The 72,089-nt window shown below is 39.5% G+C and overlaps 3 protein-coding genes across 3 annotated transcripts; all 3 read right to left on the minus strand.

Moving 5' to 3' along the window:
• Positions 1-7,359: 7,359 nt before the first annotated feature.
• Positions 7,360-23,128, minus strand: barx2 (BARX homeobox 2). The gene is made up of 4 exons (XM_061681639.1): positions 22,753-23,128; positions 16,413-16,731; positions 10,564-10,648; positions 7,360-9,632 (listed from the first exon to the last, which is right to left on the minus strand). The coding sequence occupies exons 1-4, from the start codon at positions 22,937-22,939 to the stop codon at positions 9,324-9,326; spliced, it is 900 nt and encodes a 299-aa protein (XP_061537623.1). The 5' UTR covers positions 22,940-23,128; the 3' UTR covers positions 7,360-9,323.
• Positions 23,129-25,875: 2,747 nt separating this feature from the next.
• On the minus strand, positions 25,876-32,638 carry LOC133405569 (RNA-binding protein 7-like). Its single transcript, XM_061682652.1, has 5 exons — positions 32,454-32,638; positions 32,027-32,189; positions 27,807-27,876; positions 27,601-27,694; positions 25,876-27,494 (listed from the first exon to the last, which is right to left on the minus strand). Exons 1-5 carry the CDS (start codon positions 32,544-32,546, stop codon positions 27,303-27,305), a joined length of 612 nt encoding a protein of 203 aa, XP_061538636.1. The 5' UTR covers positions 32,547-32,638; the 3' UTR covers positions 25,876-27,302.
• A 7,261-nt stretch (positions 32,639-39,899) lies between these two features.
• LOC133405072 (RNA-binding protein 7-like) lies at positions 39,900-45,649 on the minus strand. Its single transcript, XM_061681717.1, has 5 exons — positions 45,466-45,649; positions 45,040-45,202; positions 40,860-40,929; positions 40,654-40,747; positions 39,900-40,547 (listed from the first exon to the last, which is right to left on the minus strand). Exons 1-5 carry the CDS (start codon positions 45,556-45,558, stop codon positions 40,356-40,358), a joined length of 612 nt encoding a protein of 203 aa, XP_061537701.1. The 5' UTR covers positions 45,559-45,649; the 3' UTR covers positions 39,900-40,355.
• Positions 45,650-72,089: the final 26,440 nt, after the last annotated feature.

Here is a 72,089-nt window from a genome sequence, read left to right on the forward strand (position 1 = left end):
CACACACACGCAAACAAAAATGTTTCCTTGGTTCACTTCATTTAGTTCATTTGGGCAGGACCTATGAAACAAGCTTTCAACAAATACGCAATTGCTCAGTCATTCGGCCACTTGCTTGATCCCACATTTCACAGCTGGCAGTGCGCACCCCCACCCTGCCCTCAGCCCCTTTCCCACCAAAGCCACTTGTCACATTGACATGTCTCCGGCTTGCTTTGTAAAATCCATTCCCGGTGTTTGTACATTAAACAGTACAGTAAAGCCTGTTACATAAATACCTTTCAATAAAAAGGTATCAGTCAGTGCTGAATGGAGCCCTTGTAAAGAATCAAGGAAGACAGTGAGAACATGGATAACAACTCATCCTAAAAGTGTCAAATGGTCCATTGGTCCATACAAGGTGTAGATTTCTAACTTCTGAGAGTCAAAGAGAGGTCAGAAATGATTTTGTACAATGAGTTATCAGCAAAGAGCTTACTGCGCATTTCAGCATTTGACCATAAAGTTTTACATTTAAATTGATGAATGAGGTCCGACATGAAAATGTCAGACACAGCAGGAAAAGACAAACAGCTGGCCAGCTTTGCTGTATTTTCTGTTGACGACTACAGCTACTGTATTGCATTACTGTATGTATATGGTCGTGGGCTCCAATTTGACAGTTTGACATGACAGTTTCACATCACGTCCATTAGGGGCCAATCAGAGCAATAGGAGTAATCAATTTAGCACTAGCTTTAGTTGAAGTACAGCAAAATACATGAAAAAAATGTTTCTCTCCAATAATACAAACTTTAGTTTTTTGGATGTTTTGATAATTCTGCTGCTATGATCACATTCAGGCTACTCTCTTCAGGGTCTGTTAATTTTCAATGATAAGAAACCAGGTAATAAAAAAGTAGAAGTAAAACCATAACCCACCACAACAGTTAAATGTAAAAAAAAAAATGTTTAAAAAAAAGGACTTTCATGTGATACTTGAGCAGGAGGATCAAATAAATAGCAGCATATGCTATGATTCACAGACAAACAAAGCAGATGTTACTTCCAGAAATACAAAAAAAGTATAGTAAAATAACAAAATAAATGTAAATTGATGGATGGATGTATAGAAGCAATACAGTATGTCTCATTTCATTACAGATGTAGTAATTGTGATATCTTTTTTTTTTCTCTCCGTATTTGTCATTTACTCCAATACTGGAGTGGAACACCTGAACATTTGTTTTTCTTTATTATCAGAAAGTTTTGCTAATTAAATTCTATACATTTCATTGTAACTAGAAATATGCATTATTTGCTGTGTTAGTTTATTCTTTTATTTATGTTTATGTTTTATTTTATTTTATTGTATTTTTTTCCTGAACATGCATCACATGAGTTTATTGTATTTGTCTTATACCTGAGCTGCTACACTCTCAGAGAAGAGTTGAGCAGCTTTATTGTTTGACCTTGGTGGAAGTCTGAACTGCACTCTACCTGTTGATGAGAATGAACAATTACTAATTATTACTAATTACTTATCTCCTCAGAAGATGTATACTGTTAACCCTTGAACCAGCAATCAATGACTTCCTTCGCAAAAACCCTGCAGCAAAAACAAGCATACAGAAACACTAATTTATATATATTGTACATATAGAAACATCCACTGTTCGATTTACAAGGAGGTGGGAGGCAGTGTCATCTTCATCAGACAAGGAGGCAGGCAGCTCTGCCATGAGCTTCTAAGTACATTAGGCAAAACGGCCCCTCAGTACATCAACGGGGAAACACTGAGGAATAATTTAGGCATAAAACATATTAGTTTATTAATCCATGATAAGTTGTTCCAATGACATGGCTTGCCTAAACAGAAATATCCAAAGTCTTTTATATATATATATATATATATATATATATATATATATATATATATAGTGCTGCTCCTCATTAAGATTGCAGGGCAGCACCCCAGCGGTGTATACCTTGGACTAGTCTCCAGTCAATTGCAGGGTACATGTAGAAAAAAAAAGGACTCTCCCTCACGTTCACACCTTTGAACAATTCATTGAACCTAATTTATAGTAGGGTCATTTGTTTTTTTGGAATGCTGGAGGGAGCCAGAGAACCTGGACAAAACCTTTGCAAGCACAGGGAGAACATAAAGCCCACACAAGAAGGCTGGAACTGAGATTCAAACCCAGAAGCTCAGAACTGTGACGCTAACGTGCTATCCACTAGCTCACCATGCTGCTGCATACAACATATACTTGCACCTCTTTAAGCCGAGGACGAGACATTATGTTTCGATTGCTGTTTGTTTGATTATTAACCTTGTATGAAACCATGAGATTTCAGTAGGGATGTGGCTGGATCAATCTTTTGCATCTTGAGTGAGATTTCCCCCCCCCCCCTTGCATTAGGGCCAAGTGGGGCAGTGACCACCAAGTTCCAGCAGCAGGACCTGCTGTGTGCGGCAGCTAGAAGCCATTTTATAATATGTGTTACCACCACGTACAATACTGGAGTGGAACATCCACCTCATTGCGACTCCCGAGTCCATCAAGACTATTCAAAGGTTTTGCTGAGTGTGTTATTTCTTCATTGACAGGGACTGCATCATTACACTCCAGCTTTTTTATCTGCCTGCTTGATTCATATACAGCACTGCAGAGTCTGTTCTCATGTCAGCTTGTCAAAAAGCGATATTTCATGTCGTGGCCCTCGGCGTCCAATAGTGATCTATGTACGAGGCGCGCTTTTGTTTCAATGTGAGGCACAGCTTGTTTGTAATTAAAGCAATAATCTCAGTGACACATGCTAACAATGACACTTTCTGCCTCACCGTACGTGGTACGTGCGTGACATATTTGAATTTAAAGGAAGTGCTATACGCCTATATATTTAGTTATATATAAGTTATAAGTTATTGTTCCGACCGAAATACAGTATAAGGTGGACAAGAAAGCCCGAATGTACAGATTAACGAAAAGACATTTCATTACAGTGTATGGAAGTAGTCTCCTTTAAACATTAACAACAGAAGAACATAATGACACAGGTTTGACAACATAGTATAAATAAAAATTGATTCATGCTGAAAACGGCGAGATCCATGACAGCAATGACTTTAGTGAAACTTTGTCAATACTTCCCCTGAAATGCAATATGCTGGTGTAGCCAGCTGATGAAGCTCTATTGAATGTATCAAATGGTTTAAACCAGTGAACCTTTTTAAGGCAATCGTTTAAATGTATTACATTGCTTTAGAAAATATCTCCATTTAAAGTAACAAAGCTGAGCTTAGTTAAAATTTGATTAACATAGGGTTTACTTCCCACAGGCGTCGGTCGTCCTTCTAGGTTTTCACGAAACTATGCATCAGCACGCCTTGTCCGGGATGAGTGGGACAGCCTACAGACACACAGTCAACAATTTTCTCAAAAATTGCCAAATATCGACTTAAAAAAGGCCAACAACTGACCAAGACTAACCCAAGTCAATGCCAGGAATGCAGACCCTGGTCAGCAACACGGCATCCATAAACCATCTCATGTGGATTTAACCAGTGACAGAGCAGTGCTGTGTCTTTAAAGAGTGTCCAGACTGTTTTTTTCCGACTATGCCCTGGACCGGACACTAGCCACATATAAATATGGTACATATAAACAAGCAATCATTCACACTCACGTTCACAATACTTTGAGTTTTCATTTACCGGTAACCGAACATGCACATTTTTGGAATGTGGGAGGAAGCCATGCAGAGTACCCGGAAAAAACCCAGGCAAGCATTGGGAGAACAAACAAGTCATGATGAGTGAAACTGAAAAGCAATATGACACAAAAAGTAATTTTGGGGTCAAATTTATTTCCTTTGGCTATTGACAGCTGGGATGTCAAAAGTCTAAAAGAGTGTAATTGCTGTTCAACCATGACAATACAATATCTGTATTTCAACCCAAGAATGGGTGCAATATAATGTTGGTTTAATAACCCAATTCCCTCCAACATCCTCTACAGTCAATTTGGCTTAAAATCTCATAGCCACCACACATTGTAGTTTTATTACCAACTGAAGCCAAACTGGCGATGACAGAGTTACACATCTTGCTCAATATGTAACCGCCAACGTCACTCAGATGTCCTGTACATGCATTACATGAGGTGACGCAATACCCATGCCTGATGACTGGTACACTGTTAAAAATAAAGACAAAAGGCTACTTTGTGCGCTCCGGAGAACGTATCCACCTGTATTTATTTAGTTAAGTCCTGCTGTTGCTTCCAGTGTCAACATTTAGACACAACTTCCTCTGTCAAGATCGAGCGAGCTACGCCCACTTAGTGTGTCACATTGAGACTAATTGCCTGCACTAAGCTGACAGGTGAAGGTGCGCGATGCATGTCTTAGTGGGTGGGTGGATTTTGGGGAGGGTCGTGGCTCAGGCTTGGCACCACTCCACTCCGGTGACCTGCAGGTGAACTTGGACCAGTACAAAAATAACAGGTGCTCCAATTAGGCCGCCAGTGTGACACTCCAGGGCTCTTTCAGGAAGTCATTCTTACCTTGCTGTACAACAATTAGCCTCGAGGGACTCCTGTAGAGACCTGCAAAGTGCACAACCTTGAAAACTTGCCAGCCAAGACCTTTGCCTGCGTAGGAAATTTTATAGGGATATGTATGCAGTCGTCGCCAGCAGTTGTCACAGATATTTTAACAGTTTTAAAAATGTTGCTGCATTAGTCACACAATAAAGTCCATTAACACTGGTGAAGTTGTAGAGTGGAACTGAATTGTACCCAAATTTTCATGGTTTCCAAATGACTAAAACCTTCCATCAGCGGTATGAGCTTTTAATTTTTGGGGGGAAGGGCGGAGTCATCAGTGGATAGGCCCATCCCATTGTTGATGGTGTCAGTGAGCCTGACCACTTTTCCTCTTGTCGAAAAATGTTTTACTTTGGGGGAAGTTTTCAGGTACTTGGGCACTCTTGGATACTCTGGGGTACCCACATACTTGTTTTTATGATTTATTTATTTTTATATTATAAATATTTGTTATTATTATGGTCACATTAAGACCACTGGCATATCTGATGACATCCGAGGACTGTATTAAAACACTATCAACGCCGAAGAAAAATACTACACTTTGTTTGGCCCATGTTGCAATCTCTAGGACTTACTAGCATACAAATTTTGAATGGGATCCAAATAAAACTTTGACCTATGTATGAGTGTGAATTGTCATGACATAAAACAGGTAAGAATATACTGTATGTGTAAATGAACTATACATTTGAGAGGAACAGAGAAAATACGTGTTGATGTACTACATATCTGACATTCAGCACATAGGATGCAAGATATACAAATGTGTGAATTTCATTAAGTGCTCAATGGATGCTCAGTAGAATGTTAAAAAATACCTATGATGTGTGTAAGTGCCTCCGTTGTTGAAATGCACAGGTATAGGACGCACATTAAGAGTGTTTACTCAAGGCGTTAAAGTGCAGCACACATCACTCTGTGCTAATCCTCACTGTTTGCTTTAGAAATCATCCAAGTCCCCTGTTTGGTACTAAAAATACACTTTAGAGCGTTCTTCGCTTTGCATGGGGTCAGAGTGGAGCCCTTAGGCGCACTACAGTCCATCTATCTGTTGTACCACATGAAGATGATAAATGTCATCACACAGAGTCCTTAAATGCTGTGTTCACTTAAATATATGGCCCACTAGGACAACGTGTCTTCAAAAGTTTTATGTGACATGTATTGATGCACCCTGACGTATTTGGTTAGTCAAATAGAGCTGTGATTTCCAATCACAACCAGTGTGCTGCGGCACATTAGCGTGAAGTGAGCGACCATCAGTTGTGCTACGGGAAATTATCAGAGGTGGTTAGAGGAGCCAAAAATTGTACTCAAGAGTACTGTTATTTTACAATGCAATGACTCAAGTAAAAAAAAAAAAAAAAAAAGTAATCCTTCAGAATAACACTTGAGTAAGAATAAGTGTTCAGTGAAAAAAAAAAAGTTAAAAAAAAGTTAGTTTTAAGTAATTTACGTTCTGATTTATTTAATTTCAAATACCAAATGTACATTAAATGGATAAAAATATGAAATGGGACCATTCAGTCAAATATTGCCCAAGAATCTAACTTAAACCCATATTTTTGTTTCATATAAAATAACATAAACTAAAGGATATTCAGCTGCAAGAAATGATCTTAAATTAACCTTTTGTTTTGTTTACACGTGAAACAGCACAATAGGCTGACAAGACAGCTATTATTAATTATATAATTACGTAAAATTTGATTATCTTGAAGTTCGACAGGGGGATTTACCCACATTTTTCTGTTTCATTATTCTAAAACAATTTTAATTGTGCCAGCTTACATTTTTATCTTCAGTGCTGTGCATACATCGTGCATTCCCTTTCAATAATAAATCCAACAAATGGAAATATGGTACATGGTTGGTAAGCGAAATCGCCTCACAATTCTGAGACTGGATCCTCGAATCCATGCTCCAGCCTTCCTGTGCAAAGTGTCTATGTTCTCACTCATGCAATCAATGAAAACTGACTGCCACTCAGTAGTTTACAGACATCCTCCAAACATATCCTGATCCACTACTGTCTTGTAAGTGGTGGTAATGCATGTTATAAAATTCCACACACAGCAGATATAATAATAATAAATAATATATATATATACATTAATTCATTCGTTCATCTTCCGTTCTGCTTATCCTCACTAGGGTCGCGGGCGTGCTGGAGCCTATCCCAGCTATCTTTGGGCGAGAACCCTGAACTGGTTGCCAGCCAATCGCAGGGCACATATAAACAAACAACCATTCACACCTATGGACAATTTAGAGTCTTCAATTAACCTAACCTGCATGTTCTTGGATTGCGGGAGGAAACCGGAATACCCGGAGAAAACCCACGCAGGCACGGGGAGAACATGCAAACTCCACATAGGCGGGGCCGGGATTTGAACCCTGGTCCTCAGAACTGTGAGGCAGATGTGCTAACCAGTCGTCCACCGTGCCGCCATATATATATATTTAAATACACAGTTATTTATTTATGGCAAGACATAGCGTATTTGGTTCATATTCATGCCGCAGCTGACATGTTGGCCTCTGACTACTGTTCTTTAGGACTTCACTGTAATGTACACTTTACTACTGTGTGGGATTGCGATTGGCTGGCAACTATTCCAGGGTACACCCCACGTCTTCCAGTGTCAGCTGAGACAGGCTCCAGCTCACCCGTGACCCAAATAAGGAAAGCACAAATAGAAAATGGATGAATACTGTAGTGGTAACATGAAGTAAAAGAAAATTTGGAACAAAAATCAAACAATGACTCCTTACTGTTACTTTAATAGGTTTCATGAGAAGGTTCAAATGTAAAAACAAAATTCAATCAATGAAAATGCAAAACAGCAATAATAATAACATGGGAACTTGAATTGGTAACCAATATGTGCATTTAAATATATAAACACACAAACCTGAAAGATGGCAAACAAGCTCTGCAAACAAGCATTATTTACATCAGAAAAATACTGCATTTTTCATATGAATCAATTACAAATACATGTGTTGGATTCATATTCAAGCTGCAAAAAACGCTTGCAAGGCGGAACAAAAGCTTTTGAGGCAAAGTCAGTCACAGACAGTTAAAGACAGCAAAAGCCTGCAGGCTGAAAACGTCTGACACTTTAAATGTTGCTGTGTATCTTTGGCAAAGAGGCTGTAATTTATTTCTTTGGAGAATCTCTGACAGCTTAAAAGTTCCTAATGGCTTTTGAGGCAGAAAGAGGAGCCATCCTGACACCGCAAGAGAAGCAAAAGATCCTGGACAGCTGCAACATTAGACATACAAACTATTTTACTAATCCAAATTTCAAACAGCAGTTAAAAATAATGTTGTATACATACAGATATCAAAAGGACCATATATCTTATAATTTACACATTTCTACAGTATTTGCAGGTACAATGTTAAACAAATATGAAGTATAAAGCTTCCTAGAAGAACTCAAATGACAAGTTTGAAAGTAACTTTAAAATGTACTGTATTTGCTTCCCTCTGCAACCAACAAGGCACTGTAATATTTGTTATGATTTTTTTGGCAGTGAAATAATGCTACATATAGCACAGTAAGGCAAATGCTAACATTTTGGCACATGCATCATGTGAGGCAGCTTGGCGGATCAATATCAGTGAGAAATCATTTAATTCTGTAATAAATATCACTGTGTTGTGACTAAGGCTTCATTGGCCGACTTGAGATAGGACATACACTGCATTTGTAGCAAAACTACCATTGCAATCATTTTCTTTGTGTAAATTAAATTTCTTATTGGTGAAGAAATTGATTTACCTTTTACATCACCTTCACTCATGACGTACAGTACCTTCTGATCTCCACCCAAACGTCAATGTAGACTGAGCAGACGCAGCCTCAAAGGAGCACAACAAACGAATGCATAACTCACAAATTGTACTGCAGTTGCTACGTTTTAGGTTCATTTCGGTCTCCGGCCTGCCCTCCTCAGCACTTTTCCTCAAAACTACATGAACTGCAAGTTGGTATTTACACTCGGCCATTATTTGTACACTTGTGTTTTTTACTCTCATTTTCCACGAGTTGAAGGAGTATACTGTCACTGTCCAATAAAAATCATGAGTCTCCAAATTTTGAGTTTCAAATTTTTTTGAATCCAAAACCAAAATTATTAGGTTGACAGTGGCAGATTCCCTCGACTTGAACTGTGCGCTTTCTAACCAGTGAATCTTTCTCCTTTTAGGACACTGTACTTCAAGCTTCTATATGCTTCTTACCTTGACTTTGCACCCGTTTTTTACTACACCAACTTGTTTGGAGAACAGAAAATACAGTGGAACCTCTGAAGTTGTGAGGCTGAAACTGGTAAACGAGTACTACAGTATATCTGCGCAAGAAAATCATGACGCACTTGAGTATATCTTCTGAGACATCAGTTCGGTGCGCCTCCAAAGGCTTTGTTCCACAGGATTTGCTTTTTCTTTGGCTTTTCTGAGATGTCACCGCTGAGGGACCGGGTGAAAAGAGAAAGAATTGGATCAAGTTTGTCCTTTGTTTTCATAAATGGAATTTGACATCTTTCTTGAAATGGGAGTGAAAACAAAAGTGTTTAGTTAATATATATATATTTTCACCCCTGAAAATATTTGTAGCTCCTCTGATAGCAAACCACCTATGTGTAAAGTGATCATGAGGCACTATTTGTTTGCAGGCTTTGGGGCAGGGGATCAGTCTTTGGTTGTGTTCTTGTTGCTTAGCTCTCTGCATGAGTCTCTGAGGGTATTAGGAGAGGAATCGCCTGCTCTGCGCCCTCCGTCCCCCTTGCTGCACTCTGACGTTGTGGGGTGGGCGTCGGCACGGAGCTTAGTACGTCGGGATCCAGCTGAGGCGCAGTTTCTTCTGCGTGAGCCGGCGTGGCGTTTCCCTCCATCTTTCTCAGCTGCTCCTCTTCTTCCTGCTTCAGCCGCCGCTCCTCAGCTTCTATTTCCTCAGTAGTGGGAATTGAGTTCTTCTTGGGTCGGCCCTTAGGCTTGGTAGGTGCCTCCTGACCTCCTTTGAGCACCTACAAATACACACATAATCTCTGTGGACCGTTCTTGAAATAAATGGCCTCAGTAGTCAAAGGCAGCGAATGCTATATAGTCATTAAGAGAAGACATACATGACTGCTGGATGCCCCTTTTGCACTCATTTATCTTCAGAGTTAACAATCTCACTTGTTGACCTGACCCTCTTTGACAAAGTGTTTGCTCACTTTTGTCATTACCATCACTCACTCCTTCGACCCTGCCCCCACAGGTGCTTCCTAATTACTTCAAGCTGTCCGCTTAACAGATGAAAAAATATGCAAAACATAGTGGAACCGCTAAAGTTGAATGCCAAAAAGGCCGTACAATTTGGAAACTGACCAAAATGTATTGAAGCAAAATACTGTATGCCTCTGAAGTTACAGTACTAGGCCGCATATCACCTGTAATTATTATTATTATTATATTTTATTTTTATGTTATTATTTACCTGATTGGTAATATTTTAACACAGTATAAGTACATTTTATGCTTGTTTTCTATTTTGTATCCCACCTGAAACAAATTAGAAAACTGAGTTATAAATTGAATTCGACTTGGTCAGTCGGTTGTTTGGTGGATGCAGATCTGGCCCATATTGTTTCATTACCAACAGCTGTTAACTTATTCTTAAAATTGATGGTTATTACGGTTTAATTGTCGCATTAAAAAGGAATATATCATTAATAAATGTTTTATAATGGAGACACTTATTTACATTATTTCCATCCATTCATTTTCCGTACCGCTTATCCTCACTAGGGTGTGCTGGCACCTATCCCATCTGCCTCTCGGCGAGAGGCAGGCTGCACCCTAAACTGGTTGCCAGCCAATCGCAGTACATTATTTCCAATGGGAAAATTTGATTCAAACTGTACTTCGACCAGGGTTCTACAGTAGTAGCATATATAATATTGTATCACTTACCATCTTCTTCCACTTCATGCGCCTGTTTTGGTACCATGTCTTCACCTGAAGCTGTGTGAGGCCAAGGGACTGTGCCAAGTCTAACCTGAAATAAAATCAAATGTATCACAAGTGCTGCTTAAAAAAAAAACACAAAACAAACAAACAGTAATGCTATGTTTTGAATCACACTGTTAAGAGAGGTATTCACTTAACAAGAAACATTGTTTCAGCTTTGTTTTGCAGTTCATTAGAGTACCTAATGAAGTGAATGCATTGACTTTATTGCTACACCCAATAGTGCAACTGCTTTCAAAGAGAGTGCCTTTGAATCCGGTATCAAAGACGGCAAGTTAGAAGCTTCTCACACCTGCACTGTTTGAAACATCTGCACCAATATCAGTCATCTCAGTGGCAGCTTGGAGAAAAAGTGGATGCAACCACCACATGTGCATGCTCCATGACTAACAAGGCTACTCGCTCTCGTGTAATCTGATAGCCTTTCATTTAAGAAGGGGAGAAATGCTTATCTGAAAATGAGATTTAGTCTTCTTCTACTCTTTTCAAAGTCTGTTGGAAGAAGGAAATCGTAACAATTGTGTGTGTGTTATTTTTATACTGTGTTCAAGTCGAGACAAAAAAACAAAAAACAAACTAAGTGTCTGTAAGATGAATCACCTCATTTACTGAAGGCTCTTTGTTTAGTGGAAACAATTGAGCCTATTTATTTGCTAACTACTTCCTTTCAGGCTATGACTAACTGTTTAGTCTTGGGTGTAACATCCATCCATTTTCTGAGCCGCTTATCCTCACAAGGGTCGCGGGAGTGCCGGAGCCTATCCCAGCTATCATCGGGCAGGAGGCGGGATACACCCTGAACTGGTTGCCAGCCAATCGCAGGGCACATACAAACAAACAACCCTTCTCACTCACATTCGCACTCACGGGCAATTTAGAGTCGTCAATTAACCTACCATGCATGTTTTTGGGATGTGGGAGGAAACCGGAGTGCCCGGAGAAAACGCACGCAGGCACGGGGAGAACATGCAAACTCCACACAGGCGGGGCCGGGGATTGAACCCCGGTCCTCAGAACTGTGAGGCAGACGCGCTAACCAGTCGTCCACCGTGCCGCTGGGTGTAACATAACATAATTATTTCCGTTGCCATGATGCGAATGATGATCACAGCAGAGATTGGAAAAAAAAATATTGTCTATTTTCAAACAAAAGTGACGATATTTCTTACCTATTCAACACAAAACAGTACCACTGATAATATTATTGTTACCAAAAAAAGAAACACATATTAATCCTCATTCTAAATTGTGACCTTTCATCACCATAGCAACATGGAGTTTCTCCTTGTGCAAATCTTGTGAGGGTTTATCTCTCTGAACATCTAAAGCACAGGTGTGAAACTCAAGGCCCGCATCATTTTATGTAGCCCGCAAAAGCAAATGATGTGCGCCAACTTCCATGATTCTTGCTCAAATCTGAACCAAAATTTCTAATTGTCCTATGTAATAACGTTGAGATATTGTAAACTTTTTTTGAATCATACCCTTTTTACAGTAACTTGAACCATAATTGAACAAGCTTCTGATTATAAAACTAATCATTCCTCAATTTGTTGTGTATATGTAATAATATGATGAGGCGATTAAACATTCATATGGTTTCACAGTCATAACAGCCAACTGAGGGAAACAGTAACTACCGTATTTTTCGGACTATAAGTCGCAGTTTTTTTTCATAGTTTGGCCGGGGTGCGACTTATATTCCGGAGCGACTTATTAACACATTATTATATAATTTCACGTGTTATTTTCACACTGACAACCGCAAGAGGGCGCTCGAGGCTTGTGTATCTGTACCAGCAACTGACAATGAGTCTGACGAAAGCGACGTAGGAGAGGGAGCGGCGCATCGTCTACCTGCGCGAGTTGGCGAAGTTGTTTAGAAGTGAGACCGAGGATGAAGATTTCATTGGATTTAGTGATTTGGAGTGACACTGATGGTTTGGTAAACTTGTTAGCATGTTCTTTATGCTATAGATATCTGAATAATAATATGTTAATATGTTACGTCAACATACCAGGCACGTTCTCAGTTTGTTGTTTATGCATCATGTAACGTTAGCTGAATGTGTTACTTTAGCATACCGTACACCTATTCAGCCTGTTGTTCTCTATTCTATTTATATTTTAAATTGCCTTTCAAGAATAAATGTCTGTTCTTGGTGTTGGATTTTATCAAATAAATTTCCCCCAAAAAATGTGACTTATATTCCAATGCGACTTATATATGTTTTTTCCTTCTTTATTATGCATTTTTTGGCTGGTGCGACTTTTACTCCGGAGCGATTTATAGTCCGGAAAATACGGTACAATGTGGCCCATGACAAAAAGGAGTTTGACACCCAGAATCAACTTCACAAGCAGCTCTTGCTTTTTCGTTGGCTGTTTTTGCGGGTATGTTAAAGAGGGAAGCAATGATGATGACCACTGAGGCAAAAATGGAATGTATCGTGATGTTGGAAGGTAGTATGCGCATCTCAGTCTTGGCTGCTCAGTACAATATGGCTAAGTCAGCAACAGTTTAGAGTATGTGAACGTAATGAGAACAAGAAAGGTTAAGTATAAAATTTATTGTTGGAATGTTTTGATATATTGGAGCATAACACACCCCTCATGAGGGTTTTAAGATTTTGCAGTTAGTTAATCTTCATAACAGTGCTGGAATGCAATATTATTGTCAAGACCAAATTGTGGTCCAGCCATGCGTATACAAAAGGGGGTTTTGATCACTGAGCTGTTATGCCGTTGGCGATGTGATTTAAGTGGAGACAGGGTGACTTTTCCAACACCTCTGGCCAAGTTAAAATGAGATATTTAATATTACAGTGAGGTATTTCCCAACCATTTAGATTAGATACATCTCACTTTCAGTTATAATAGATTTACTCGTGTCAAAATCAGTGCTCAAGCATGCATGTATGCAGGAATGTAAAGTAGTGCTTTTCTATCATATCTATCTATCCATCAATCTAATATTAAAATATTGTCCGACTGTACATCAAGGCCTAAAAATGGTATTAAAAACATCGAGGAGCTACAGATTTAAAAAAAGTGGCGTCGTTTACCCCATTTTATTGTATGAAGCTAAGTGTGTATTATATACACCTGCCCGTATTTGAAAGATTTGACGTAATTCGCTTTAATACATTTGCTTGCATTGGCCTAAGTCCCCTTTTTTCATGAATACGGCTGTGTTTCTTTTTTCCCTCTTCTTCTTTTTTATTTTACCATTAAAGAGCTCGGGGGTGAAAACATTACTCTTGTCTGAACTAGAATGCTGAGGTAATACTATGGCTTGGCCAAAATTCACATTACACGAGACATTACCCACGGGACAAATAAAAAATTACGACGTTAGCTTAACCACCGCTTGATAATTGCATTTGCGGCTTTGTGAAGTGAGGTTGTGTGTATGTGCATGTTGTACTTTGGAAATGTACTCTATGCCAGATATGCAGGTTATCAAAATGTCACATTTAAGTAATGCTCATATGCCAGGGGAAACACTCTTCCATCAGGTTAAAGAGCAAAGTCACTTGTATATAGATTTTTTCTTAGCTGTATGGGTTGCATGTTGATAATTACTAGTTAAAGCATTAGCACCTGCACATGTATTACAATTCTGCCTTTGCATAGATACTAACTAATGCTCAGTTTGGATTGGCACCACCAGAGAGACAATAATGTCGCTATATTTAGGGAAAGGAAAGGAACCATATTTCACTGATGGTGTATTGTTCCACCAATTCCAACCTGCAATTGCCTTGGGACCAGTCCCTGATTTACCCCCCCGCTACACACACGCATACACGCACACACGCACACACACACACACACACTCACAAAATCCCATGCCTCCCACCCAGAGTCAACTGGGATAGGCTCCAGCATTATAGAAAATGGACATGATCAGGCCTTCTCATATGGCCGAGATGGCATTCAGTCAGGCAGCCCATTCAATGTCTATGAGAGGCTAACATGCACAAGCTAAGCGGCAGTCGCGTGGTAGGCGCGCCCTAATTTAAATATATTCCGGTACCTGTCTCCACGCCAACTCTCAGGTTTAGGGAGTAACAGAATACGTGTAAGGTGTTACGTAATTGGGATACATAAAAGAGGTAACTGTCTTTCACTGCAATTGCATATAAAAACACATCATCAGACACAGGTAGCAAGCTTTAGTAAAAACAGGGATTATTTCTCAAGACTACAATTTGAATGTGGTAAAAGCCAGTTGTTGATTTGAGGCATATATAGGCTGCTTTCAAGATAGCGAACAGCCCTTATTTTGGATAGGTTGTCACAATATTGTTCAGTGGGCCACCTTAAAGCCACTCGCATGGTCTTACACACAATATTGGGAGAAAACCAAGTAATCATTACCACAATTTGGGCCACTGGAGATAACATTAGCTTTTAAATTATGTTGATGAGAAAAGCCGGCGTGGGGGCATAATGACATTAGGAACTGACCTTGTTGGGCTTTCCAAAAGTGGCCACTTTAAAAGTTGCATGGGGAAAAGGAGTGAGTGGCAACTGTTTGGAACTTATTCAGTGAATGACTTATTTATCTTAAATAATATTTAATATAGAAAAGTGTGAGTAGTCAAAGTTATCTGGACTGCTACAGGGTAGCTAGGTGTGAGCTAGCGTGTTTGTTCGTGTGGGCATGTGTGTGTGTGTGTGTGTGTGTGTGTGTGTATCGTGGTTGTTAGCTTCCTGGAAAGGAAAGCACAATTTCTACAAATTTTTTTTTTTTTTTTTATTTCCCTCGTTATAACACACCACTGGGTCATGGGAATAGGTTTCAAAAACACCGTTATGAAGCTAGGCAGCATGGTGGTATAGCAGTTTGGGATCCATGACGGGGGTCATGTTTTCTTGGATTTGACTTTTTATTTTCATTTATGTCAAAATAAAAATGCCATTTTATTTCAGTTTGTGTTTTTGTTGTTATGAATGGAAAGAACATTTTGCTTTGAATATTTCAGTATTACCACATATGGCCTGACCGACCGACCTTGATAAATGGACCGTTGGCTCATTGAAAATTTCTTTTACTGCCCATTAGGATTTGTATTTGAGTACCCCTGAACTGAAGTAACCTTAATTTGATAATTCCATTACACTGTTTGGTGCTTTATAGCAATTTGTATGTTTTCTAATGATGTGAAAGGTGCTAGCGAATAGCAATAGAGCGAACTCCGTGACACATGCAGGATAGCACTGAAGTGTCGATGCAACATAACCGAGCTTCAGTAATAGTCAATGTTCCCACAGAGCAGAGAGAATATATGCCTGTGAGTATTGTTGTGTACTCTGTATGTTTTGCTGTACGCTGTGTTTGAAAATAGTAATTGTTTGTAGTCATTTCTGTGAGCCCATCTATAGCTTTTTGCCTTGTATGTTAGCATTAAGATAGCAGACTTCTGTAAAATGAAATTATGGTTTGGTTTAGTTGAACATTTTGATGTTTAAATATATCATATTTAATTCTCTCTTTGTTTTATTTCATTTTTACATTCAAATTCATCTAAGAGCGACAAAAAACAGCTTGGAAAAAAAGCACACTTTGCTTTTATTTGGTGAACAAGCTCTAAGCAAAACTTTAAAAGGGGTGTTTTAATCATTTTAAATGTATTTAAAGCAGGTGGGAAGGTAAAAACATTAAAATACATCTTTTCATGTCATATATTTCACCTATTGCGGTGGCTGTGGATTTTACCCCTTGTAATAAACTAGGTTTCACTGTACAGTTATTCTTATAACTTCTTCTTATTAACTACACTGACCTGTCAGGTGTGGACAGATACTTCTGCTTCTGGAACTTCTTCTCGAGCCCCATTAGCTGCAGCTCCGTGAAGATGGTGCGGCTGCGACGGGGTTTCTTCAGGCGGGGGGTGCCGCGCTCTGTCTCCGAGTCACTGCTGATACTGAGGGGCGTTTGGCTGGGCGACGGCTCGGAGCCTCGGCCGTGCTGCGACGACAGCAGGGGCAGGTGGGGTGGCACTCCGCCCGGGGATGGAGGTGTGTGTCCGAGGTGGCCTGGGTGGTTGGGAGGCTGCCGTGTGATGACCGAGAGGAGTGGGTAGGCACGTAGTGAAGAGGAGCCTGCGACATCACACACACACACAGACACCCACACACAAACACACGCACTATTTAAGTCACATATAACAATGTAATAAACACTGGAGCAAAAGATGAGAGCAGGGTCAATCACTGTAAGTTTTAAGGAAGCTCTTATCCTGTTATCGACCGTGTGTAATTGCTCAATTATTAATTGCCCAGCATTTGCTGTGAAAAGTGTTTTACTCTTGGCCTTGTTCTTGTAAAGGGCACTGACCTCGATGACGCAGGCTTGTGTTTTACACCATTCCCCTTGACCCTTCACATGAATGATTATTTTGTAGATCACGTTAAATATGAACAGGTGACGGGATGATGTACATGCACACACTCAATCAGCTGTAATAAAACCTCAAAAAACAAGCCAAACACTGTCCGATGTATTAAACTGTAAATGTATTTTTTATTCTCTCTCTCCTGTGATCTCTCACTCTTGTATGCAGTCATGCAAGTGCACACATATTCAAACTTGCCCTCTGTCAGAGCACACAGAAGGCGCAAGACGCCAGAATCAATAAAAAGTAACACTTGTCTGGAGCCGATCGGAGGGAAGCGAACGGGGTGAGCAAGATTTTAATTGAATGGATGTGGTGGGTCAATGGAAGTTAATGTCACACAGTATCTGCTAGAAACAACAAAGGCCTCACAAATAACAAAATAACAGTGATCTTCCAAGAAAAATCTATTAATGGCAATAAAAGGTGCTTATAGGAGTATTACTGACAAAACTAAATGTGTGTACACACACACACACACACACACACAGGCAGCACCGTGTAATTGTGGTCAACATGTCTGCCTCACAGTCAAGACGTTCGGGGTTCTCCCCCTGCTGCCATGGTATTTGTGTATATGTGCCCTGCTATTGGCTGTTGACCAGTCGAGGGTGTACCCAGCCTCTCTCCCAAAGTCAGCTGGGCTAAGCTCCAGCTCACCCAGGACCCTTTTGATGACAAGCGCCTGAGAAAATGGATGGATGGATGGATGGATGGATTAAATTCACACATACACACAAGGTTGTATGTAATGTTGTGGCAGAAGAATATAAATCCCCCACTCATCCACCAATGTTCCAGCAAAGTGTCATCAAATCTGACTCTTTATGTACTGTATTAGCGTTCAAAAAAGTCAGATGACAAATAGGGGCACTTAGAGGAAGAACAAGCATGCCTAGTCTTGCAGTGTAGTAAGGGCTATAAAGATGCTTACATACACTGTATAATCTGCACAGACATACATTACAAGAAACGAAAAAGCATACATGACAATGGAAGTTGTCATGGAGAGCATGTATGCTCCATACAAGCATGTATATAGGCACACTTGCTTGCACACACACACACACACACACACACATACAGTACATACAGACACAGATGCACACATACAAAAACAAAGAGACAGTGCCTGCAGCTGACGATGACATCATGTTAAGGTGCTGAGGTCATACTAATCCTCCCTCATGAGATTGCTGCCGTTACAACAAGCCGAGACAAGATCTTTTTCTTTTCTTTTTTTCGTATTTATGTGCACAGCTACTAGTTACATTTTAGCACAAAGTGTTTCTCACAATAAATCACCTCTGTTGACACCTGTGATATCAGGTAATAACCATATGAGTTGTATTGCTACCTAAATGGTTGACTAACACAAGGGAGATTTCATTTGTGTTGGGACACAGGGGGGAGGGGCAAAGAGAAGACGTCTTGTCAGCAAAAGGCTTGATGTTTGAGTGACAGACACACAAAGAAAAAGCAAAAGAGGAGAATGTTAGAGTCGCTGGTGACTTTCCACTGACAGCATGGCCGTCTCTCAGGAGCTCACATCTGACACGCTGTTGACAAGCGCCACGTCCTGTCAATAGGCTACAAATAAACTGTTTAAGGAACTGCAAAGAGCACAAGTGCAACAGATACGCTTGATAATCAAGGTCGCTATGTAAGAAATGCTTACGGTAACCATTACGGCTAAGAATAGATCAAGACGTTCAATTTCCTTTTTATTACAGACACTATGAACAACATTTCCTCCATTGGACGCATACATACTTGTTAACTGACTGTTCTTACAACAATTTAGAAGGGAAGCATACAAAAAGTTAAGCACTGTGTTATATTTGAACTTGACTATTTTCCAACGGTACACTTGAACTGCAAGTGTATGCATGTTAGACTGTGCCAAACAAACATTAAGACTCATAAGATTGCATCATATATATTATGCTAATATTCTAGTTATTCAAACAAACCACCCAGATTATTTTCATCCAGTTTAAAAGTATGCACCGACAAATTTGTGAGTTCTTAGTGTTATTAGAAAAACAAAAATTTCTAAGGGGTGGGGGTATGGGGAATAAAAATAAAAAATATCAGGGGTTTTTGGTGGGGATGAAAAAAATCTATTTGTATATAATCAAACCACGTGTTTAAATCTGGAAAGCAGAGAGAGAAAAAAATATATATATATATTTACTAAGGATGAAATGAATATAGTGTACAATCTTCCGAAAAGCAAAGAAAATACATGTGTTATTGTTATTATTTTTGGGCATGGATAAAAAAAAACTAAAAAAAAATAGCCTTAAAAGCTTAATCTAGTTAGGTGGTTTAATTCAAAAAGTGAAACTCATATTATAGATGCAGGACACACACTCAGAGTGAAGTATTTCATGATTTTGTTTGTAATAAGGCGGCACGGTGGACGACTGGTTAGAGCGTCAGCCTCACAGTTCCTAATTTGTGGAAACTACTCTTATGGATGCCAGAAGTCATGCTCAACAAAATGAATTCAAATGTGGGATTAAAAAGTGACACAGTTCTGAGGACCCGGGTTCAATCCCTGGTCCCGCTTGTTTGGAGTTTGCATGTTCTCCCCGTGCCTGCGTGGGTTTTCTCCGGGGACTCCGGTTTCCTCCCATATCCCAAAAACATGCATTAATTGGTGACTCTAAATTGCCCGTAGGTGTGACTGTGAGTGCGAATGGTTGTTTGTTTGTATGTGCCCTGCGATTGGCTGGCAACCAGTTCAGGGTGTACGCCGCCTCCTGCCCGATGACAGCTGGGATAAGCTCCAGCACGCCGCGAACCTAGTGAGGAGAAGCGGCTCAGAAAATGGATGGATGTTTGTAATAAATACTGTACGTATAATTTTCAATTAATTTAGATTATAGCTGACAGCAAACAAAAACCCCAAATTCAGAGAAATATACCTGCATAAAATTATTAAATCCTATTATGATTTCCTTGTTCCTTGTGAAATCCTTGTGAGAACAGGCTTGTATGTATATATATATATATATATATATATATATATATATATATATATATGCATATTTATATTTTATCTGTATACAGTACCATCAATACTTGTTACTTTATTTATTTCTTTACTTTTGGCATTTATGCTAAAACATAGTTTATTTACATGTTTATGGTATTGTTCAGTGCAATTTTCTGCTTGAATTCAAATATTTTCTAAAATAATTTGTGGAAACTACTCTTATGGATGCCAGAAGTCATGCTCAACAAAATGAATTCAAATGTGGCATTAAAAAGTGAATATGACAATATGCCACGGAGCTTTTACTGTACTCCAAGAATGTTTCACAAAATTGATGAATTGATGAATTGAATTAATTAATTTTGATTCAGCTTCGGGACACAAAGGAAAAAGTCATTCTTAGAAATGCACATGATTGAATTAACTTTTTATTTGACAAAGCCAAATCTAAGTGAAAACAAAGAGCATACTGTTGTTAATTAAATGCCTTTAAAACACAAATAATTGTGTCTCAGATCAATGAATAGCTCTTGTGCTACGGTACTTGGTTGTTTGTGTCGAAATCTTTACTGAAAGGTTTGTGTGTGTGTGTTTGTGTGTGTGTGTGTGTACGTGTGCATGCGTGTGTGTGTGTGTGTACTTGCCTGCATGTGTTGACATGGTCATAACCAAGCCTAACAAGGCAGCATTTTGTTTAATGGCAGGCTTTATTGTTTAACACAGAGTTGGGGTTTAAAATGGGATTAAATCTCTTTTGCTCGTCTGGATTTCACTTTAAGCCTATACAAAAACCCTCACACACACACACACACACACACATGAACGCATGCACAAACAAACTTTTCTTGTTTTGATTGGATTTTTCACCATGATGTCAATTGAGATTAGGCCACAGAGGCTGTTAATCTCTCGCAACTAAAAGCCCTGCCCCAAGTCTCCAATATGAAATATTGCATGCTGTCATTATGTTGTTTGCTTCTTAGAATGCATTACCTGATCTATGTTAAAATATAGAAAGTGGACTGAGGAAGTAGCAAGGGAATTGATAAGCAACCCACAAGCAACAATTGGTTATCAGCGCCTTACGGCCACATTCTTTCGACACCTGTGTCATTTAGCGGCATCTGCTGGTAGTCAGAGATCATGACATCCGTCAAGTCCTCAAATTCAGTGCAAACTTTCACTGCTGAGGCCCACATTACGCTGACAGCTTCTATATCAAGCCCTTAAGGCAATAGATGTTGGGGAATATAGTGTGTCTCACACCCCCGCAGATCCAAATAAGTGGGCACCGTGTCCCAATGCCCTGAAGCGGGTTACTCTAGCCATCGAAGCGGTGTGGTGCCACCCATAGTGCCCTCTCGCATACACCATAAAGCAGGGATGAGGGGATCACTCCTCCTATTTTTGTATTCCCCCATCACCACCAACACTGTCATCATTAAATTGCACCGGTTATTATTGCAGACTTTAGAGCAATTATCTTTAATGGTTCGTAGAGCAAACAGTAGCCGTTGACTATATGACCGTTGTATCTGTATATGTATCTACATAGTGATATAGCTATGTAGCTATATAGTAATGTATCTAAGTCTATATATCTATATATCTAAATGCATTTTGATCTATCTAAATGTATTTATATCTATCTATCTGTCTGTCATTTGTTGAAGTAGGAAAGTGGACAACATTCAAATTGAACAAATTTGTAACATTGAATACGGTATTGAGATGATTTTTCAGTTTGCCTTTTTGTAGCTATTTTAAAGAGTTTGGGGTAATGTCTCCACATTTTTAGCAAGAAAGGTTGCAAACAATTTTAATTAGTATATTATGTAATGTAATGCAAATTTCCTAAATCTGTTCGAGGCTTAATTAAAACGGAAAATGTCTTTTTTTTTTTTTTTTTTAAATGGCTTAGAAATCGTTTCTTAGTTACATACTCTAAGCCAGTGATTTTTAACCAGTGTGCCATGAGCGCTCTTCAGGTGTGCCGTGGGAAATTAGACAATTTTACGTAATTGCTCAAAAGATGATTTATTTCCAAGAAATAATGTATCTTTGTTCATCTACTTGTGAGTTTGAGGCATAGTGACAGACAGAACAAATGCATGCTCTTCTATTAGACGGCAGGAGGTACATACATTAATTAATGTATCCAGTTTTTGTGACATTTATGTTTATTGGTGTGCCGTGAGATTTTTCAATTGGAAAATATGTGCCTTAGCTCCATAAAGGTTGGAAATCACTACTCTAAGCTATCATTCCTTAACATAAATTGACATGACGTACATACAGTCGTCTATCATCCGACAGGGATCACGTAACTGCCGTGATTTTAAAACTAAAGTAAAGTCACTTTGTACGAAAATGTTTTGGCCTCATCGGAAAAGACAAATTATATAGATTAAAATGCTAGTTGGGTTCAATTGACGAAATAGAAGCAATAATTAGCCCAAAGGCACAATGAGGAGCTAAAAATGTTTAATTTCAACCGGTTTACATTAGCCAAATGTATGTATTAAACACGTCACCTCTTGTATACATCATAGTTTTTGTCTAGATAACATTAAAATGCATTCAATATTAAATTTGCTTCGTGCGTGAAAGTGAGCCAAGCGCCCATTACACGCTTAACCCGCAATTCCGTCAACTATTTGAAGTTCACCATGAATGAATCGGGTGCGTTCAAATGAGTTTTTTTTCTTTCTTTTTTCTCCTTACCGGAACAAGAGTGAAGAGGCTTCGGTCGGACGATGAGCGACGGGCACACGGAGCAGAGGGAAAACTTCTCAAAATAATCACAAGCCTCCTTGGAGAGGATCTCGTCGATCATGAAGGTCTTGTAGCGCCGCCTGGCAGCCTTCAGCTGGCCGGGAGAGGAGAGCCTCACCTCGGCTTGACAGTGCATGCTGGCTGGCTTCCTGGGTGGGAAGTGTCGAAACGAGGGCAAGAAGACTTTGAAGTGGGGAGCGGGAGAAGACCACTGTGCGCACTATGCTGCAACGCCACCTCAACTACTGCGCTCTCATTGTATGGCAAGAAGATTCGTTGGAGGCTGAGACGTGCACTAACTCACATCCACTTCTATATAAACCAACACATAGCTCTCTCTTCTCTCTCTCTCTCTCTCACACACACACTCTTCTCCATCTGTTCCCGCCCTCCTCTGTATGATGGACTGTCCTGACTGAAACCAATCGCGGATCTCCATTCAATCGTTCCTTTTTTTTCTTTTCCTTTTTCTTATTTTGTAAAATTGAAAATAATGCACTCGTTTGGCGTGAATTCCGTTCCCCCGTCTGATTTAGTCGTTCAAACAATTGTACGAGGATTAATAGGCCCACTTCAATATACCGTAGGTATAACTGCACAATGTAATGATGCCAGGTATGGGGGGGACTGGAGTCAAATGGTTTGACTCGAGTCGACTCAAATTGCCAGTTTTATGACTTGCAACTTGCTTGCCAGATACTTAAGACTTGACGTGTCATTAGACTTGGTAACCAAGAGACGACTTGACTTTGACTTGAACTACATGACTTGACAGGTCATCTCGTTTAAAGTTAGAAATCTGTATTTTAATTCTGACAATTTCCCTTTTCTTTTTTTTTTTTTTTTTTGAAAGTAAGAAAGAAACGGGTCATTCAACTGGGCAAGAAAGTCTGCATTGTTGCGCAGTTGCCAGTGTGAAGTAGCCACCTGCATGAACAAAGATGGAAGGACCTCCAAAGATAATAAAACATTTTGATTCAAGGACTATGCTGTCAACGAAGTCTGCAAAAAGATACGCATTTAAGACACAACAACAACAATATCAAACTTTATCCATCACTACAAAACTCACAAAGACAGGTAAGCTAATTGAACACTTTAGCTTGGTCGTCAAACATTGTTTCATAGACTGGTTTGGGACAATTCAAAACAAAAATCATGTGATTGTGAACGTTTTAGTGCAGCTAAATTAGGGGTGGGATGATTTATGATAATTGTCCAAACATTTCCTTTTAGTTCATAGGCACATAAATCTCTTTTCTCTCTCTCTCTCTCTCATTTACTAATGAGGCGAAACTGTGTGCACTCTAGAGCAGAAAGTAGCGCCTAAAATATGCCAACCGCTGAATGCAGAAGAAGTGAAGCGGCGATGCTAGCGGTCAGTTGTGGAGATTTAAAAAAAAACAAATAAAAACTGGCGACATTTGTGGGCATGACGAAAGAGTTGGCGCTAGAAGATGCCAGGTGCGTTATAGGTCTGCTGTATCAGATCACTTTGCATTGCGATCATAGCGATAAAAAATAAAAATAAAAATAGTCTTAACAAAAGTGCATTCCACGTTAGTAAGTACAGTACAGTACAAATTGTGAGTAGCTACGTCTGAGTATAATTTTCATACTACTGAACGTGTTTATTGAAGCGTCAACATTAAAATGTCATCTGTTGTGTCGGCTCTGTGATAAAGCTGTCTTCACTGTTTTCAAAATTGAGACCTTAGCTTATGAAACATAACCTTTAATCTAATGACAATTGTCCTGTCTGTGCTTCTAAATGAGATTGTTTAATTCTGAACACAGCCACATCCCTAGTTATGAGAAAAGATTTCAATTTTATTCGAATGACTTGTACAGGTTATGGCACATTAAAGTTGAAAAAAGTTGTGAAACTATTTATCCTATACTCTTATCTATTTGTTTTTACATCACAAAAACCTGAAATTTTAACAGGGGGGTGTAGACTTCACATCCACTGTACAGTGATGCACCAGTCATGGCTTTTGTTTAATGATGTTCTCTTAAGAAACATAGGAGTTACAAGGCTGTCACCACAAAGTCCACAGCATAGTTTGCTCAGATAAAAAAATTGAAAAAAATTGACTGAAATACAACTTTAAAATAATTCAGTGCAATAAATCATTATTTCAGTTGTTCATTTAATTTTTATAAGGTGTGAATACTTCATTTTTTGTGTTATGATTTAGTGCTATGATTTGTGGAAAAAAAACATTGTATTACCACTCCAATGTATGTTGTGACTGGAGCAAGATTGTATGACTTGAGTTGCTTAAACCAAGTAATGACTTCACTCGACTGGACTTGCTTGACTTTTTTTTTTTTTTTTTTCCTCCCCACAGTAACTTGGGACTTGCTTGAGACTTGAAGGATATGACTTGAGACTTGCACATATGTGACTTACTACCACCTCTGCATTATGCTAAATAAAATACAATTCTGCCATGACAAAGAAAATAATGTGTTGTATATTTTATTTACTGCGAATTAATATAAAATAACAAAAATGATTCTAAAAAAAGTTTTGTTTTAGTTTTCAATTGCACTTTCAGTGCACTGTATAAAACGTCTATAATATTTTGACATTTACATTTGTTTCAAATGGTATTCTGTTAATAAAAAGTAAAATAAAAGTTAAAATAATGCAGTGAAAAACGTTTTTTTTTTAATTTATGGGTTAAAAATGTAAAAAGTTAACTTTATGCTTTGCATGTGTATGAGGAAGGCAAGAAATTGGAGCTACTTTAGAAACTGCTGCAGCTGTGCACACCGTAGTCATAATATAGACCCGTGGTCACTTCATTAGGGACACCTGCACAATGTAATGATAGACACAAAAATAAAAATAAAAACACCACCGCAAATTACATTAAACATTTTGTTAAAGACTTCTTACGAGACTAAAGCACTTTAAAAAAAAATATTATTCTTATTATAATTATTCTGTATTGGACCTCATTCGATTGTGCAGGTGCACCAAATGATATGGCCAGTAAATTTAAGGTCATTTAAACTTTGAGGAAAACATGTACAATGCAATGATGCACAAAAACACAGTGATAAATTACAATAAACATTTTATTAAATCAATACCTCTCACAATCCAAAAGCATTGTTCTTTTTAAAGCCGCTTGGCTCTGGAGCGCTATAAATTGTGCAGGTATACAGTAATTTCACTGCATTAGACTACCAGAGCTTTAAGGAACTCCAATAAATATAGTATTAAAATTTATTTGAAAGGAGGCTAGTTGTTGAGGGCTGGTGGTGTGATGTGGCTCACTGGGGTGCAGCGGAGTTGGAAGTAGATCCAGCAGCAAGCAGGCTGTCTAATCTGCCTGCTTCAGAGTAGCCAGCCAGATCAAGCAATTAAAGCAGTAACACCACCAAGTGTCACAAAAATAATAAAGGCCTTCCGCCTGACAGCCTGCAGAGGATAGAATTGATTAGAGCACACAGAAGGGTGTAAATACACCTTTACTGCCACATGAAGCTGACGCTTTAATTGTTCCTCCATGCAGCTAGGTGGCGTTAAGCACTTTCGGAAGGCTAGATTATGACCTCATCGTCGGTTGTTATGGGATGTGATCCTCACTTTGTTGTCGGGACACCTAGGCAGGGATGCGTAGAGAACGATAGCAACATGAGATGCTATGGATCAAAGCGGCTCCTATTCTAGGAGGATTGTCCCGGAATAGCTGTTCTGTGTCCACGTTGGGGTAACAAGAAACACCTCCATGTAATTGCACGTGTCGGAGTGAACAGAGAGAGTGACAAATCCACGTCAAGCCTTGAAAAAAAATCCTAAATAGAAAGGTCACATGTAGGAGCTGATCATGTGCCTGGGATACATTTACCGCGGTAATTGGCTTCATTGAAAGGATATGTGTGGCGCCACCTGTAGATTACTTCCTAACCCGCAGCACAAGCATATTAGTTACACAGTGGGCCATTTATAGGTGCACATAAGGCCACGCGTTCCACGGCCAGCCCCCCAGCGTACAATAGCGCAGTGATGAAAGAGGACGTAAATGTTAAGCCAAAGAACGTTTATAATGAAATCATGATCGCTTTAAAACATTACAAGTTTGTCTTACAAAATCAAGATTAAAAAAATAAAAAGGAACATTTTTACTGAGCTCATCGTTGCAGAAGTAGTGGTGCTGGTGGATCTGTTTCTTTTTTGCATGACCTGAACATTGTACAACTACAGTGAGCACCATTTCAATCTTTTTTCTTTTTTTAAAATAATATAAAAACAGGCCGAACAAAACAATGTCCTTTTTTTGTTGTCCTAAACAATAATCACATTTCCATCATGGGCCTGATGTGATGTGAGATGGCTCACATCAAGTACAAATTTAAAAACATTATAAAAGAAAATGGGGGGCGAGGTAAGGATACTAAATCTTCTCAGATCATATAGAAAACAACCTGAGCATATGCTATAAATTGTCCACATGATCATAAATGAGTCTCTTTCCCTTGCATCAGTAGCGTCTCCACCTACTATCTTTGTAACCACGGTTACCGCTCCCGTCCTCGTGGTGACTGCTGCTACGCCTGCCGTCGTGGTGACGGCCGCCACCCCCCCAGGCATTCTGTTGGTGGTAGTTGTTCCTGTTGTGCTGCTGATGATGATGATGACTGTGCTGAAGCTGTTGCTGGCACATCATGTTCATCTTGGAAAGGAGGGGAAAAGAAAAACACATTTTGTATTGGAGCCGGCATCAACAGAATTCAGGCTGCACTTCCATCTTCATCGAGATTCTTTAAAGGGGGGTTTACCATGGCATGCTTCTGCAGACTATCTGGTGATGAAAGCGACCTTTGCATTACAGCTGGAGGAGTGTATTGAGGAGACGTGAACTGCAGCGACATCCTGGAAGAGCAACACCATCAAATATTTGTGCCCTCCTCACCCACATGAAAAAAGCAACATTAACAAGTGGTGGTGGTCTTAACTCAAACCACTTCTCCATGGATGTCCTCACCTCAGTCCATGGGGATTAGGAGTACTTGTTGTAGGACTCGAGTTCCCAGGACTGTTGCTGTGAGTGCTGCCTAAAATGATGTACAAACAAAATTGTATTAGCAACAGTTATAATTAGACTTTACACCGATTTGATCGGTATCAGCCGATATTTAGCATTTTATGGTCATTGATCGGCTCCGCAAAAAACATTAACTCCGCATCGCCGCGCGCACAGTATATTTGAATCCAAAAGCCAGTTTATTTTTAGCCTTGTTGCGCGTCTTTTGATGTAGTACTGTAAATATCTGATGGCCAATGAAGTTATTTATATATAAAAAAAAACAAAAAAAACTTTGGCAGTGTGGGACAGGAAACACGTAATGCCAGGATCAGGCCACAAGACAAATTTGCTCTTACGATTGCACTGTCAGACTACTCCAATAAAATCTTGTATTCCGATACCACCGTATTCCGTTTTTTACGATCATTGGGCTTTATCTTGTCAACTCAAATGCAACCGGATACACTCGTTACCGTGGTGACGACAACAAGAGTGGAGCGAGCCGGCTCGACTATATTATAAGGACAAAATGGGGAAAAACGTGTGTTGGTGGTCACCGGTGCTCAGGACAGGAGAGGACGTTCGTTTAAGGCTTGCTTCAGGTATGGTCACGTACTTTCAATACGATACGGCTTACAAGTAGGCAATAAAATGTTATGTAGCCTAGCAAGCTAGCGGTAGCACTAACGGTTGGACGTAAACATGCCGCCGTTCTGTCGAATCATGCTCTAAAATTTCGGCGTAGCTGAAGTCATTTAATTAAAAATAAAGTAATTTAATTACAGTAAATTAGCACCCATTATTTCTGTCATGTAATGTTGGTTGGACCTGACTGATTAGAATACACGATGTGACTAGAGCAGTGATTTCCCACCTTTATGGAACCAAAGAACATATTTTATAATAGGAAAATTTCACAGCACACCAACAAAAAAAAAATGTCTCAAAAAGTGGATACATTAATTACTGTATGTACTTCTTGCCATCTAATAGAAGACCATCCATTTGTTCTGCCTGTCACTATGCCTCACTGGCATAAATGGAGGAACGAATATACATTATTTATTGTAAATATATTTTTTGGAGCAATTAAGTACCAAATTATATACAGTAAATGAACAGGTCATTTAAATACACATTCCTCCATCCATCTTGTGATCGGATCGGTTGTCGTTTTTTTAAACTCGCTGATCGGCCCCAAAAATCCTGATCGTGTAAAGCCTAGTTATAATCCTAACCTACTATTAGATTGAATATGTTTATAATATTGATTATTCTATTGATAATTCCATCTATTAATCGAATAAAAAAATTACATTAATCTTTATTGCAAAATAATTTTACAATGAACTCTATTAACCAATTATTGTTTATTTGGAACAGTCTAATCTTTAAACAAAACCAAAATAATTACACACATGGACAAAATTGTTGGTACACCTCTGTTAATGAAAGAAAAACCAACAGTGGTCACAGGAATAACTTGAATCTGACAAAAGTAATAATACATAATAATTTCATGAAAATTAAAATGACAATAAGACATTGCTTTTGAATTGTAGTTCAATAGAATAATAATTTAAAAAAAAAACCCTCATGAAAAAGGCCTAGACAAATGATTTGACCCTTAATAAATTTATTGCACAACCTTTTGAGGCAATGCCTCCAATCAAACGATTTTTGTAACTTTTAACTTTCGACTTCTGCGCCTCTCATCAAGTATTTTGGCCCACTCTTCATCAACAAACTGCTCCAGTTGCCTCAGGTTTGAAGGGTGCGTTCTCCAGGTGGCATGTTTCAGCTCCTTCCACAAATGTTTAATCGGATTTCGATCAGGGCTCATAGAAGGCTACTTCAGAATAGTCCAATGTTTTGTTCTTAGTAGGCTTTGCAAGATCAGGATTTTTGGGGTCGATCACCAATCACTGATCACCGATCAGATCACAAGATGGAGCAATGTGTCTATTTAAATGACCTGTTCATTTAATGTATATAGTTGTGTACTTAATTGCTCAAAAAAATATCCATCCATTTATCTTCTGAGCCGCTTCACCTCACTAGGGTCGCGGGCGTGCTGGAGCCTATCCCAGCTATCATCAGGCAGGACGCGGGGTACACCCTGAACTGGTTGCCAGCCAATCGCAGGGCACATACAAACAAACAACCATTCGCACTCCGTTAGCCTAGCACTAGCTTGCTAGACTAGATAACATTTTGTTGCCTGCTTGCGAGCCGTATCGTATTAAAAGTACGGGAACATACCTGTAGCAAACCTTAAACGAACGTCCTCTCCTGAGCACCGGTGACCACCAACACACGTTTTTCCCCATTTTGTTCTTATAATACAGCCGGCGCGATCCACTCTTATTGTCATCGCCACGGTAACGAGTGTATCTGGTCATATTTTAGTTGACAATATAAAGCCCAACGATCGCAAAAAACGGGATGCCATGATTTTGTTGCAGTAATCTGACATAGTACAATCGTGAAAAAACTAATTTGTCTTGTAGTCTGATCTGGGCGGCATTACGTGTTGTCTGTCCCACACCGCCGACATTTTTTGTTGTTGTTTTTTTTGTAATAATTTTATAGGCCGTCAGATATTTACAGTACTACGTCAAAAGACCCATGCCCTGCGGCTGGGACTAAGCTTTCCGACACTTAGCACCACATTTCTGTCTAGAATACCTTGATAATCTTGAGATAGCATTGTACATTGCACAAATTCAAGACACCCGCGGCCAGATGCAATAACAAAGCAGCCCCAGAACACAAGAGAGCTTCCTCCATATTTCACAGTAGGGACAGTGTTCTTTTCATGTTATGCTTCATTTTTATGTCTGTGAACATAGACCGATGTGCCTTGCCAAAATGTGTTTTACATTGTTTGTCAGATCAAGATATTTATGTGACCACTGTGGGATTTTCTTTCATTAACAGAGGAGTACCAACAATTTTGTTCATGTGTGCATCAATTATACATTATATTGCCAAGTAACACTGCTGCTTGAGTTAGGCTACTTAATGGTTGTTGGGCAGCAGTGATGTTTTATTTTGAAGTACCCCCCCAAAAAAGCAGTACCTTTTCAAGTCAATCAGTCACAACACGACAAAGGTTGGAGTCATTACAGGGGAGGTAGGGGACTTGAAAATGTCACCTACTGTTATTTGAATCAACTATTTAGGAAAATCAGAAACAAATATTTTACAATAATTTGGAAAGCAGTGCATATAAATGTGGGTTGTGACCATGTGAAATATATGAGATGATCCCCTTTATCCATTTTGTTAATTGATTATCATTTGAAATGTGGGGTAGACACTTTGCTGGTCACCAGTCAATTGCTGGGCAAATGTATACAAAAATCCATTCAAGCTCACATTTTATTATTTTAAGACAGCTACACATGAGAAAGGGGAGAGGGAAGTTGCATACAACAATTGTTTTATAAAAACTTTTCCACTTTCCAAGCTAGTGTAGCACGAGTAGGATGTTTGTATCTTATGATGCTTTGTTAAGGTGACATCTTAATCATACATAAAGGCATTTATGCTTCTTCAGGCCAACTGGAATTCTGTTGGAATACTCTGGTGAATGTGGTTCTTATGTCATGTATTTAACATCCTCATTCATAAGACTGTCGTTTGTTGTACAGCTCATTAAGATCGTTTTACACTGTGTATATGTAGAATTGTATTTATTTTCTTACATGTGCATATTCTACAAACGAATATGAAATTAACAATTAAATTAAATTGAATGCACACAACAATATACAGCTTCAGCCAAGTGAAAATGTCCCTTCTAAAGTAAATATCGTGTCAGTGTATGGTATGCACTGACTTGGATCAGGTTATTCATATTATACTGACAGTGACACAGGCCCACCTTTCAAAACAACAACAACAACTAGGGAAGCTTTAACACCCTCTCTAATAAGAAGGCGTTTCTTCAAGTTAAACTAAATAAAACGTGGCCTTTCATTGTGATGAGTTCGAGACAATATACAAAAATCATGACCTTCAATTACCACCTTGGTCTCACCTGCTTGGTGGCTACTGCATTAATTGCTTCCAATGCATATTAAAATTGCCTCTTACCAACGGTGGGATTATTGATCGTTCATAAATTAAGTGCGGGGGTTAAAAGAAACGGCATTTGCGCAAAAGTACCATACCTGATCGGAATTGCACATGGATCGTTCTATCAAACAGCGACGTCCCGTTTAGGAGCTGCATGGCATACGGCACCGACTCCTCGTGTTTGTACACGGCAAAACCAAACGTTTTCCGATTTCCACCGCCATCTTTTGGAATTTTGGTTTTGATGAGAGGTCCTGCCTGCTGAGAGAGGTTCGTTAATGTTGTGCCTAAACAGCCAAGGCTAGCTATGTTTTGCTAACATAGTTTAAATGACATATTTTTTTGATTGCCCATGCTGTCCAATTTTATTTTAACTTTGAAAGCAAACTGACTTTACTGCGAGGATATTTAACGTTAATGTCGATTGAGGACATTTTATTCGGCTTTCGATCGACGGGGTGGTGCTACCAGCTGGAACTCGCGACCGACAACTAGCAAAGGCAGCTCGCAAAAAAACATTACCTGCAAGAAGAGCTCGAATAAAAGCTCCTCCGTTACTCGTGCATCCAAATTCCTAATAAAAAGCGTCCGGTCAGCTTCGTCTTCGATCCCCATTGTATTTTGTCAAGTCCGGCCGCTCTCCAGGAGCTGCTAACAAACGCTTGCTTTTCAAAAGCTCTGCTAATAACGAAGCTACATTCGTGACGTCATGGTTTAATGGCGTTAACAGGCTGGGTATTCTTTCTCGCTTTATTAAGAAGCATCCTTTTTATTTTCAATGTACGCACTACTGCCACCTGTGGTGCCGGATGAAGAACTGCATCTTTGACAAAAACACAAGCTTTAAAATACTACGTTATATAAAATCTTCACCCATTTGTACAAGTTATCTGTATATGTGAAAGTGTACAATACCTCTAGTAGGATTCATGCGTTGTTTTCATTATATATGAACGCTGTGGAGGACCAAGAGTGCCAAAATTACATAAATAAATATAAAGTAAATAAATAAATAATACGACAATAAAACTACATACACTATCCATCCATCCATCCATCCATTTTCTGAGCCACTTATCCTCACTAGGGTCGCGGGCATGCTGGAGCCTATCCCAGCTGTCATCGGGCAGGAGGCGGGGTACACCCTGAACTGGTTGCCAGCCAATCACAGGGCACATACAAACAGACAGACAACCATTCGCACTCACATGCACACTTATGGGCAATTTAGAGTCTCCAATTTATGCATGTTTTTGGGATGTGGGAGGAAACCGGAGTGCCCGGAGAAAACCCACGCAGGTACGGGGAGAACATGCAAACTCCACACAGGCGGGGACGGGGATTGACCCGGGTCCTCAGAACTGTGAGGCTGACGCTCTAACCAGTCGTCCACCGTGCCGCCCTACATACACTATACACTATAAAACCTAGTGACGGCGCTGATTGAAGCCAAAATTTGTTAACAAATATAGAGTAATCATTATGCTGTGCAGTTGAACAGTATGCAGAATTAGATTTTATAATATTACATAATTTACTGCAATAACCGTCCCGCGATAATGTTCTTGATACAATTTTAAAAATATGGAAATTCAGACAAATTGTTCTGTAAGTGAATTTCTATAGATTGGCAGTTCAGCAGTCACAGCCATAAATGCAATTTCACAAATAATTGGCATAGTAATTTCTTTCAGTGTTTTTTCGGTTTTCGGCCTTGGGTTCCTCATTTTCTGATTTTGGTTTCAGTCGCGATTTTTCTTTTTGGTGCATCACTAATATATACAGCATAGATGGGCACCAAGCTTATAGTGTCACAGAGTTTCATCAGCAGGACATCAGCAACAACCACCAGCAACTACAGAGAGACTGGAAGAGTCACAGAAAGACATAGAAGTTGGCATCCTTGGAAATGTACTGGGTGATTCATGGATCAAGTGTGTGTGTGTGTGTGTGTGTGTGTGTTGCACACCACACAGAACCAGATCACACACATGCAGGCATGCAAGGGGAGATGTCACAATGATGGGGACGTCCAAACAGCGCTGCACCGCTTAGCGAGGATAGCGGGGGGCTCTGTTCCTTTCTCAAGGGCAACTCGATAGTTGTCAAGAAGTAGACTAGCATCTCTCCAATATCTAGTAGCCTACTTTTGAAACAAGATAAATTGAAGATGTTAACAAGATTTAAACATCCCACAGCTGTGTGTCTTAATTACAGCATTCAGTTAAATTACACACCACAATTTGCATGCCCACTATTCCTGCTCCCTTATCATTTTCATTTCCAATTACTTTAACAGCCTGGCTGTTGCACACTGATAAGTCTTCTCCCCCCCCTCTCGGCCTTTTAAACACAGTGAATGATTTAGTCAGAGGCTCAAGTGCCTGGAACCAAGTGTCCTGGTGTTTATGACATCACTTACAGTGGAGGTCAACCAAGTGGCATGAGAGGCTTAGCTTATTCCACCATAATTAGATGGGCTTTGGTGTCGTCGCTACATATATATTTTGTAAAACTTCGAAAGTGTAATGATTTTGTCCTTCACACCTCGGTAACTGCACTTATTTCATCGGCTTGATGAAGCTCAAGTAAGACCGTTAAGGGTTGTACTGACTAAATTTTTTAACAATTTAAGCCTAATTGATTAAATATCCAAGTTGGTTGCTAGCTGTTGCCTTACTGATTTGACCTCCATGACAAATTAACACACATTATTGTGTTTTCGCCATCCATCCTGCGGTAATTAAATTGCAATCAAGACAACTTTTTTTGTTGTGAAACTGTGCTGCTCTTGATGTGTTGATAGTTTCTCTTAAACATATTGAAACTGCTGAAAGGATGCAGTGGAATCTGTTGAAAAGGCATTTAAAAAACACAACACACCCAAGCAAACTATACTACAAAGTAGTATATCCTAGTGATTAAGTGTATACGTATCTGTATTTGTATTTGTATTTGCTTTGTTTGACTCTGCTGTCCGCAGACAGGTCGACATTGCAAATGAGAATCTGTTCTCAATTGCCTTACATGGAGAGAGAAAGGTTAAATAAATTGGGGGGGAAAGTGCTTTGATTATGTTGTTGTTCTCTGCATTATCATAAGCGAATACAACTCTGTGATGCATTATCCTCACAGTTGTGTTATGTTTTAATGGGACTTTCATTTCTGAAATGGAACTACAGAGTGCTTCTAAGTAAATGTTTTTTCATGCAGCGTTATATATTTTACATACAAAACTACAGCATCAACAACACTGCAGTAGAACAGTAGATGGCAGCAGTGATCCAATGATGTTGCTGACAGCGTGTCGCTCCAGTGTGTTCCACTAACGTCTATGTGTTCACTGTGAAGGGTAAAATGCAGAGAACAAATTTTGTGTGCACGCATGCATGTTCATGACAATAATAATAATATCTTTTATGTGCCAAACGGTTGCTATGCACAGAGGAATATGGATTTTTTTTAATGATGTAATAATAAATAACCCTAAATTGTAAGTTGCATTTGGAGGTATACTATACTATTACTGGTAATGATAATAATAATTCAAGAATATAATCACAATTCATCCATTCATTTTCTATTCCGCTTATCCCCATTAGGGTGACAGGAGTGTATTCTAGCTGACTTTGATCAAGAAGTGGGGTACATCCGTAAACAGGTTTCCACTCAATCGCAGGGCACATATAGATAAACAACCATTCACACACACATTCACACCACACACACATACGTATGGACATAGATTGATCTATCAACGTACATTATATATTTATTTACTGCACATGTACTGTATATTTCATACTCTTTTGAAAAAGAATATTGAACCTTACAATATTGACAAGCTAAGCATATTGTTTTTAATCTGTGGAAACAAGCAGTGGTCAAGCAGAACGACATCGTATTAATTGATAGCATTCAAATGAACCCAATGGAGCTAATTTTGGAACAGTGGCATGCTTTTTTGCATCATTAAAACACAAGCGCATTTATTTCTGTTTTTATGACTTAACTCATGGATGCATCTGATTTAAATTTGGCCTCATTGTTTTAATTAATAGTGAAACAGAAACATGATATTTTTTTAAAAAAAGGGGCCATTGCTGAAGGGTGAGGCGGTGGTCTTTTATTCGACATCAAAGGAGGAAATCCTGGAAATGGGCCCATGTCAGATCTGTGTATAATCCCATGACTTCACATACAGCTAATGTAAATAAATTACACACACACACACACACACTGAGCAATTCCACTTCTGACCTCTGGCCTGGAGTGTTTGGTGAGCCTGTGAAATGATTGACTGGTGGCCAGACACGTCCTTCTCCTTGAACGACACCCATCATTGCTGTCGGCGCTCAGTCCCACCTACAGTAACCCTGACGTCGCTGTCCTTCCTTCCTGTCCATTAATTCATGTGACATGCGGGGTAATTCAGAACTATTAAATGTACGTAAATATTCGTTGGATTCACATTCACTTTTAACAAAGCAATCCCTCTTCGGCGGTGCCATTTCACAGAACAGCTTGCTATTCTCGTGCCGTTAAAAGCCTGTACCTTTAGAAATGCAACTTGCAATAATGTTGGGAGGGACACCCACTGTGGCATTCAAGTGGCAACATTTAGATAAATCATTGGAGCAGGGTGTATAAATGGCAGGCATGTCTACACTTCACTTGTATCACAGGCCATGTTTACATGCACTGGTAGGTATTGGTGTTTAGGCCTCTATGTATGAGATATTCAGTGGCGGGAATAGACCATTTTTGCTTTAAAAAAAATCTGAATAATCGGAAGTTTTCCAAAACTAAATTTTCAGCAATGTGTAGACAGTAAAATTTTGTTTAACATACTATGATCAGGCGGCACGGTGACCGACTGGTTAGAGCGTCTGCCTCACAGTTCTGAGGACCGGGGTTCAATCCCCGGCCCCCCCTGTGTGGAGTTTGCATGTTCTCCCTGTGCCTGTGTGGGTTTTCTCCGGGCACTCCGGTTTCCTCCCACATCCCAAAAACATGCATGGTAAGTTAATTGACAACTCTAAATTGCTGGTAGGTGTGAATGTGAGTGTAAATAGTTGTTTGTTTATATGTGCCCTGCGATTGGCTGGCAACCAGTTCAGTGTGTACCCCGCCTCCTGCCCGATGATAGCTGGGATAGGCTCCAGCACGCCCGCGACCCTAGCGAGGAGAAGCGGCTCAGAAAATGGATGGATGGATGGATAGTATGATCATCTTATTTTAGACTAGGATCGTTCTGTGTTGAGTTGGCATATTCTCCCCATGCTTGCGTGTGTTTTCTCCTAGTACTCTGTTCCTCCAGTATTCCAAAAAGCATGCATGTTCGATACCCATCATTTCTTTTCCTATGCCACTTATCCTCACTAGAGTTGCAGGTGAGCTGGAATCTATCGTCGTTGACATTGGGTGAGAGGCGGGATACACTCTGAACTGGTTGCCAGACAATCAATTGTAGGGCACATACAATAAAGTACAGTATAGACAAACAACCATTCAAACTCACATATACGCCTAGGATAATTTATACTCTTCAATAAACCTAACATGCATGTTTTTTGGGGAAAGTCCACACAAGTACAGGGAGAACATGCAAACTCCACACAGGAAGGCTGGAGCCTGGATTTGAACCCCCAACCTCAGAGCTGTGCCCACGGTGCACCCAAACTCGAGATTCTTTTTTCTCCAGGGGCAAATTATTGTTATTATTATTATTTTTTTTTTTTCTGTATGCCTACTGTAGTTTACTTATTTTAAGTGTTACACCTCACACAAGACAATGGCAGGCAAGCAGTGGTGCATGCTTGCATTGGCTCGTTGACCTGGGTGTTAAAGTTTGGGGTAGCACCAACAACCATCCATCCATCCATCCACCCATCCATTGTCAACACCGCTTATCCTGGTTAGGGTCGCGTGGTGCTGGAGCCTATCCCAGCTGACTTCAGGTGAAAGGCGGACTACACCCTGAACTGGTCGCCAGTGAGTCGCAGAGCACATATAGACACCGACAACCATTCGCACTCACCTTCACACCGTCACTGAGTGGGAACTGATCCCACGCTGCCTGCACCAAAGTCAGACGAGTGCACCACTACACCATCAGTGACAGCACCACCACCACCAACAACAACAACAACAAAAAAATAATAATAATAGCAGTCCATTTGAGCCTCCCTTACATACTGTTTATTTTCTACGCACACAATTTTGACACAGACAAGGAAATATTCTCATAATCATTTTCTATATAAAATTCTGAAATACAGATATTTTCAAAATGTATTAATAGCCTGTCTGACATTAATACATGGATGATTAATCCTTAACCAGTGTTTTTAGAGAAAATGCAAGAATGCAGGTACTTTTTTGTAAGTGCAGATCTTGCGCCTGTGTCAAGGCACCCTCTGACTTCTGTTTGTTATGTTTAGTATATATGATCATTCTTATGCTGTTTTACCCCTTCATTGTTTTGCGATTCCACCATGATCAACAGGTGCATGATTATGCAGAAACCTGTGCAAATGTGTTGAAAACACAAACAGTTCTGGGCATGGTTTCAAACTCCCCTGTGAACAACTCCCCCATTGTCCCATAAAAAATAAACATGCAGTATATATGACTTAGACTCTTACTGTTTCAACATTCTCCCATGACAACTTCAATGACCAACAGGTGCATATTATGCGCAAAACTGTGCAAATATGATGAAAACACAGACAGTTCTCTGGACTTTTTCAAGTTCTCTTGAAATGATTCTACAGAAAGTCCTTATCTCAGTTTCTCCACATTCAAGAGTAGGACTGCAGGGGAAAGTTAGGCCCTCCTTCTGGTTTTTAGATGTGAGATGAAGAGTCTCGCGCTATCTTTCTCTCTCTCACACACACACACACACACAGATAAGAGTTGATCACTGGCAGCATGCCACCTCAATTCAGCAGTGTCTCACCAAAATGGATGCAGTACATTTGCAGGGATTGTCCATGTGGCTACATCATCCACTCCTGTGTGCTTGTTATCTCGATATCAGGGCCGCGTGTCGCCGCTACATTGACACGTCGTGACTTTGTATTCATTTCCAGCTCCGCTCTCACGTCTTGCATCCTTTTCCCTTCTACACACATTAAAGGGAGAAATCTGCCCTGTCGCTTCAGCGCTGCAGTGCTGAGCAGCAGTGTCCAAAAGGGAGACAGAGAGGTGTGCCTGGCATCATTCCCCACGTCACAAAAAAAGTCTGTGTCAGCATTCAAATCTCCTTTCGCTTCTACAGTATTAACGAGACCCCGCCCCCCATATTCTCCACTCAGCATGCATGGTGACAAATATTAACTTAAGGGGAGTGTGTGTTGCAATAAGTGTCCCCACACCACTTCCCACATCACTTCACCCCCTTCAAGTGCCTCGAGAAGTGGGGTGTCAGAAAATTTCTGATGACCATGCTCATCCCTGATTCATTCCTTGTAAAGAACACAATATGGAAGTTGTTTCATGGCTATGGAGGGGCAAGTTCCTGGGAACTAATTAAAAGATGGTGCCCCATAGCATAATGCTCATATCATCACAAATCTCTAATCTTTGGATCAAAGCGGCTCCTATTCTAGGAGGATTGTCCCGGAATAGCTGTTCTGTGTCCACGTTGGGGTAACAAGAAACACCTCCATGTAATTGCACGTGTCGGAGTGAACAGAGAGAGTGACAAATCCACGTCAAGCCTTGAAAAAAAATCCTAAATAGAAAGGTCACATGTAGGATCTGATCATGTGCCTGGGATACATTTACCGCGGTAATTGGCTTCATTGAAAGGATATGTGTGGCGCCACCTGTAGATTACTTCCTAACCCGCAGCACAAGCATATTAGTTACACAGTGGGCCATTTATAGGTGCACATAAGGCCACGCGTTCCACGGCCAGCCCCCCAGCGTACAATAGCGCAGTGATGAAAGAGGACGTAAATGTTAAGCCAAAGAACGTTTATAATGAAATCATGATCGCTTTAAAACATTACAAGTTTGTCTTACAAAATCAAGATTAAAAAAATAAAAAGGAACATTTTTACTGAGCTCATCGTTGCAGAAGTAGTGGTGCTGGTGGATCTGTTTCTTTTTTGCATGACCTGAACATTGTACAACTACAGTGAGCACCATTTCAATCTTTTTTCTTTTTTTAAAATAATATAAAAACAGGCCGAACAAAACAATGTCCTTTTTTTGTTGTCCTAAACAATAATCACATTTCCATCATGGGCCTGATGTGATGTGAGATGGCTCACATCAAGTACAAATTTAAAAACATTATAAAAGAAAATGGGGGGCGAGGTAAGGATACTAAATCTTCTCAGATCATATAGAAAACAACCTGAGCATATGCTATAAATTGTCCACATGATCATAAATGAGTCTCTTTCCCTTGCATCAGTAGCGTCTCCACCTACTATCTTTGTAACCACGGTTACCGCTCCCGTCCTCGTGGTGACTGCTGCTACGCCTGCCGTCGTGGTGACGGCCGCCACCCCCCCAGGCATTCTGTTGGTGGTAGTTGTTCCTGTTGTGCTGCTGCTGATGATGATGACTGTGCTGAAGCTGTTGCTGGCACATCATGTTCATCTTGGAAAGGAGGGGAAAAGAAAAACACATTTTGTATTGGAGCCGGCATCAACAGAATTCAGGCTGCACTTCCATCTTCATCGAGATTCTTTAAAGGGGCGTTTACCATGGCATGCTTCTGCAGACTATCTGGTGATGAAAGCGACCTTTGCATTACAGCTGGAGGAGTGTATTGAGGAGACGTGAACTGCAGCGACATCCTGGAAGAGCAACACCATCAAATATTTGTGCCCTCCTCACCCACATGAAAAAAGCAACATTAACAAGTGGTGGTGGTCTTAACTCAAACCACTTCTCCATGGATGTCCTCACCTCAGTCCATGGGGATTAGGAGTACTTGTTGTAGGACTCGAGTTCCCAGGACTGTTGCTGTGAGTGCTGCCTAAAATGATGTACAAACAAAATTGTATTAGCAACAGTTATAATTAGACTTTACACCGATTTGATCGGTATCAGCCGATATTTAGCATTTTATGGTCATTGATCGGCTCCGCAAAAAACATTAACTCCGCATCGCCGCGCGCACAGTATATTTGAATCCAAAAGCCAGTTTATTTTTAGCCTTGTTGCGCGTCTTTTGACGTAGTACTGTAAATATCTGATGGCCAATGAAGTTATTTATATATAAAAAAAAAACAAAAAAAACTTTGGCAGTGTGGGACAGGAAACACGTAATGCCAGGATCAGGCCACAAGACAAATTTGCTCTTACGATTGCACTGTCAGACTACTCCAATAAAATCTTGTATTCCGATACCACCGTATTCCGTTTTTTACGATCATTGGGCTTTATCTTGTCAACTCAAATGCAACCGGATACACTCGTTACCGTGGTGACGACAACAAGAGTGGAGCGAGCCGGCTCGACTATATTATAAGGACAAAATGGGGAAAAACGTGTGTTGGTGGTCACCGGTGCTCAGGACAGGAGAGGACGTTCGTTTAAGGCTTGCTTCAGGTATGGTCACGTACTTTCAATACGATACGGCTTACAAGTAGGCAATAAAATGTTATGTAGCCTAGCAAGCTAGCGGTAGCACTAACGGTTGGACGTAAACATGCCGCCGTTCTGTCGAATCATGCTCTAAAATTTCGGCGTAGCTGAAGTCATTTAAATAAAAATAAAGTAATTTAATTACAGTAAATTAGCACCCATTATTTCTGTCATGTAATGTTGGTTGGACCTGACTGATTAGAATACACTAGAACTAGAGCAGTGATTTCCCACCTTTATGGAACCAAAGAACATATTTTATAATAGGAAAATTTCACAGCACACCAACAAAAAAAAAATGTCTCAAAAAGTGGATACATTAATTACTGTATGTACTTCTTGCCATCTAATAGAAGACCATCCATTTGTTCTGCCTGTCACTATGCCTCACTGGCATAAATGGAGGAACGAATATACATTATTTATTGTAAATATATTTTTTGGAGCAATTAAGTACCCAATTATATACAGTAAATGAACAGGTCATTTAAATACACATTCCTCCATCCATCTTGTGATCGGATCGGTTGTCGTTTTTTTAAACTCGCTGATCGGCCCCAAAAATCCTGATCGTGTAAAGCCTAGTTATAATCCTAACCTACTATTAGATTGAATATGTTTATAATATTGATTATTCTATTGATAATTCCATCTATTAATCGAATAAAAAAATTACATTAATCTTTATTGCAAAATAATTTTACAATGAACTCTATTAACCAATTATTGTTTATTTGGAACCGTCTAATCTTTAAACAAAACCAAAATAATTACACACATGGACAAAATTGTTGGTACACCTCTGTTAATGAAAGAAAAACCAACAGTGGTGACAGGAATAACTTGAATCTGACAAAAGTAATAATACATAATAATTTCATGAAAATTAAAATGACAATAAGACATTGCTTTTGAATTGTAGTTCAATAGAATAATAATAAAAAAAAAAACCCTCATGAAAAAGGCCTAGACAAATGATTTGACCCTTAATAAATTTATTGCACAACCTTTTGAGGCAATGCCTCCAATCAAACGATTTTTGTAACTTTTAACTTTCGACTTCTGCGCCTCTCATCAAGTATTTTGGCCCACTCTTCATCAACAAACTGCTCCAGTTGCCTCAGGTTTGAAGGGTGCGTTCTCCAGGTGGCATGTTTCAGCTCCTTCCACAAATGTTTAATCGGATTTCGATCAGGGCTCATAGAAGGCTACTTCAGAATAGTCCAATGTTTTGTTCTTAGTAGGCTTTGCAAGATCAGGATTTTTGGGGTCGATCACCGATCAGATCACAAGATGGAGCAATGTGTCTATTTAAATGACCTGTTCATTTAATGTATATAGTTGTGTACTTAATTGCTCAAAAAAATATCCATCCATTTATCTTCTGAGCCGCTTCACCTCACTAGGGTCGCGGGCGTGCTGGAGCCTATCCCAGCTATCATCAGGCAGGACGCGGGGTACACCCTGAACTGGTTGCCAGCCAATCGCAGGGCACATACAAACAAACAACCATTCGCACTCCGTTAGCCTAGCACTAGCTTGCTAGACTAGATAACATTTTGTTGCCTGCTTGCGAGCCGTATCGTATTAAAAGTACGGGAACATACCTGTAGCAAACCTTAAACGAACGTCCTCTCCTGAGCACCGGTGACCACCAACACACGTTTTTCCCCATTTTGTTCTTATAATACAGCCGGCGCGATCCACTCTTATTGTCATCGCCACGGTAACGAGTGTATCTGGTCATATTTTAGTTGACAATATAAAGCCCAACGATCGCAAAAAACGGGATGCCATGATTTTGTTGCAGTAATCTGACATAGTACAATCGTGAAAAAACTAATTTGTCTTGTAGTCTGATCTGGGCGGCATTACGTGTTGTCTGTCCCACACCGCCGACATTTTTTGTTGTTGTTTTTTTTGTAATAATTTTATTGGCCGTCAGATATTTACAGTACTACGTCAAAAGACCCATGCCCTGCGGCTGGGACTAAGCTTTCCGACACTTAGCACCACATTTCTGTCTAGAATACCTTGATAATCTTGAGATAGCATTGTACATTGCACAAATTCAAGACACCCGCGGCCAGATGCAATAACAAAGCAGCCCCAGAACACAAGAGAGCTTCCTCCATATTTCACAGTAGGGACAGTGTTCTTTTCATGTTATGCTTCATTTTTGTGTCTGTGAACATAGACCGATGTGCCTTGCCAAAATTTGTTTTACATTGTTTGTCAGATCAAGATATTTATGTGACCACTGTGGGATTTTCTTTCATTAACAGAGGAGTACCAACAATTTTGTTCATGTGTGCATCAATTATACATTATATTGCCAAGTAACACTGCTGCTTGAGTTAGGCTACTTAATGGTTGTTGGGCAGCAGTGATGTTTTATTTTGAAGTACCCCCCCAAAAAAGCAGTACCTTTTCAAGTCAATCAGTCACAACACGACAAAGGTTGGAGTCATTACAGGGGAGGTAGGGGACTTGAAAATGTCACCTACTGTTATTTGAATCAACTATTTAGGAAAATCAGAAACAAATATTTTACAATAATTTGTAAAGCAGTGCATATAAATGTGGGTTGTGACCATGTGAAATATATGAGATGATCCCCTTTATCCATTTTGTTAATTGATTATCATTTGAAATGTGGGGTAGACACTTTGCTGGTCACCAGTCAATTGCTGGGCAAATGTATACAAAAATCCATTCAAGCTCACATTTTATTATTTTAAGACAGCTACACATGAGAAAGGGGAGAGGGAAGTTGCATACAACAATTGTTTTATAAAAACGTTTCCACTTTCCAAGCTAGTGTAGCACGAGTAGGATGTTTGTATCTTATGATGCTTTGTTAAGGTGACATCTTAATCATACATAAAGGCATTTATGCTTCTTCAGGCCAACTGGAATTCTGTTGGAATACTCTGGTGAATGTGGTTCTTATGTCATGTATTTAACATCCTCATTCATAAGACTGTCGTTTGTGGTACAGCTCATTAAGATCGTTTTACACTGTGTATATGTAGAATTGTATTTATTTTCTTACATGTGCATATTCTACAAACGAATATGAAATTAACAATTAAATTAAATGGAATGCACACAACAATATACAGCTTCAGCCAAGTGAAAATGTCCCTTCTAAAGTAAATATCGTGTCAGTGTATGGTATGCACTGACTTGGATCAGGTTATTCATATTATACTGACAGTGACACAGGCCCAGCTTTCAAAACAACAACAACAACTAGGGAAGCTTTAACACCCTCTCTAATAAGAAGGCGTTTCTTCAAGTTAAACTAAATAAAACGTGGCCTTTCATTGTGATGAGTTCGAGACAATATACAAAAATCATGACCTTCAATTACCACCTTGGTCTCACCTGCTTGGTGGCTACTGCATTAATTGCTTCCAATGCATATTAAAATTGCCTCGTTCATAAATTAAGTGCGGGGGTTAAAAGAAACGGCATTTGCGCAAAAGTACCATACCTGATCGGAATTGCACATGGATCGTTCTATCAAACAGCGACGTCCCGTTTAGGAGCTGCACGGCATACGGCACCGACTCCTCGTGTTTGTACACGGCAAAACCAAACGTTTTCCGATTTCCACCGCCATCTTTTGGAATTTTGGTTTTGATGAGAGGCCCTGCCTGCTGAGAGAGGTTCGTTAATGTTGTGCCTAAATAGCCAAGGCTAGCTATGTTTTGCTAACATAGTTTAAATGACATATTTTTTGATTGCCCATGCTGTCCAATTTTATTTTAACTTTGAAAGCAAACTGACTTTACTGCGAGGATATTTAACGTTAATGTCGATTGAGGACATTTTATTCGGCTTTCGATCGACGGGGTGGTGCTACCAGCTGGAACTCGCGACCGACAACTAGCAAAGGCAGCTCGCAAAAAAACATTACCTGCAAGAAGAGCTCGAATAAAAGCTCCTCCGTTACTCGTGCATCCAAATTCCTAATAAAAAGCGTCCGGTCAGCTTCGTCTTCGATCCCCATTGTATTTTGTCAAGTCCGGCCGCTCTCCAGGAGCTGCTAACAAACGCTTGCTTTTCAAAAGCTCTGCTAAAAACGAAGCTACATTCGTGACGTCATGGTTTAATGGCGTTAACAGGCTGGATATTCTTTCTCGCTTTATTAAGAAGCATCCTTTTTATTTTCAATGTACGCACTACTGCCACCTGTGGTGCCGGATGAAGAACTGCATCTTTGACAAAAACACTAGCTTTAAAATACTACGTTATATAAAATCTTCACCCATTTGTACAAGTTATCTGTATATGTGAAAGTGTACAATACCTCTAGTAGGATTCATGCGTTGTTTTCATTATATATGAACGCTGTGGAGGACCAAGAGTGCCAAAATTACATAAATAAATATATAAGTAAATAAATAAATAATACGACAATAAAACTACATACACTATCCATCCATCCATCCATCCATTTTCTGAGCCACTTATCCTCACTAGGGTCGCGGGCATGCTGGAGCCTATCCCAGCTGTCATCGGGCAGGAGGCGGGGTACACCCTGAACTGGTTGCCAGCCAATCACAGGGCACATACAAACAGACAGACAGACAGACAACCATTCGCACTCACATGCACACTTATGGGCAATTTAGAGTCTCCAATTTATGCATGTTTTTGGGATGTGGGAGGAAACCGGAGTGCCCGGAGAAAACCCACGCAGGTACGGGGAGAACATGCAAACTCCACACAGGTGGGGACGGGGATTGACCCGGGTCCTCAGAACTGTGAGGCTGACGCTCTAACCAGTCGTCCACCGTGCCGCCCTACATACACTATACACTATAAAACCTAGTGACGGCGCTGATTGAAGCCAAAATTTGTTAACAAATATAGAGTAATCATTATGCTGTGCAGTTGAACAGTATGCAGAATTAGATTTTATAATATTACATAATTTACTGCAATAACCGTCCCGCGATAATGTTCTTGATACAATTTTAAAAATATGGAAATTCAGACAAATTGTTCTGTAAGTGAATTTCTATAGATTGGCAGTTCAGCAGTCACAGCCATAAATGCAATTTCACAAATAATTGGCATAGTAATTTCTTTCAGTGTTTTTTCGGTTTTCGGCCTTGGGTTCCTCATTTTCTGATTTTGGTTTCAGTCGCGATTTTTCTTTTTGGTGCATCACTAATATATACAGCATAGATGGCCACCAAGCTTATAGTGTCACAGAGTTTCATCAGCAGGACATCAGCAACAACCACCAGCAACTACAGAGAGACTGGAAGAGTCACAGAAAGACATAGAAGTTGGCATCCTTGGAAATGTACTGGGTGATTCATGGATCAAGTGTGTGTGTGTGTGTGTGTGTGTGTTGCACACCACACAGAACCAGATCACACACATGCAGGCATGCAAGGGGAGATGTCACAATGATGGGGACGTCCAAACAGCGCTGCACCGCTTAGCGAGGATAGCGGGGGGCTCTGTTCCTTTCTCAAGGGCAACTCGATAGTTGTCAAGAAGTCGACTAGCATCTCTCCAATATCTAGTAGCCTACTTTTGAAACAAGATAAATTGAAGATGTTAACAAGATTTAAACATCCCACAGCTGTGTGTCTTAATTACAGCATTCAGTTAAATTACACACCACAATTTGCATGCCCACTATTCCTGCTCCCTTATCATTTTCATTTCCAATTACTTTAACAGCCTGGCTGTTGCACACTGATAAGTCTTCTCCCCCCCCTCTCGGCCTTTTAAACACAGTGAATGATTTAGTCAGAGGCTCAAGTGCCTGGAACCAAGTGCTCCTGGTGTTTATGACATCACTTACAGTGGAGGTCAACCAAGTGGCATGAGAGGCTTAGCTTATTCCACCATAATTAGATGGGCTTTGGTGTCGTCGCTACATATATATTTTGTAAAACTTCGAAAGTGTAATGATTTTGTCCTTCACACCTCGGTAACTGCACTTATTTCATCGGCTTGATGAAGCTCAAGTAAGACCGTTAAGGGTTGTACTGACTAAATTTTTTAACAATTTAAGCCTAATTGATTAAATATCCAAGTTGGTTGCTAGCTGTTGCCTTACTGATTTGACCTCCATGACAAATTAACACACATTATTGCAAAAAAAAAAAAAATTGCAATCAAGACAACTTTTTTTTGTTGTGAAACTGTGCTGCTCTTGATGTGTTGATAGTTTCTCTTAAACATATTGAAACTGCTGAAAGGATGCAGTGGAATCTGTTGAAAAGGCATTTAAAAAACACAACACACCCAAGCAAACTATACTACAAAGTAGTATATCCTAGTGATTAAGTGTATACGTATCTGTATTTGTATTTGTATTTGCTTTGTTTGACTCTGCTGTCCGCAGACAGGTCGACATTGCAAATGAGAATCTGTTCTCAATTGCCTTACATGGAGAGAGAAAGGTTAAATAAATTGGGGGGGAAAGTGCTTTGATTATGTTGTTGTTCTCTGCATTATCATAAGCGAATACAACTCTGTGATGCATTATCCTCACAGTTGTGTTATGTTTTAATGGGACTTTCATTTCTGAAATGGAACTACAGAGTGCTTCTAAGTAAATGTTTTTTCATGCAGCGTTATATATTTTACATACAAAACTACAGCATCAACAACACTGCAGTAGAACAGTAGATGGCAGCAGTGATCCAATGATGTTGCTGACAGCGTGTCGCTCCAGTGTGTTCCACTAACGTCTATGTGTTCACTGTGAAGGGTAAAATGCAGAGAACAAATTTTGTGTGCACGCATGCATGTTCATGACAATAATAATAATATCTTTTATGTGCCAAACGGTTGCTATGCACAGAGGAATATGGATTTTTTTTTAATGATGTAATAATAAATAACCCTAAATTGTAAGTTGCATTTGGAGGTATACTATACTATTACTGGTAATGATAATAATAATTCAAGAATATAATCACAATTCATCCATTCATTTTCTATTCCGCTTATCCCCATTAGGGTGACAGGAGTGTATTCTAGCTGACTTTGATCAAGAAGTGGGGTACATCCGTAAACAGGTTTCCACTCAATCGCAGGGCACATATAGATAAACAACCATTCACACACACATTCACACCACACACACATACGTATGGACATAGATTGATCTATCAACGTACATTATATATTTATTTACTGCACATGTACTGTATATTTCATACTCTTTTGAAAAAGAATATTGAACCTTACAATATTGACAAGCTAAGCATATTGTTTTTAATCTGTGGAAACAAGCAGTGGTCAAGCAGAACGACATCGTATTAATTGATAGCATTCAAATGAACCCAATGGAGCTAATTTTGGAACAGTGGCATGCTTTTTTGCATCATTAAAACACAAGCGCATTTATTTCTGTTTTTATGACTTAACTCATGGATGCATCTGATTTAAATTTGGCCTCATTGTTTTAATTAATAGTGAAACAGAAACATGATATTTTTTTAAAAAAAGGGGCCATTGCTGAAGGGTGAGGCGGTGGTCTTTTATTCGACATCAAAGGAGGAAATCCTGGAAATGGGCCCATGTCAGATCTGTGTATAATCCCATGACTTCACATACAGCTAATGTAAATAAATTACACACACACGCACACACACTGAGCAATTCCACTTCTGACCTCTGGCCTGGAGTGTTTGGTGAGCCTGTGAAATGATTGACTGGTGGCCAGACACGTCCTTCTCCTTGAACGACACCCATCATTGCTGTCGGCGCTCAGTCCCACCTACAGTAACCCTGACGTCGCTGTCCTTCCTTCCTGTCCATTAATTCATGTGACATGCGGGGTAATTCAGAACTATTAAATGTACGTAAATATTCGTTGGATTCACATTCACTTTTAACAAAGCAATCCCTCTTCGGCGGTGCCATTTCACAGAACAGCTTGCTATTCTCGTGCCGTTAAAAGCCTGTACCTTTAGAAATGCAACTTGCAATAATGTTGGGAGGGACACCCACTGTGGCATTCAAGTGGCAACATTTAGATAAATCATTGGAGCAGGGTGTATAAATGGCAGGCATGTCTACACTTCACTTGTATCACAGGCCATGTTTACATGCACTGGTAGGTATTGGTGTTTAGGCCTCTATGTATGAGATATTCAGTGGCGGGAATAGACCATTTTTGCTTTAAAAAAAATCTGAATAATCGGAAGTTTTCCAAAACTAAATTTTCAGCAATGTGTAGACAGTAAAATTTTGTTTAACATACTATGATCAGGCGGCACGGTGACCGACTGGTTAGAGCGTCTGCCTCACAGTTCTGAGGACCGGGGTTCAATCCCCGGCCCCCCCTGTGTGGAGTTTGCATGTTCTCCCTGTGCCTGTGTGGGTTTTCTCCGGGCACTCCGGTTTCCTCCCACATCCCAAAAACATGCATGGTAAGTTAATTGACAACTCTAAATTGCTGGTAGGTGTGAATGTGAGTGTAAATAGTTGTTTGTTTATATGTGCCCTGCGATTGGCTGGCAACCAGTTCAGTGTGTACCCCGCCTCCTGCCCGATGATAGCTGGGATAGGCTCCAGCACGCCCGCGACCCTAGCGAGGAGAAGCGGCTCAGAAAATGGATGGATGGATGGATAGTATGATCATCTTATTTTAGACTAGGATCGTTCTGTGTTGAGTTGGCATATTCTCCCCATGCTTGCGTGTGTTTTCTCCTAGTACTCTGTTCCTCCAGTATTCCAAAAAGCATGCATGTTCGATACCCATCATTTCTTTTCCTATGCCACTTATCCTCACTAGAGTTGCAGGTGAGCTGGAATCTATCGTCGTTGACATTGGGTGAGAGGCGGGATACACTCTGAACTGGTTGCCAGACAATCAATTGTAGGGCACATACAATAAAGTACAGTATAGACAAACAACCATTCAAACTCACATATACGCCTAGGATAATTTATACTCTTCAATAAACCTAACATGCATGTTTTTTGGGGAAAGTCCACACAAGTACAGGGAGAACATGCAAACTCCACACAGGAAGGCTGGAGCCTGGATTTGAACCCCCAACCTCAGAGCTGTGCCCACGGTGCACCCAAACTCGAGATTCTTTTTTCTCCAGATTATTGTTATTATTATATATTGTTATTATTATTTATTTTTTTTTCTGTATGCCTACTGTAGTTTACTTATTTTAAGTTTTACACCTCACACAAGACAATGGCAGGCAAGCAGTGGTGCATGCTTGCATTGGCTCGTTGACCTGGGTGTTAAAGTTTGGGGTAGCACCAACAACCATCCATCCATCCATCCACCCATCCATTGTCAACACCGCTTATCCTGGTTAGGGTCGCGTGGCGCTGGAGCCTATCCCAGCTGACTTCAGGTGAAAGGCGGACTACACCCTGAACTGGTCGCCAGTGAGTCGCAGAGCACATATAGACACCGACAACCATTCGCACTCACCTTCACACCGTCACTGAGTGGGAACTGATCCCACGCTGCCTGCACCAAAGTCAGACGAGTGCACCACTACACCATCAGTGACAGCACCACCACCACCAACAACAACAACAAAAAAATAATAATAATAGCAGTCCATTTGAGCCTCCCTTACATACTGTTTATTTTCTACGCACACAATTTTGACACAGACAAGGAAATATTCTCATAATCATTTTCTATATAAAATTCTGAAATACAGATATTTTCAAAATGTATTAATAGCCTGTCTGACATTAATACATGGATGATTAATCCTTAACCAGTGTTTTTAGAGAAAATGCAAGAATGCAGGTACTTTTTTGTAAGTGCAGATCTTGCGCCTGTGTCAAGGCACCCTCTGACTTCTGTTTGTTATGTTTAGTATATATGATCATTCTTATGCTGTTTTACCCCTTCATTGTTTTGCGATTCCACCATGATCAACAGGTGCATGATTATGCAGAAACCTGTGCAAATGTGTTGAAAACACAAACAGTTCTGGGCATGGTTTCAAACTCCCCTGTGAACAACTCCCCCACTGTCCCATAAAAAATAAACATGCAGTATATATGACTTAGACTCTTACTGTTTCAACATTCTCCCATGACAACTTCAATGACCAACAGGTGCATATTATGCGCAAAACTGTGCAAATATGATGAAAACACAGACAGTTCTCTGGACTTTTTCAAGTTCTCTTGAAATGATTCTACAGAAAGTCCTTATCTCAGTTTCTCCACATTCAAGAGTAGGACTGCAGGGGAAAGTTAGGCCCTCCTTCTGGTTTTTAGATGTGAGATGAAGAGTCTCGCGCTATCTTTCTCTCTCTCACACACACACACACACACACACACACACACACACACACACACACACACACACACACACAGATAAGAGTTGATCACTGGCAGCATGCCACCTCAATTCAGCAGTGTCTCACCAAAATGGATGCAGTACATTTGCAGGGATTGTCCATGTGGCTACATCATCCACTCCTGTGTGCTTGTTATCTCGATATCAGGGCCGCGTGTCGCCGCTACATTGACACGTCGTGACTTTGTATTCATTTCCAGCTCCGCTCTCACGTCTTGCATCCTTTTCCCTTCTACACACATTAAAGGGAGATATCTGCCCTGTCGCTTCAGCGCTGCAGTGCTGAGCAGCAGTGTCCAAAAGGGAGACAGAGAGGTGTGCCTGGCATCGTGCCCCACGCCACAAAAAAAGTCTGTGTCAGCATTCAAATCTCCTTTCGCTTCTACAGTATTAACGAGACCCCGCCCCCCATATTCTCCACTCAGCATGCATGGTGACAAATATTAACTTAAGGGGAGTGTGTGTTGCAATAAGTGTCCCCACACCACTTCCCACATCACTTCACCCCCTTCAAGTGCCTCGAGAAGTGGGGTGTCAGAAAATTTCTGATGACCATGCTCATCCCTGATTCATTCCTTGTAAAGAACACAATATGGAAGTTGTTTCATGGCTATGGAGGGGCAAGTTCCTGGGAACTAATTAAAAGATGGTGCCCCATAGCATAATGCTCATATCATCACAAATCTCTAATCTTTTATGGATGTCCCTTGGCCATTTCTCTTTTTTTTTATTGACTGCCCTCTTTCCCTTGTCTGTTTTTAAACAACCCAAACACCTCCAGAGAAGATAATGAGCTTTGTAAAAAAAAAAACACTACCTCACCTTTTTCCAGCTAGAAAGAAGTAAGCTTTCTTTCCCCCCTCCTCACTTAATTATAATCAACAGCGGAGTGTCCCATATTCCTTCTGCTGAGCAGAACAGGCCCGCAGAGACAGCCAAGACTGCAGCTCATAACCTATAACTCAGAGCTCAACCCCAGAAGAAGAACATGTTTCCCTTTGAAGCTTCTCATCACTATGGTAATCAGCTGATCACAGGATGTTGTGTCAATTCCTCCAGATGCAAATGTTTGCTTCACATGCAAAGTCTCTACATTAGAACCCTCTCGACTAACTTGCATCTCCAGTTCAGGCTTACAATCTGACAATTGCCAATAAAAAACAAAACCCCATTAAAAGACGCATAGGTGCTTAGCTACATTGCCAAGCACTAAAACTGATGCAAATTCGTGTGAGTCCATGAAAAACATAGTTGCATAAACATATTGTTTATGTGTATGATGCATTCCGCAAAACTGCATTCAGAATTTCAGCCTAAAGCAGGGTACACACGTACCGACGATCAGATTGAATTTGAGAATCTTTCTTCTGTTCCGATCAAATTGAGAAAAGGCCCAATTGTCAGATGTCTGTGAAAGATTATCCTGAGCGATTATCCTGTGGTGTGGGCTGTGTAAAGAGTGATGTGATGTGTGTGGTCACTGGTCAACACCGAGTTTGACCGACTCATGGACTTCGTGATTGTAACATGAAACGGAACAATAGCCAATTATGAATCAACTTGAAACTCGCATATGTAGTGTAAATGTAGGAGAAGCTGGCTGTGTTCAGTGTTGGTAGAACGTGTTTTCCAAGTCAATATGACCAAGAGAAGATTTTTCAACTGCATTGTAATTACCACATAAGCTAACAGTTAGCCTCGCTTTATCTATCTATTTCTTCTTCTTCTACTTCTGCTACTTTTTTTTCTGACATCATGGATGCCTTACTATAAGAGAATTCTGGTAAAGGGTAGGAGACTCCATAATTGTCAGTGAAAATGTCATTATGTGTATAATGTGTTGTGATGGTTATCTCTATTACACCACACAATAAGAGCAGTAACACACAGGATGTTTTTTTTTTAAATTTCTTAACTGAGATGCCGCTCTAACCGGTAACATACCAACAACAAAAAGTAAGTAAACCTAAGTTTTAATGATGACATTGAGTGATTTCACATACAAAAAAAAACAACAACAAAAAACCATAAAACTATATTGGACATAGCATTTGTGAATACTCCGCTGTGGAAAATGTTCATACTGTATTTGACACATACAGACGTACATCATTGACACCGACATGAAATAACATTGAGGATTTTTTTTTTTTTTTTTTTGAATCCAAACATTTCTTCATCCATGTTTCTCAGGTGAGCTACAATCCTCCTTGTGATCTCTCATGGCAGGAGCTAACATGTGAACAGAGGGTTGAGGGCTGAAATTCACCCTTCATGTCGTCTGTGCTTAAACAAATCTGTCTTGAATTTATAATCGGAATTGTCCAGAATCGTATAACCTCAGTCAGTGTGTATCTATGGGCTGAAATATGTGCCAGCAGGAATTACATTTTAATAATTTCTATTCGAATTTGAATTGTTAAACTTGAATAATTGTATTAAAAAGCTAAATTTGACTAATAATTTGAATTGGAATTGTTTAATTTGAAATACTGCATTTTAAAACTGAATCTGAATAATACAATTTGAAATTGAATTTATTAGTTTGGAACTGAAGTCCAATAAACTTGAAAGTGAATGTATGATTATTTTATCCGCAATGACATTTCAAATTATATATTTTCACATTCTGTTTGATAATTTCAGATTACGTTCAACAAATTCAATTTCGAATTAGCTGTGACAGACATCCAGGTACTGTAGGAATAGCAATCGATCGGCGATACACAGATCTCCTCTTCGGCCGATCAGCACCTTCGTTATTGAGCATGTGACATAGGGACTGTCCGGAAAGTCGAATCTTCTAACCATCTACAGTATTTGAACCTTTATACCACCTTTCCTTAACGTCTGTGGAATGCATCATATAGTCGGAAAGCGATAAAAAGGTTCTTCCTTTTGAACGGAGGAAAGGACATTGTGTTGTCGAAACATATCACATCGACAAGACTACATCGTTTTTAAAAAAATGTTTTTCAAATTCATTTTTATGTTTTTAAATGCAATTATTTCTCTTTAGGTCCCACCGTCTTACGCGATCTCTGAATATAGAAACTCTAACGTATTTGGTCGTTCTTATATCAAAGTGAGTGGAGGCAATTGAAATTTGTAGTCAGCCAAGGGATGTTTGGCCTAACTCTCACCATGATATTTTCACGAGATAACATTAAACTGTTATTCTTACATGACTTTTCATTTTCTTGGCGCACACTATGCTACAGTTGGCTGCCCCACTAGATTAAAGTATGAACCACCGATTCTTTCAAAAAACAGAGCTTGTATCAACACACCTATACCAGCTGCTTCACGTTGCACCCAGGGACATCATATTCCATCAGTCTTTCAACCATTTATTGGCAATATGTCTATATAAATTTGACTGGCGGACGTTGAAGTCCTATGAAATATTCATTTTATATTCTCTTTCTGGTGATCTAGAAGTGGGGGGCAGGCACCTGTCCCATTGGTTACAAAACGTTGAGGTTCATACATTATCTGGCAGATACCGTTGATGGAATACTGAGGGATATTGATAGTACTGACGTGATGCACTGAGGACAAATGACAACAAAGTCACATTGAAACACAGGCGACTGGGTTATCAAATAGAATCATTCATTCATTTATTCATTATTGAAGAAAACAAAGCAGACATTCTAATATATAAAGAAACTTAGTACCAGGCCATTACATTTTCATGCTTACCATATTTCATATTGATATTGTTAATAAAAACATTGCACTCTAACAGGGACTTATGCGTGGGTGTGAGAAAAGGTGATAAATGAGCAAATTCCCATCGTGTTTTCCCGCAAAGTGACGGCACTAAAACCGTACTTGGATGATTCACCAAGGTTACTTTGTGGTTTGATGCTTTCTGTTTAAAATGTGTCGGAAAGTAAATAAATTATGTACATGAGCCTGCGCGGTGTGACCGGGGTACAAGAGAAAATGCTGTTGCTTGTAATAATGCGGGCAGATATACATTGGAATTGGAGAGGCGATGGCGGCATTCCATAAATCACATCGGTGTGCAAAGTATGTGGCTGTAATATCAACACATGCTTCCACTTTATGGCACTGCATTCTTTTCTTACAACCAGAGTATTGCGGCCAGATCGTATTGTAGTAGTACATGCAAAAAGGTGATTTATTGTTTTGCTTTTTGTGATTTGCAAAGAGCGGGCACTGAGTCATAAAGTGTGGTATGAGTGTAAAGTATCAGTCAAGAAAGACAAACAAACCAAGGCCAGGAAGAGAACGAAAATGAGAAGAGAAATGATGGGCTAATCCCAAATCAATTCTTGTTCTACAGCATTCATTAGCTGGGCCGAAGAGCGTGTGAAGCACAGCATTTGATAGAAATGCATTGTCCCATTAGAGCAAAAGTAGCAAGATAAGCCATTTTCCTAATGATGTATAAATTAATAGACCACATCTGAAGAGACTAAAATTTGGGGTGATCACCTCTCGAGAAGCATTGCTTTTCTTTTTTGTCTTATTTCCCTCCAATGTTTTAATTCCATTATGATGCTGCACCAAGATAAGCACACCGTTAAGAAGGTCCAAAAGACCACTGGCAAGGAAATCAATATTGCCATGTCCCACATAGCAGCTCAGTCACAACAGTCAACAAGATTAGCTAATCACAATTTACAAATCAATACTTTTAAATTAAAATGACCTCGTAAAGCATCGTAAAGTTATAACAATCTGTTAAGCGTTTTTGGTCTGGAATATGTCTTGTTGAAGCCCTTCACATTCCATATGAAAGTAAAAGAGTTTAATAGTAAGATTATACAAAATGATATAGCATAAAATGCCTATTAAGAACTCTTATTAATCTATTTAATTTTAATAACAATAATTTATAATATCAAATAACATATATATAAAGCACAGAAGTGCCTCTTCATAGATACATATATATTGAACAATATATGAACAATTCAACACAAAACTAGACAAAACTAAAAAAAATAAATAAATACAAAACAAAACAGAAATATAAGTAGAAGGGAGCTGTAGATTTGTTCCTTTATTATCAATGTACATGTTCAATAGGAGTAGGAAGAGATAAAATACTTCTCAGGTACGACCCCTAAACCTGAGTAGAGATATTCATATACAATATCCTCTAGGTATTCAAAAATAACGGGTTAATGCAAGAGAATCACAAAAGTCAAACTAACCCCAAGTCAAGTTAACTCCTGTAACGGAATCACATCTCTGTTGTATTTATTTATTTTTTTAAATATACCTGTTCCCCTCAGATTATAACAACTCTCTCTAATTTCAAACACTTTCTGAGTACTGTTGCAAAGTAAATTGTTGTTTCTTTAGTACATTACATGTACTATTTTTAATTCAACCAACTTGTAAAATTTTAGTGTATTTACTAAGTTAATAAATAGTGGATTGACATCTATGCGGTTTGTCGATTGTATGCAATAGGCTTTGATAGGTACAATTCTTGCAAAACAACCGGTTTAGATTTCTGTGTTTGTAATGTAGATCATTACTAATTATTGAAGTGCCTGCCCACTCGACTGAACAACAACACAGCATTTCTAGGTTTTAAACGAGCGAGTCTCAGCCATTGCCAAACCATACAAATATAGTATATAAAGTTTAGATATCTTGTGTTAAAAAACAATACTTACTAGAATTGTAATTTATGACGCACCTGTGGATGAACTTGCAGTCATTGTCGTCAAAATGGGTTCAAAATGTACCACGCCGGGTACATCAAAATGTACCACGCCGGGTACATTTAAGTGAATGGGGCAAGCTGAGCTTTTCAAAATATTTCATGCTCTCCTTTTTATTTTTGCCCACGTCCTCTCTCTATAGCAACCCACTTATTCCTTGTATGTTCCTCTATCTTTGTATGGTTTGATTAGTGATAAAGCCGATACTGTACAGGATCACCATTCAAGGCATCCAAGATGAAAGTGACATGGGACCTTTAAAAATATTAACATATCCCCCAAAACAATAAAGTGCTGTGTGACCTTTTCTAGATGGCTCAGCTGAGCAAAGAAAGTTCATTCAGTTCATGAAGTGATTCCATTCAGTATGTGCACTTTCGTGAATGACGCAACACGACTCGAGCCTGGTCTACTGCTGCCCTCCAAATAATAATAATAATTAAAAAAAAGAAAACTCAAAATGATTGCTACGCAAATGCACGGCAATAGACTTGCATCTGGTGCACTTTTAATATTTTCAGTGCGCATGCACACCTGCACACCATTTGTGTGCAGCCCGTTGTTATAAAACAGTTATGTCAGGTATGTGTTAAACACATGGCTTACATTTAGAAGAGTTGAAGCGGCATGTGGGCATTTTTCTCTATGCGATGGTATACAGTAATTCTACTAAGCATTTTCAGGTCACGCCCTCAAACGCCAGCTCAACCAACCGGGCCTTTTTAACTATATAACAGTTAAGATGGATAGATGAATAAATAACCAAACAATGTACTATTTTGGCGGCACGGTGGACGATTGGTAAGCACATCTGCCTCACAGTTAAGAGGACCGGGTTCAAATCTGGCTTCGCTTGCGGGGAGTTTGCATGTTCTCCCTGCGCCTGCGTCGGTTTTCTCCGGGTACTCCGGTTTCCTCCCACATCCCAAAAACATGTGTGGTAGTTTAATTGAAGACTCTAATTTGGTAGGTATGAATGTGAGTGCGAATGGTTGTTTGTTTGTATGTGCCATGTGATTGGCTGGTGACCAAACCCCCCCTCCTGCTCGCAGTCAGCTGGGATAGGCTCCAGTATACCCGGCACCCTAGTGAGGTGAAGAAAATGGATGGATGGATGTACTATTTTATATCTAATGACAGATAAAAACTGATACATTGATCCAACTTAAAACATCATTCAATATATATTTACCATTTGACATCATATATATATTTACCACGCTTACCTGAACCTGTTTTTTTTAAATTCTATTTTATTTTTTATTTTTTACGAAAAACATTCTTAAATCCATGCCTGCGTGTGTGTGTGTGTGTGTGTGTGCATGTGCATGCATGTATGTGTGCATGTGTGTCCTTATTCATGAATCCAATATAAAAGCCTACTTTTCATAGGAAAATATTGATTTATAACTAAGACAGCATTACCCTTGCACTCATATTATTAGAAGAGGTGTTTTAATTCATAACACTGCTATAAATAATGACATACACATTGGAACCACATTGATATAATATGAAAGAAGGAGAGAGAGCCATTCAGTGCTTTGCTGTGGGGCACAGTTATTAGAAATAGCGTGGCAACACTGACAGGAGATGTGAGACTAGACATTGCTCCGAGCATTGCCCAAATATTAATGTGCAACTTGGTGGCAGCAGTTGGTAATTGTCCTTTTATCAGCAACATGTCCACTGTGTTGTCCATGTCATTAGCTTGACATCCTCTCACAATGTGAGAGCATCATTATCATCGTCACTTATTTTCGTTCATTATACAGCTGCGATAAAAGGCTGCAATGAAGCACACTTACGAAGAATATCTCTACAAGTTGAATTTGCTTTGAATTGGTCGTATGTATCTATGCCACAAAGAGATGAATGCAATATATTGGCTACACAAGTGTTACAATTAATTCCAATGGTTTGTATGAATTAATGATGTTCCCTTTATCCCCAAGATGGACTGTACTACAGCAGTGAACAAGTTAAGAGCTCCCATGCAGAGGTATTTGTAAAGCTGTCGCTGTTCTCTCTTGTGCTGCTCTGTCTATCCCGAGTTTCAACTCCCCAAAGCATGCTCCACAGCAGTGGCAAGCAACCTCCTTTACTTTCCGCTCTGAAGGCACGCTGGAAAGTTTTGCTCCAACAACAAGACCTCCCCAAGGAGTTTCCTCTAGGGAGGAAGTCGAAGAGAAAGGACTGTCATTTTACCTGAAATGGTCCCACGCCCCCAAGCAAACATCCGACAGTAAAGCCACAACACAGGAAACCAATGACACATGAATAAAAAGAGAAATGGAAATGCATCGAAACATGCATATGCACGTGCTTACTCACGCATGGCCGGACAAAAAATAAAAAAATAATGTTCAAGGGCAAAGAATAGAAAACAAAAACTTCAGCTATAATTCATAACTACAAAGCAGCAGTAGGACCACTTTGGAGTGAATTTCTGAATGTACCCAGAGATCCTGGCCCGCTCGGGTCAGAACAAATTTCGGAAGTCTCTGAAAATGGCCCAATACTTCATTTTCAGCGTCGGTTTTTGATATTCCTTTATCACCAAAACATCCCGTCCAAGATAGGATGTTGTGATGACGCAAGGAGATACCGCGACCAGTACCGCCTGACTGGATAAACAGGCATGCATTCGGGTTACACTTAAGACGATAACTGAAGCTAACGCCGCTAGCGTCACACAGCAGCTCATAGTTTGTAGCCTGTAGAATGTTATTCGGCCTTCCCTGAGCGTGCTTTAAGATGTTTACTGACACCCCAGTTGGAGTTTACTGTAAAACTAAGCACACAACAAAAATAATTACCCTGATTTTATATTTAAATAAGTATCGTATTAGAAATCGCCGACTTAATGCTAACATTCAATGGAAAACCCCAAATGAGGAGCTAGCTAATATTAGCATTTGGTCACAGGAGGGATTTACTTTCTGATAGAAAAATGTAAATAAGTTATCATGTGTTGTGCTTTTCTGCTTACTTCTAGTTAGAGAAATGTTTTATCACTGCGTGCAAAGCTTTTTTCCACAGGATGAGTCATGTGCTTGCAGGTGCAAGGACAAACTTGAGCCGAGGAGTTTCCTGTTTCTTGATAAGAAGCATATAACCCCTCAACTGTCTCAACCACAACAAAAAGTGTTATGTGCTGATCACATGAGTTGCAACAAGCATGTTTGCCCCCACCTCTTAGACGTTGCAACTCGTATGTAACAAGGGAACTGCCCTAAGGAAATAAAAGAGAGGGTTCGGCAGAGTGAACTTAGAACGGGTTGGAGATTGTAACTAAGTACACTCTCGTCCGTCCTCCTTGCAAGTCTGAAAACTGAACTGCCTCTGTGTCTGTCTTGTTTTTACAAATGTTCTAGGTGTCTTGAACCTGACAATTTCAAATAACAGATGTTCACACACAAACGCCATTGTAACACATAGAGACAGGTAATATAACAATACCCACAGGCATATATTCTTCCTAAACTGTGAAAAACCTTGATCGGAGCAACCCTACTGTCCACAACATCAGGACACAAGATAAAGCATTGTTGGAATCCCAGTAGTAGTACATATTTTCATAATTTTCTAATTGATTTATTCTTTTTGGTATTATTATTAATTTGTGCAATTTCAATGCCTTGATTTTAATGAGGTTAGTACAGAGTCATCGCCATGAATGCAATTGTACGAATAATTTCTTCAAGGGGTTTAAATGATACAGAATGAAGATGCTAAATACGAAATAATCACTTAACATATTATATCATGAAGATACGGGGCCAGTTCAACTTCTGACACAACTTGGCTCATGGTAACCCGAAAGGGCCACGAGTCAAAAAGGCTTAATGTCGGACCCTGGCGTAGCTTACTTAAATGTATTGTTAACAAAGGACAACAGGTTTGGAGAAATAGGACAAGCTGGTTTTGTCAATAAAGAGAAGTTCATCTTTGGATGTACAGTAAGCCATTGCATTTTAAAAAAGACAGCCTCATTTTGCCAAATTAAGTAGAACTTAACCTGGTTTTGTCAATAAAATGAAGTTTGTCTTTGGATGTATAGTCATTGCATTTAAAAAAAAAAGACAGCACTATCTTACCGAATTAAGTAGAAATTAACCTGCACAAACAAATCTCCCAATGACATGAGAACGTCAATCAGATTCATTAAGAACTCCTTCTGTGTATGGGCTGCAAGAGTAAATAAGAGAAAGTGCGAAGGGTGTATGATTCTCCCTCATCATTCCTCTCCACATGCCATAAATCATCCTTATCCAATTATGATAAAGTCTGCAGCCTAGATGATAAGACCTTTTTTTTTTTTTTTTTTTTAAGCAATGGCAGGGTAATACTCATTCTAAAACACGTATCCTTCAATGAATGAGAAAGAGATTTCATTTGAGCTTCACCGGGGCATATCCTTTTAATTAATGGGGCTTGCTTCAGTGAGAGATTGGTGTGGCTATTTAAAATGTTAAAAGGTTTTTCTGATTTTCTCCCTCTTACTTTGCACACTTGCAGCACTGCTGACACACACAGTCATGATCTCTGTGTGTGTGTGTGCATGCTGTCATCATCACGCTTTATGACGTCTGTGATTAATTTTGGCTGTGGTGAAAGCAGGGCTTCAAGTGTGAATGTAGTATGTGTGCATGGCTGAGATGTGACAGAACTTTGACGATAGACTGATGCTTAATGTAATCTACAATAGTGTGTATATGCCTACCTTTAAACATTTTGTGAACACTCTGGCCACAGCGCTGGGTAGAACTGCAAAATCGATTGGATCTAATAGAAGAGCTGGAACAAAACGTCTTCCATGAGAAATGCTCAATTCTGACTGACACCAATCAGAGAAGGGCAGGCAACCCAAGAAAGTGCCTCGGGCGTTGAGCTGAAGGGGGGCCCGAGACACTGGTGACATTGGCCCATATCAATGACAAAATATTGGCACTGCTTTAGACACTATAATGACGTGTTAATATCGGAACTCCCTCGCATAGGACCCCTTACTTAAAATTGTTATCATGACAGGCCTGTGCACCTATGTTATAGTTGTCTTGACGATAATGTTTTTCCCATTAGCGCATGCAGATGTCGTTCATGTCGAAACCCGAAATGGAAAAAGAATTAAGAGTAGTTGCAGCCACTTTGTGCTATTTTTCTAGAATTAGTGCAGATCTGCCCATGATTAGTCTTTTGGTTGATATCGATGGCAAGGTGGCAAATTAAAGGAAATAACTCGAATAAACTAAAGAAAATGTATCAAGAAATAATATTTTCACATCCTTTGTGTGGAGACATAGACTCATAAAGTGAGTGGAAAGATGAATGAAGCTTTTCTGGCAGCTTTATTCCCTTTGCCAATTTACAGGTACACCGAGATAACACCACGGCAGTATAATACAACATCCACACATCCATCCATTTTCTGAGCCGCTTCTCCTCACTAAGGTCGCGGGCGTGCTGGAGCCTATCCCAGCTGTCATCGGGCAGGAGGCGGGGTACACCCTGAATTGGTTGCCAGCCAATCGCAGGGCACATACAAACAAACAACCATTCACACTCACAGTCACACCTACGGGCAATTTAGAGTCTCCAATTAATGCATGTTTTTGGGATGTGGGAGGAAACCGGAGTGCCCGGAGAAAACCCATGTAGGCACGGGGAGAACATGCAAACTCCACACAGGCAGGATTGAACCCGGGTCCTCAGAACTGTGAGGCTGACGCTCTAACCAGTCGTCCACCGTGCCGCCAACATCCCCACAATAAATTTCTATTTCATTATAATGCTCAGGGCTTGTGTGATGTTTTATTTACTTGTAATTTTGCAGGCTCTTGCTCCTCTGAGAAGTACTACGTCCACATGTACGTAGGCATTTTAAAAAATTTGTCAACACGAAACCATTCAAAGGCTGCTTAAACAAGTGCCTGGTGCTATAGGCCTGCTACACACAAGGATTTTTCAAATTTTAAAAGATTTTTTTGTTTATCTGTGACAGACTTCACATATAAAGATAAAAGAAACCAGGCATTTAACAGTTTGGGTTGTATTGTGTGTGGTGTGCGCCGATAATCTCAACATAGAACACCACACACAGGAAGAAAACTCGTGTGATCATACGTGATCTCACAAAAGTGAAGAAGAAACACTTCCGGATATGCACTAATGTTACTTGAGTTTTCCCGAAGGTTGCCAGAAGCAGGAATGTTGTTAAATGGCATTGATGTCACAAAAAGGCTTGCTTCTTGCTGTATGGGGAATCCACTTTTATACAAAAAAACTGACATCGGGTAAGACGTTATTTTTTATTTATGGTCATTTCCGTTTTCATCAGTAAAGAGTACTTCTTGATTGTTCAGTTAAGACACAAGATAGTCTGGCATATGACAACCAAAACTGTCGAGACATTGTCTTTATGTGTGTACCGGGCTATAAGATGGTCTCATCAGAAGACTGAATAAAGCCATTGTTAGAAGAATGGATGGATAGTTACACAGATGTTCATTCATCTGTCAGTTTTCTACTGTATACCGTAGAAGACTGCTCCATTTCTGCAGTCCAACCTCGGATAAGCGGAGGAAAATGGATGGATGGATGGATGGATATCTTTTCTATGCCTATTGTCCTCATCGAGGTCCTGGGTGAGCTGGAGCCTTTCCCAGCAGACTTTGAGAGGCAGTGCACACCGTGGACTGGTTGTCAGTCTATCACAGGACACATATAGACATACAACCATTCACACAGATATTCACACCTCTGGACAAGTTAGCGTTTTCAGTCATTCTGCCATGTATGTTTTTTGGAACACTGGATGTTTCGATGCATGGATTTTCATGTTCTTTCCCAGTAATTTTCATTTGTACTTTGTCTTTTGCATCTGCTCTTCCTTTTGTTATTCACACCCAGCTTGTGCCAAGCAATTTTTGTTTTGTACTTTGAGGTTTGTATTTTATTTGTACTTGCACTGTTTTTGTACTTCAATAGTCTCTGTCATTCCCAGTCCTGAGTGCTTCAACCCCCTTTAGGGTGACCTTGTTAAATAAAAGCTTGGGTACTTCTTGACTGTTTCTACATTTGAATCCTCCTTCCTGCCCATATGTCACAATATCACTGTAAAGAGAACAATAAAAATAAAATTAAAAAATGAAAATTGCATCACAAGACCAAAAACAAAAGACAGTTTTCAAACTCTAAAATGTTCACGATGGCCACATTTTTGCAAATCATTGTCAGTGTAGTTTGTAGTAGTTTGGATGGAATGGTGTTTGTGTGTACATCAGCCATCGTTTAATTTCTCTAATGGGATAAATTAAATATTTATATATCATGAGTGTCAACCATGTTGGAAAAGCATTGGTTGGGAAGAAGTTTGAAGGAATCAGCAAGAAGTGACCTTACAATAAACCTTGGATGTTACCCTCTGCAATGATGGCTTCATGAAAAACATGAATAATATAAAGTCATTTCCACAGCTCTGTCTCATCTAAGAAACAAAACCCCAAAATTCTAAAATGACCATAACTGTAATTTAAACCTGAAAAATAAAAAAAAAGAGCAGAGCGCACTAAGGGAAATGCCGGGGTACATTGCAGATAGTTTACCCTCCCGACCCTCTCAATCCGTTCCTCCCCACATCGCCCACCCTACCCCCTGCCCACCTCCTGCTCTCCCCCCTGAAAACCAATGGTCCCTTGGGCTACCATTTGTGAAATCATCTCTGCCCTCACAGCTCTGCTCAACTGTCACATCGCATCTCGTGCACACACAGACAGTCAGCACTAACAACGTTGGGGCTTTTTTTCATACTTCGTAGAGCTAATCTCCACCTCCCATTGTGCACACATGCAACCTGCGCGTTGCATATTCTACCATCAACCACTGGCAGTTTCCATCTTTCTTTTACTAGGATCATGCAGGCCTTAAACTCAACGTTATATACTGAGCATATCACTCTTCTAAGCGAATCACAAGTATACGTAATACATCTTTTGACAATAGTGTAATTCATACCGGTCAATGTCATCTTAAATGTCAAATCCCATTTATATATATATATAAACTAGTAAGTCATAAATATATTTATATCAAATTTTCATGACAAACCACATAAAGCGAGAGAAGCTCGAAAACATTTAATCATAAGCCTTGGGGATCTGTGTTTTAATGGAAGGTAAAATTTAGGGCAGGATACAGAAGAATGAGCCTAGCTAGGGGAAAAGGAGTGTTTCATAAGAGATGGCCAAATGCATTGTGAGAGTGCAGTGCAAGGACAAGAGGCCTGGTGGGATAAGCCTAAGTGGAATATGACAGATAGAGAGTGTTGGGTAAAACATAATAGATAAAATGAGTAGGAAAATTATTGAAAGGGGAAACTTCAGAAGCTACTTTTGTGCCATTCTTCAATCTGACAACCAAAATCTCAGTTGTGAAACAGGTGTGTTGTTGTTTACTACAAGTGAAGAATGACTTTTGGCAGTTAAGGGCCCATTACAGAAGCTGAGAGACAACACGCTATGACAGAAGGATGGAGCAACTTCAAACGCAAGCTGTGGGCTGGACTCTGTCAAATCAATAACACCTCAATGTGCACCTCTGCCAAATCCACTTCAGTGACTGCATGCATGAAAGGCCTCTTTGTACACAGCAAAAGAAACTTTTGCAAAAGTAAAGTGACACTTTGTTGGTATACCTGCACGCTCTAATAAGATGCAATATAATAATGTGAGCCAAATGCTTTTTTCACTTTTGTTATTTATAATTAGTCATAATGGAACCATTCCTGCCACCCAAATGATAGATACCAGTCTATCATATCTTAATGTTGGTCCACAATAATTTTTTCAATTTTACACTAATTTAAAAAGGTTATATTTTTTAAAATGAATTGTATATTTTTGCAATTTCACTCATGATGGAAACACTCCCTCTTACAAAGAAACCATTCTTTTCAGAGTGCATGGTGCAGAGAAACTGCTGCTAACAACAGTACTGTCAATCAGCCATACATGCATTTTTCATTACCGTTCAGGCTCAAAGGTTAGCTGGAGTTCATCCCGATTGACTCTGGGCAAGAGGTGGGGTACACTTTGAACTGGTCGCCAATCAGTTACAGGGCACATACAGACATAAGACATACAACACTTAATGTATTTTTACTTTTGTTCACAGTGCAATCTTTTCAGAGGTCTGTGATGTACTGATTGTGTGCTAGTTGTCCATTGTAAAGACAATCTTTTACACGTCTTGTCCAGGTACATTGCAGTATACTGTACATTAGATGTGCAGGTGTAGATCCAAGACATCCAGTTATTAAAATCGATCTAATAGCCACTGGTTCATGCAAAAAGTTTGACAAAGTTTACATGAATATCTTTGATCTTGTATTAACCAATGAAGGCAGTGCTGATATTGTACAGCTGTGTGAACTGGACTTTCATGTGACCCTACCCTTAATCTTAACCCGAGATAGACAGAGTAAACAATAAGTGGATTTGAACTTTCACTTTTCTGATTTTATTTGCTTTATTAGAGACCTAAACACCATTTAAAATGCAAGGAATTTTCTTTATTTTTTGTAAGATCGTTTACCACATTGTAAAAATTATCTTATAAAAAGGAAAGTTTTATTTAAACAGAATTATCTCCAAGCAACGTCCTAACCAAAATATGGTCAAATTTAGAATAAAGTCACAGTCGGGTCATCGCTGTCCACATAATCATAACCACTTCAAAGAACTACACAGACATGGTCAACCATTAAAGCGCTGAGCACATATTTGGCCTCTTTTACTGAAATAAATATTTGCTGACAGCCCAAAACCTATTTCTTATAGATTGCTTTGGATGTATTCTTGTACCACGTCAAGAGATGGCCTCTACCCTTCAATCAATCACGGATTTAACCTACCAAACACAGACCTGCAAAATGTTTGCATTGTTGTTGTAACACTCGTCTGCCCTGCTGCGATCAGCAAAGTCGAGCATGAATGGAAAAGTTAAACAAGAGCGTAGCATCTCTTTCTCACTGAACTCGTTATTGAATTTAGCCCAGCCAGATTTGTTGACAGTTGTGTTTTACTGATTTCAATGTGAGTCTACTTAGTTCACGTAACTTCCAATCATTCCTTGTTAAGGCTGGTCCATCTTTTGGAAGGAGTGTCATAAGGCACCAAAGGCAAAGATGAAGAAAAATATTCCTTAGGTCTCCCACATTCTCACACAATATGCTGACATCTTGTATCCACTATTAAGTGTTGTATAATTTTAGAGGCATATTTTTCATGAAAATGTTGGTTGATTAACAAATTGTTTGATCTCAGGGGTATCCATCTTTAAAAGGATTCTCAGTCTGTGCAGTGGATTATTATGGAGAGAGGTTTCAAAGCTGATTAACTTGTTTGCGAATAATGTCAGCAAGCAGCAATCTGTGTCACATTCTTTGTTGAATAAATTGGTGGGTTGTACTGTGATGCAGGATGTCACGCCATATATGGAGCTACGGCAGTCAACATCCCACCAACACAGCCTACAATTTCAAGTCACATCACGTTTTACCGTTCCAAACTATACCCTGGCAAAACAAATCCAACTGTAAACAATTCTGGTCACCAGGTGCGAGCCATGACCTAATTTTGGAACGTACCCTTCTGAAATTTTAACAAACTTTTTAGACCTTGAAAAAGACCATTTGGTGGATGACCCAAAATAGGGCTAGCCTCACCACTAATAGACAATAATAATAATAATCAAATGACAGCATTATTATTATTATTATTATTATTATTATGATATCAATTTATCTATATATTCAATACATTATTAAAGTCTGGTTTATTGTCAGAAAAGCACAGACCTTTTGTAATATTATGAATATTATATGAGTATTTCATCTCAGAGGAAAGAAATATTTAAAACATTTTGGCTTTTCTATAGCTCTTAAAGAAGAAGTAAGTATTTTACGAGGTCACCTTTTGATTTGAGTAATAGACAACACTGTTGGAAATGTAGTATAGACTCATGATTTTTATTTTGGCCGGTCCAGGAGTCTGTGACCTTTTGTTACTGCTTTGCTGTTGCATGTCTGAGCCAATAGATGGCAGTGTGAGATAAATAATGCAGTTCTGAACCGCTAAAGCCCAGTGTCAAAAACAAGGCCCGGGGACCAGATCCGTCCCACCATATCATTTTATGTGGCCCGTGAAAGCAAATCATTTGCGTCAACTGACTGTTTGGAAGAAGGAATGATTAAATGGAAGTGAACTGTCATGACATATTTGAGATATATAAATTGTTGTATTGTATCCTGTTTTGTATTTACACGGTTACTATAACACATTGATTTTCAGTATAAACTATACATCGAGATGCAGCTAATTTTAATTAGTTTTGACAAGAAATAAAATATTCTCGGTAAGATTTTGAGTTCTTGAAGGGCATGTCAACTTATTCAGCCACCTACTCTAAAAAAAACCAAAAAATACAATGTATAAACACGGCCTATCTTGACATAAGATACTTCAAGGAGACACTTCATATCGTATCAGACACACTGGGCAAAAACTCTTGGCTATTCAATTAGCTAGTGAAAGCTCCACAGGCCTAATTAGCTTATTAGCTAATAGCTATGCAGTACCCACCATCACAAGCCCCCTGCCGAGTCAGTGCCAACACATAACATAGAGCAATTCAAGAAGAGGCATTGAAACATTATCGTCGTGTGGTCAACTCTCATGTCATAGATTATGTCAGGGTTGTAAATCAAGCATTATCTGGTCATTAGCGTTAACACAGCTGGAAATGTGTGTTGCGGTTTTGACCATTGATATGAAAACTGTACGGCAGTGCGCTGTCGCAACCCGGCTAACCGATGTGCTTACCTGGCAGCCGTGTTGGGAAGTTTGATGTTCCCTTCAAAGGCAATGCATGGACATTGAAATTAAGTCATAACGTGCTAATTTCTCAACTGTTTTTCACGAGGTTTACTTACTTTACTTTACTATTTATCTTTGTGCTTATGCTTTCTGTGTCCACTGGGACACCTGTCACATGAGCAGCACTCTAAGGTTCTGTGCCCCAGTGAGGAAAAGAGAAACAAAGCATTGCAGGACGAATGGGCTGACAAGGACATTTGTCAAACTAGCAGGCAGGTTTTGCAACATGGCATTGCAACGGATCGATATTAGGCTGATGTCGCAGGCACGCTATCTTTAATTCCTTGGTTATCTTAACTCACTGATTTGCGTGTCCACTTATGCCAGGAAGAAAAATGCTATGCATCAGCATTGTGTCGCCCTGATGTGTTTGCCATTAAGCGTTTGATTGCATTATGGGACATAAGCATGATTGATGCCAATGGGGGGAAATATGAATAATGCCGACAGTGCAGCTCCTCTGATGAAGTCCCATTTACATACTGACCGCTTTGATCATTGCATGAAAATTTACAGTAAAGTAGCATAATATATAAAATGATCAAAGCTTGAGCGAGATAGAATATATTTTTTGGCTAGTGGGTGGAGATTTAATATTGTTATGAAAACATTTTGTTTAACCCATCAAGAAATATTTAATTTTTAGGGCCATAAATAGAATAGATTTATATATTACCGGAAGCATCATTTTTGGTGTCATTCATACTGCCCTCATTATGTATGTTTAGTTTCAGGATCATTAAACTTGTTTTTATTTTTCTTGATCCATAATATACACAGCCCCAGACATGACGTGAAAAAAAAATACTAGTTCATGCGCAGGAACTACTAATTTGTGCGCACGAGCTACTAATTTGTGCACACAAACTACTAATTTGTGTGCTCAATACGTAAATAAACTGATGGCTTAAAAGAACCAAGTTGTGTGGTTGCACAAATACCATCGCTTAAAACTACTTAAGTGGCCGGTATTCATAAATGATCTAAAAATGCAGGATGATCATGAAAATTATATTGAATTAAATTTCATGAGCACATGAGGAACATTATGAATTTATACAACATTCTCCCTGATTGTCTGTGGAACAAATGTGCTCCTCAACAATAAAGCACTATAGAAAAATATCTGGCATTAAAAATGTCCCTCAATAACGATCTAGTAAAATCATTAATTCATAGCCTGTTCATCTAAGTCATTCCCTTTATAATAGTGCATTTGCCCTTTAAATTAAGCCTAAATGCTGAGTTAGAGCATTATTTTATTTGATCATTACCCAAGCATGCTCCTGGGAGCAAGATTACAGAATGACTGTGACTGATGACTTGGTTGTGCTGTTCTTTCCATCGGCATCTTTTCCTGTGGATTTCAACATAAAGTCCTTTCAATATCACTCCTTATTAAATCAGAAAAAATGCCTGATGGTTAGTTTTTTTGCCTTAATAGCCTGTCAACAGCAATCGTTGTCATTTTATGTCTAAACCCGGTGATGCAGATCAAGCTACATTAAGCACATTGGTCATTTTGCTGACACAGATTTGGGGACATCTGCTTCTAAGTTAGCAATAGGAAACTACATTACCCTCTTGTTCCTCAGTGCATGAAGAGAAATAACAGCCAGCCTGACATGATCTAGTAGATGGGCTTTGGTGTAATGGGTGATAAGTGCGTGATGGTCAGTTACATTAAATCAAAAAGAAAAAAGACAATGTTGATCGATAGTACTAATGATAGGCTGCTTCTGTATGTGTTCCTTGAATGGGCCAGATGCATAATCAGACAGAGGAGTACAACGTCCAAGTGAATCTAAGCCAAAGCTAGAATCTTTCATGTATAAGGTTTAGTTTTTCGTCCCCACCACCACTTGACGATGTGAGATTTTAAAATAGCTGAATATGCTTGTGCCAAGGCTTCAGGGAACTAGTGTGACCATGAATAATTCATAGTCAGATAATCAGAGGAAGACAGGTTGTCAGTCACCATATTTTCTTCCTCCTCTTGTGTGAAGAAACAGGAGAAAGTGCTGTTACAAAGGAAAAAAACTACATCGCTATGGATGCAAGCTGTTGTTCTTCTGATCGGTGGCGTGCAGGGAGGGAATGGGCATCCAAACAGGTTTGGGCAGGCATTAACCCCCACACCCCAAACCCATTGACGAATTTCTTTCGATCGGGAAAAATGTCCATCAGCGACTGCCCCGTCAACAAATGTATTTAGATTGGGGGAAATAATTTGTCACACTCCCTCACCCATAGGGACCATTGCAGACCATCTTCATCTTCAAACTATGATTTTAATGAAAGTGTGGATAAAAAAGTAAATAACAGGACACTGTGGTAAGTAATCGGTTGGAAATAATGAAGGTCAACAGTCAGGCACTTCACTTCTTGTCACAGTGGTTCTTCAGGGTTTACATCAGATAATCTTCTTGGGGATCAAATTTTCTGATTTAGGCACCTGCACTTGCAGTTTTAAGGTCAATATGAAACAACCTATTGGCATTTTCTAGGCAATACAAAGAACCCTCAGGCGGATGACCGAGGCTTTCAGTGGCAATATGGAAAAGCA

The sequence above is a fragment of the Phycodurus eques genome, chromosome 7 (assembly GCF_024500275.1).
Source record: "Phycodurus eques isolate BA_2022a chromosome 7, UOR_Pequ_1.1, whole genome shotgun sequence".
Lineage (NCBI taxonomy): Eukaryota > Metazoa > Chordata > Actinopteri > Syngnathiformes > Syngnathidae > Phycodurus > Phycodurus eques.

What these genes read in the sequence shown, in the direction of transcription:
- barx2 (XM_061681639.1), bottom strand. Translation starts at nt 22,939, where the DNA reads ATGCACTGTCAAGCCGAGGTGAGGCTCTCCTCTCCCGGCCAGCTGAAG. An exon ending in GCCTCTTCACTCTTGTTCCG is followed by an intron (nt 16,732 to 22,752) that starts GTAAGGAGAAAA and finishes GTGATGTCGCAG; the next exon opens with GCTCCTCTTCACTACGTGCC. An exon ending in TATCTGTCCACACCTGACAG is followed by an intron (nt 10,649 to 16,412) that starts GTCAGTGTAGTT and finishes ATTTTATTTCAG; the next exon opens with GTTAGACTTGGCACAGTCCC.
- LOC133405569 (XM_061682652.1), bottom strand. Translation starts at nt 32,546, where the DNA reads ATGGGGATCGAAGACGAAGCTGACCGGACGCTTTTTATTAGGAATTTG. An exon ending in TATTCGAGCTCTTCTTGCAG is followed by an intron (nt 32,190 to 32,453) that starts GTAATGTTTTTT and finishes CTCTCTCAGCAG; the next exon opens with GCAGGACCTCTCATCAAAAC. An exon ending in CCTAATCCCCATGGACTGAG is followed by an intron (nt 27,695 to 27,806) that starts GTGAGGACATCC and finishes TTGCTCTTCCAG; the next exon opens with GATGTCGCTGCAGTTCACGT.
- LOC133405072 (XM_061681717.1), bottom strand. Translation starts at nt 45,558, where the DNA reads ATGGGGATCGAAGACGAAGCTGACCGGACGCTTTTTATTAGGAATTTG. An exon ending in TATTCGAGCTCTTCTTGCAG is followed by an intron (nt 45,203 to 45,465) that starts GTAATGTTTTTT and finishes CTCTCTCAGCAG; the next exon opens with GCAGGGCCTCTCATCAAAAC. An exon ending in CCATGTGCAATTCCGATCAG is followed by an intron (nt 40,930 to 45,039) that starts GTATGGTACTTT and finishes ACATCATTTTAG; the next exon opens with GCAGCACTCACAGCAACAGT.